At 36.1% G+C, this 72089-nt stretch overlaps 4 protein-coding genes, 2 non-coding genes and 1 pseudogene across 9 annotated transcripts; 3 read left to right on the forward strand and 4 right to left on the reverse strand.

Annotated features, from left to right (window-relative positions):
* Nucleotides 1–9418: 9418 nt before the first annotated feature.
* LOC109176773 lies at nucleotides 9419–10561 on the reverse strand. The gene is made up of 2 exons (XM_019326164.1): nucleotides 10170–10561; nucleotides 9419–9786 (listed from the first exon to the last, which is right to left on the reverse strand). Exons 1-2 carry the CDS (start codon nucleotides 10523–10525, stop codon nucleotides 9582–9584), a joined length of 561 nt encoding a protein of 186 aa, XP_019181709.1. The 5' UTR covers nucleotides 10526–10561; the 3' UTR covers nucleotides 9419–9581.
* Nucleotides 10562–11464: 903 nt separating this feature from the next.
* TRNAE-CUC lies at nucleotides 11465–11537 on the forward strand. Its single transcript has one exon. It is a non-coding gene; the product is annotated as a tRNA-Glu (tRNA).
* A 76-nt stretch (nucleotides 11538–11613) lies between these two features.
* TRNAM-CAU lies at nucleotides 11614–11698 on the reverse strand. The gene is given in 2 exon segments: nucleotides 11614–11649; nucleotides 11661–11698. It is a non-coding gene; the product is annotated as a tRNA-Met (tRNA).
* A 55-nt stretch (nucleotides 11699–11753) lies between these two features.
* On the forward strand, nucleotides 11754–16655 carry LOC109176772 (probable ran guanine nucleotide release factor). 4 transcript variants are annotated; one of them, XM_019326161.1, is made up of 6 exons: nucleotides 11754–11905; nucleotides 15104–15221; nucleotides 15327–15362; nucleotides 15469–15693; nucleotides 15779–15903; nucleotides 16291–16655. In XM_019326161.1, exons 2-6 carry the CDS (start codon nucleotides 15147–15149, stop codon nucleotides 16439–16441), a joined length of 612 nt encoding a protein of 203 aa, XP_019181706.1. In that variant the 5' UTR covers nucleotides 11754–11905; nucleotides 15104–15146; the 3' UTR covers nucleotides 16442–16655. The 4 variants fall into 4 exon arrangements, with proteins under 4 accessions (XP_019181706.1, XP_019181704.1, XP_019181705.1 ...); XM_019326159.1 differs by having other exon boundaries at nucleotides 11756–11905; nucleotides 15143–15221; XM_019326160.1 differs by lacking the exon at nucleotides 11754–11905 and adding an exon at nucleotides 13297–13587.
* A 2274-nt stretch (nucleotides 16656–18929) lies between these two features.
* Nucleotides 18930–20378, reverse strand: LOC109176740 (lysosomal Pro-X carboxypeptidase-like). The gene is made up of 3 exons (XM_019326134.1): nucleotides 20137–20378; nucleotides 19550–19702; nucleotides 18930–19109 (listed from the first exon to the last, which is right to left on the reverse strand). Exons 1-3 carry the CDS (start codon nucleotides 20287–20289, stop codon nucleotides 18930–18932), a joined length of 486 nt encoding a protein of 161 aa, XP_019181679.1. The 5' UTR covers nucleotides 20290–20378.
* A 6357-nt stretch (nucleotides 20379–26735) lies between these two features.
* Nucleotides 26736–27863, reverse strand: LOC109176741 (annotated as a pseudogene).
* Nucleotides 27864–52447: 24584 nt separating this feature from the next.
* LOC109176742 lies at nucleotides 52448–54007 on the forward strand. Its single transcript, XM_019326135.1, has 3 exons — nucleotides 52448–53201; nucleotides 53344–53556; nucleotides 53658–54007. The coding sequence occupies exons 1-3, from the start codon at nucleotides 52448–52450 to the stop codon at nucleotides 54005–54007; spliced, it is 1317 nt and encodes a 438-aa protein (XP_019181680.1).
* The last annotated feature ends 18082 nt before the right edge of the window (nucleotides 54008–72089 follow it).

Below are 72089 nucleotides of genomic sequence, written 5' to 3' on the forward strand. Positions count from 1 at the left end.
CTATTTGTCATAACTACTTTCTCAACCTACTGAAGCACAGTCAATATCGCCTCCATTTAGATTTGAATCTACAACTTCCCATTGGGAGACTAACTTGATGCTATTAGATCCGTTAGATGAAAAGAGGGAGAGAAAATATGTGAAATGTGGATAATAATAATTCGAAAATTGAATCTATAATATGGGTATAATTAAAACACTATCTAATTATTATTTTTAAATTATTTTTAGTAAATAATGGATAAAAATAAGTATATTATTTAATTTATGGATGGATTTGAGAGGTGTAAATGATATCATTTAAACTTAAAAAATAATAATAATCTCGCAATGACGTATTTGGATAGTTTGAGCGCAGACAGGCAAAACAGCCGACTTTAGCTGACTTTTGAGACAGTTAGTGCGGTGAAATTGACAAAAAGTTGAATTAGTTTGGCTTGAATTAGTTGAATTAAGTGTTAATCCAACGTGTGCTTTGCATTGTAGCAAAGCCAAAGAACTATTTGTTATATATACTATGTGGACATTTTTCATGATGAAAAATAACCCATTATTGTTTGCAATATCAAGAAGTAAAAGTGAATGAGTAGAATTTGAGAATACAGTGCATGTAGTAGAACTCTTTATTATAGGTTTGGTCGGGTTCTAACCCATGCGTCAAGCAAAGAATATCTCTCCTATGCTCGCACGAGCTAAGCTCACTGGTTCAGTAGATAGTATTAGGGAGAAGAGACCAAGATTCGAACCTTAGCAGCAGCAGTGTGGAGATTATGCCCAAAGTTGACAAATCCTTTAAAAATTGACTAATGACTCGCTATCACAGGTCACTAGGGTTCCGGTCAATATTACGGCCAACTCTGATAATATTTCCGATAATAAAGTGACCGAAAATTGTAGAACAGCCGCCAGTAAATCAACGGAGGGTTGCCTTCTCCCTGAGGAAGGCGACCATCTGGGTTGTCTTCTCATCGGAGAAGACGACCCAATGATCACCTTCTCAGTGAGAAGGCAGCCCACGGGTTACCTTCTCCTTCGTTCATTCGCCGGTAACTAATGTTCCAAGTGTAGTAGTCATAGAGGTGATGAGTGTAAAAGAATTCAATTGAAAATGGGCTCAATTGTAGTAGTCACGGTTACCTTCTCCTTCGTTGAACTGTTTTTTCGAACAGAAATTAACCAATCAAAATTTGTATATTTAATAATTGATAGTATATTACAAGAATTGTATTCCAAATTAAATAAAAATAAAATATCACCCTATATATGTACAATGAATAATTTATTAGGTGCATTATATTATGCAAATTATTGTAGATGTGCTTCAATATAATTCATCAAGTTGATAAACAAAGGAAATTTGATAAATATCTTTGGAGACAAATGCATGATGCGACGTGGGCGAATACAAACAACACTGATTTTCGGGAAATTTAACGTTGCTTATCCCATGATATATCTAAGATTAGATTTGTCAAATAATTGAGAAATGATTGTTCATTCTCAACTATTTTATGTCAATATTAATTAAACCACATTAATTACCAAACAGTTGGCAACCACTTTCAGACTACAAGTCAAAGCCCCTTTGAAAAGTAGCATTCATCTTCAATTTTCTATACGTACACATATACATATACATATACACATTCACAACCCGTTTAGTTCGCGAAAAATATTTGCAGATAAAATTAAAATTTTATATAAAAAAACTATCAGAAAGATTAATTATATTGTTTAGTTCGTGAAAAAGAAATTATTGAAAATATTGATTCTATTGTTTAGTTGAGTTTGGAATTGTAAGCATTGATAAATATAAAGACCAATATACAACAACAACAACAACAACAACAACAATAATAATAATAATAATAATAATAATAATAATAATAATAATAATAATAAAGTTCTAGAGGGCAAAATTGTCCTACCATATTAAATTTTCATGAAAAACAAAATACTAAGCGAGACTGCGAGAGGAGTGATTTTTTTCCTCATTCTCGAGGAAAACATTTACCCGTGGAAAGAGTTCTCCATGAACCCAATGGAGGAAAATCTAATAGTTTTAGAATTAGATAATTTGAGACACTTTTTTTTTTGGACGAGAATATGGAAGGTTTTTTTTTTTTTTTTTTTTTTTTTTTGACGAGGGAAACTCGTAGTCAGTACTTGAGGGTGTGTACTAGGTAAACCCTGCATTGTGAAGTAAACTAGCCTATGTTATCCATATCTGACTGGCTCAAATTAAGAAGGCTGAGATTTAAACTCGTGACCAGTTTATGGTTACGAGTTTGAGTTTGTATGCTTATCCATCTTGACTAGGGTATCCATAAAGAAGTTTGGTGTCTTAATTGAATTGATTGTGAGGTTTAATTGTACGTTGAACATGATTAGAATGGTATTCACATAAGTTGAAAGCCACAACATGATGCGTCATATATAATTATATTTCTCATTGTCTCTTTCATACTTAACACGTACTACTTCTTCCCCCATTTCATACTTAAAAACTGATTTGACTATAAATCAATTATTTTTAAACTCTAGTCATTTCATCTTCTTTCTCATTTTATAGGTCATCATAAATCACAATCAATATACATACATTGCATTTATCATATCCTAGCTGTATTCCCAAACTAGAAATTCTATCATATCCGGCCACCAAAAAAGAAGTTTATCTGTCATGAATTCAATTCTTGCTGACAGTATCTCGGTTGAGATCATCGCACAGGTTTTTTCTAGTGCAGTTTATGATTTACTTCTCTTGTGTGATTTGTAAGCTATTATACAAGAGCGGAGTTTATTTAGTGCACAGTACACCTACGAATAGTGACTGCGAGTTTCTCTTATCACCCAATCTGCTGTTTCTGTATGTATGTTTGAAAGCGAGATGTGGAAGACTGATCCAAGACACTTTAATTTAGAGGCATGGAGTTCTTACGGGGATTCACATTTTATTTTTTGGGTGACGAGAAAAACGCGTAATCATTGTCCAAGAATATGCACTAGGTAAATTCGTAAAATACACAGAAAATATAAATCACACTAGGAAAAATCAGTCACTAACGAGTTCGACCAAGAGGGTGTTGGCAAGAATCAAACTCATAATCTCCTGATACCAGAATCATGCTTCATTCACTCAGCCACTCTCTTTGACGCAAAAATTTACAGTATTTTGAAAGGACTACAACTTGTTTGGGCGAAAGGGTACAGGTCTTGAAACGGACTATGAACCCGTGGTTAAATATTAAATATTTAATGACTAAAGATGAGACAATGGATCCAACAAGGAATCTCCTTGATGTTTGCAAACAATTATTGGCTCAAGATTGGGAAGTGAAGATCACTCATATCTTCAAGGAGCAAAACAGCATTGCAGATATGACGGTTGTATATATCTATTTGCCTAAGTTCAGTAAGCAGAGTTCAGTCTCTTTGAAGTAAATTTTCAAACTTTAGACCTTATAAGTGTAATATTATACAAAAAGTTTTAATATAGTTTAACTTCAAAATATTTGAAATAATGTATATATCTATTTGACTAAAATGTAGATACCAATTCAAGGATCCACGAGTCACTGATTAAAATGTCATCATTTTATCATCAATTATTACATCGTACATTTATACTGTATATATGGAGTACGAAGCATCAAGTTCTGATTGGTTGATTGTACAAACGTTAGTTAGCAATGGGACTTGGGGAGCGTTTGTTAATTGGATTTTATTTCTTTAATTTTTTCCAGAAAATTGGAAAAGAAAAAAATATCTTTTATAATTTTAAATAGTTTTGTAGCTTGGTGGGTATTGTTTATAGATAGATAAAAATTTGTGTGAATTCCTTATGATCCTAAAGAAATAAAGAAAGATTCCAACTGTCTAATACCAACGTGAAACTGTCAGCTCACCAACCAACTTTGCCAGAGGAGATGGAGAAAGACTTCAATTCCCACTGTTCTCTACTGTTCACCTCATATCATCTATATACGTGTACTCAAATCATTGATGCGAGCTAGCTAGCTTAGGTTAAGAGCTCGGGTTGTGATCGAGTAGAAGGGACGATTCATTCATCTTTAATTTTTTTTTTTTTTTTTTTGAAAATCATTCATCTTTAATTAAATGTTAAGGATTTGATCTTTGACTTTGGGTATAGAGCAGCATTAAATCTCCTGGTAAACTGTTACACTTTTAGAGGTGTCTACAAATTTAGCAAGGGAATTAATCATTGTCTTCGACCCTTGACTTTGGGTATGGAGCAACACTAAATCTCCTGGTAAACTGTCACACTTTAAGAGGTGTCTACAAATTTAGCGAGAGAATTAATCACTGTCTTCGACCCTTGACTTTAGGTATGGAGCAGCACTAAATCTCCTGGTAAACTGTCCCACTTTTAGAGGTGTCTACAAATTTAGCGAGGAAATTAATTCCTGTCTTCGATCCTTGACTTTGGGTATGGAGTAGCATTAAATATCCTGGCCTGCTATCCCACCTTTAGAGGTGTCTATAATTTAGCGAGAGAATTAGTCACTGTGTTCGGCTATTGACTTTGGTTATGGAGCAACATTAAATTTCCTGGCCAGCTCTTCCACCTTTAGAGGTGTCTACAATTTAGCGGAGACCAGGATTAATCATTATATTCGACAGTGAAAAAGTTAGGTTACCAAAAAAATAAAAACTAGCTTATTAAACAAATGTCTACATCCATCCAACAATTCCTAACCACAGCAATACATTTCACATTATATTATACACTCAAAGCCATATATATCCTAGGTTCTATCAGTTATAAAAGTAGCAAGCCAATTGAATTGGCCCTTTAAACAACAATAGAGTAAATATTTTGACTGTGTATTAATAAATTAAAGAAGTGAACTGAGCTGACTTAAAAATTGGTGACAAACTAATTAATTAACATGTCAATTCTGGCCTAGATTTTATAGTTAATGTCTGTCTATATACATATGGAAAAGTTTTCTATATATCCTCTTATTTTGTTGCCTCCTACCAAAATAGAAAGCGCAGTAATATTTTGATCATATATCTTAAAAAAATATGAAGAAAAAGAAGCATTTTTTTCTTCTTAAAATAATTCATATGCATTTCTTATTTTGACAAGTGACACTGAAATCATTTTCATATATACATACATATATGTATATGCAGAAACTAAATTATAATTAATACAAAATTCAATTGTAAATAGATTCAGTCAACTTTTCTAATCAAAATAAACATTGCATTTAGTGGAAGTGAAATTAAAGAATGCCATAAAGAAACAAAAATAACGCTATTTTCCTCCTTGATTTTACTTCATAATATTCATCGTGATAATTAGTTTCTTTTATACTTTATTATTATATTCTTACCAGACTCTGATCTGTAAGAGTCAATACTGCAAGATCAAACTCCATAACCTCTTATTTGGAAAGTCATTTCGTACCACTAAACCACAAGGTTATCGACAATTATACTATATATATATATATATATATATATAATGAAAAGGGGGGGGGGGGGGGGGGGGGGGGGGGATGGGTTGTGTATAGTACAAGGGTAGCTAGCAAGGCTTTAAACCACCTATATTCCGACAAAATAAGTGTTGATGATTGAATATAGCTGGTACAACATCTCCATCAACTTCCATGGAGAAATTAAAGTTTGGAGGCACATGCACATCACGTGATCCTCAACAAAGAATCCTTCCATGGATCTGATCCAGTTTGTGACTTTACCTAATTCCTCCTTTCCCTTCCCTAGCAATGCATAATGCATAATGCATGGCCCCATCCCCCTGATGCCCATCACTTCATCCCTCCCCCCCCCCCCCCCCCCTACCTTCATGCATCATTCCAAATTTCTTACTGTTGCCCTCATTTTATTACTATGCATACAACTTCAATTCATCTTGCATATATGCAATCATAAATATATATATAACACTGCTCCGCGGTCGAAAGGTTGAGTCATGAGTGTCTGTAATGACCTAATAAATACTCGGGTTTGAATCCTCCGTGGGGGAGGATTTCAGCCTTGAGGCGAAAAGCAAGCAGGGGGTGAGGGGCCCTTAGGTGTAGGGTTTAAACTTATAAATATGACACTGCACATTCTTTTATGTTATACTGAGTTGCTGCAATGGGGACTCGATCAATCGAATCGGAGCCAATCTGATCGAGACAGGGAAATATGATGGGTTGAGTTGAGGGTCGATAGATTTTCAAGTGCAACTTGCTTGTGTAATATTCAATTTTAAAAACCAATTTGCAATTCTTTCATAGCCAGCGAAAATCTAGGCTTTCTATTGATTTCAAGGAATTTTTATTAGGTATATGCATGTGGAGTACGTTCTGCCACTATTGTTAGCTAGCTCCCATGACAAATCTTATGTCGGTACATGTTTTCTATCTCCCTTCTCCAAACAAATTTTTTTAAAAGATATTTCAATTCATGATGCATGCTAGCTAGATCTTAGGGGGTCTACACCCAAACAAGTACTAATCGCACTAAAAGAATATATATTAATTGACAAAACTCAAGCCCAGTTGTTACTTTATAATTGAGGGAGCTTTCAATCTCGCTCTCGATCACTACCAAGATTAGAGTTTAGTGGACTTTCTTAATCTAACCTAAGAATAAAATGGGAGTAATTGACAAGTTATACCTCCAAATTAAAAGCAAATTAAAGGCTAAAATAGTACTTGAATTAGGGTTTTTCCAATTGATCAACATTTAGGACCAAAAAAAGATTGACAAGTTGTTGTACTTTCCTTAGCAATAGGCTTGATGCCAACTCTATGAAAGTGACATCAATCATGACTAAGTATATATCAATGTTACCAATTTTCTTTCATAGTACAAATCAAAAGTTGCCGGTCAAGACAATTTGTTTAGTGTGGAGTAATCATTAAGCTTTAATTTGCGGACCATAATCTGTGCCCCATTACTTATCTTAACAATAATTGATTAGATTATTGCTTTGTCATTAACCAATATAAATGCATGTTGTGGGAAATTAATTAAGTATAAGCCAAAATTATTATTAAGAGGCCAGCTTATTATTACCAATATAGCCACAGCTGAATGCGGTCGATCAGTTATTGTCTTCATTTCAAACAAGTAGTTGTCTTTTTATTAATAGGTCAGTGAACCAAACGTCTCATCTGTATTTTACAATTTTCATATCTTTATTTATAATAATCAGCATTTTTATTATTTTGTATTTTACAAATTTCATTATGTTAATCGAAAAAATAGGACCACCGTATCAATTAAATACATTCTTGACCTATGAAAGTCTTGCAGAAGTTCTAGAGTTATTTTGACAAACATTAGGTCTAAATTTTCAATCATTTTTTTAGTGATTTCGTTATAAATAAAAGAAATTAAATTATGCTTCAGTATACAGAAATCAATGAAAATTTAGCCAGGAAAGATCTTCATGTGTTTAGCATGGCGCATCACTTGACTTGCCATAATGTGATCTTTTATTACACTGATTTTGGGTTTCGTATTTCTTAAATTGTGAACCATCAATTTTGAATTAATTAGAATATAATGTACTCAGCCACTCAGGAGACCTACATTCCGGTGTAAAATATAAGAATCTGTGAAAAATTAAATCTAGTTCAGAACCTTCATTACTCTTGAAATCTCATAAAGAATTTTGTCTTGGAAACATTTTTGTGCAAATAGTTTAAGGGTTTATGTAGAGACACATATGATATACAACAAGATCAATAGTTTAAAGGTTTATGTAGAGACACATAATTGATAATTTTGATCAAATATAATATCCGATATGGTGGACATTAAATTCGATATGCTATTTAATATCATTGATAGTAACTAATAAATTTAGGTATGTAATTGATGAATGTTATAACCGTTACTACTGGAAATTATTGAATTTCCGACCACCTGAAAGTGATCTTAGATCAAGTTGAAAGCAAAAAGTGGTCGGAAATAACAACAAGAGTTTTTCCGGATACCAAAAGTGATCGGAACAAGACTTTTGACTTGATTTAAGATCACTTTCAGGTGGTCGGAAATTTCAGAATTTCCAATAATGCGCATAGTTATATATAGTCATTGGACGGCATGGACGCTAATATATTTCATTGCCATTTGAGCACTAGTGACAATATAATCTAACAAATTTATTTACCAAATCCCTTTCTACACTTTGAAAGATATGTTTATTATATTAATTAGAATGTGTAAATTTAGAAGATTTTTAATAAACATGTTAAAATAATAGTCATATTCTAGCAAGTAAGTTAGGAAATTTGGATCAAATGATTTTTCAATTCTAGCTCATTTTCTATGCCTAAGCTCGAGATCACACCAAGAACCGACAAACAATATTGTTATGTGCATAGCCAATAAAAGTATAGTTCACCGTCTCATGACATTTTTATTTTTTCAGGTGTTGACACTAACACTTTGGTATGTAAGACACCCATACACTCTCAAGTATTGGTAGGAAGGGCTCCTACTATACCTTTCCACAACTTGTAATGAGTGTTATCAAACTTCTTGCATGGTATCTTACTTAAAAGGTAATTGCTTGTCAAATAGCCTCACCGTACCCCATATATTTTGGGCTAAGCCCGAACTTATCAACACCATATTTATCATATCTTTCAATGTCAATTTTTACATTTCGCAACACTATTAGATTGAGGTGCATAAGGTGTCGTATACTCGTATACAATACCAACGCTTACATAGAAATCATCAATAATTATTTCGCATTCACTATCATGTTCACTTCTAACCCTTTTAATCTTACAATTAAGTTGATTTTTTATTTCATTCTTATAAACAATGATTTTTTCGACGGTTTCATTTATGTTCTTAAGTAAATACACTTAATAATAACATGTGATATCATCGATAAAAGTAATAAAAGGGGGTGGGGGAGGATTAGTTATGGTTCTTTTAAATTTTTTGTTGTCTATTACTTTTTTAATATAATTTAATATAATGAAGATTTGGGTTTGTGTCGGTAGAAGTACATATGTGCTATGGGTAAAGTTTTATGGTGCAAATATAGAGGCAACCTATCTTTGTCATGACAGGATTTGTTTGATGTAATTGTTCCACCTAATCTCTTGTTTTGTATGGATATTTTAGCAAACAAGAATATTTTTTCTCGAGTGAGACAAAGTGTAATCTCCAAGAACAGGAAAAAGATAAGAATAATTTAAGCATAGGTGTTAGTTGTACTTGACTTTGCAAATTTTCATCACATCATTAGTATGGCCAGAAAATGTGATATTACCCCGGCTTAACATAGTAGTTCGTCACCTGGTTTGATATTATGAGAAAAGATAACAGTGTGACGTCGTCTGATTTGATATTATGAGAAAAGACAACAGTGTGACAGCACGAGCTTAGTTCATTGATTTAGTAGGCAGTATTTGAGAGAACAGTGTAACAGCACAGACTTAGCTCATTGATTCAGTAGGCAGTATTTGAGAGAAGAGACCAAAGTTCAAAACTTGACAGCAGTAACAATCTTGTTTATTACACAAAACAATAACAATCCTGTTTGTAGAGAGGGAGGGATAATACCTAAAGGTTCATTCGAACTTATAATGCTTGTCAACCTCTTCAGATACATCCCAAGTGCAGCTCATGCCCTTTGGGAACTCGACCAAGTCGCCCGCCCCAATTTCAACACCTTCATTTGATCCGTCCGGGTACACTTTCACCTTCCCCTTCAGCAGATAGCACGTCTCCTTGGAAGAGTATGTCCATGGGAATTTGCTCGGAGGGCATCCCCACCTATATATATATTGGAACTTAGTGCTCCAGCTACACAAAGGCCTAAACTGATAGTTGAATTGCACATTAATAGTTATATGCTCGACAAGGCTTACAAAACTTTCCTTCTTGGTTGATTCATATCAACCCAGCTAACCTTGAGTAACAATAAAATGACTTCTGAGAAATGTTTTTCGAGCTTTTAGTGTTTGGATGCAACATGAAAGTCGGATAACATTTTCCTTGAAAAATGAAGCCAATTTGGGAGAGTTATTTTTCGCCAAAATGTTTAAACACCATTTTCCGTTGATTGCAAGAACTTTATATACTTATTCACTGTGAATTAAGCTAACCACACAAGATTAAAGAAAGAATTGAAAAGGGGGAGTGTGAGATGGAGTTACTTGGGCCAAGATCTGACTCCCAACTCAGAGAGTTTGGACTCGGGAGGGTCGGTGATGATCTTGATTCCGCCTTTCTCAATGGCCATCACGCCGCCGTGAGGTTCCGTCGAAGCTCTTATCACGATTCGGAGTGCTCTTTCGGTTTGGGTTTGGGACTTCAGTGAAGTAAAAGAGATAGAGTTGCGGCCCACCACTTTATACCTATTCTTCACTTTGGGTCTGTTATTAGGGTTAGCAGTGAAGCACCCACTTAATGCAACAGTGGCCATGGCTTTTTGATTCACACAATTCTCCAATTCTGCATACAAAATACTATAATGCAACCATTCACCCTTGGCCCTTTGCCATCCACTCATCCCTTATCATTTTCTTCTCCAATTTTCCTTTTCCTCTATGCCTCTATCTCATTTAACACTCTTTTTTCTTTATAAAATTTTAAAATAATGGTCAAATAGGTCATCGAACTGCACACATTAGTGTAATTAGGTCATTGAACTTTAAAAAGCAACAATTAGATCTCTAAACTAATCATTTTCTTGCAATTAGTCTAATTTATAAATTTTCTAAGTTGCTAACAAGTCACCTTTAATTTATTTTTTTTTAATTTAAAATATTTTTTAAAAATATTTATTATTTAAAATTTTAAAAAAATAAAATCTTTCCTGCTGGAGACGAAGAAGTTATCTTCGTCTCCGATTAGAGACGAAGAGACTCTACGTCTCCGGCCATGGAGACGAAGATAACTTTTTTCTCTCCGGCTACGGAGACGAATAGTCTCGTCGTCTCCATGGCCGAAGATGAAGAGACTCTTTATACATAATGCCACATTTGAAAATAAAGTCAAAAAAAATAATTTGTAGTAAGATTTAAAAAAAAAAATACAACATCCATTATCTTCTCACTTCAACATGATGCAATATGAATTTTGTCAAATTTAACTCTAGAAGAAATTAGCTCATAACTCTTTAACATGATACATTATTTACCATATTTATCATTCGTGCAAAACTATCAATCCTTATACCATGGACCAGGGTTTACATAGCACTGTGGACCCTAGTGCATGTGTATGTGTCTTATGTTTTAAGTTTTTTTTTTGTGTTTTGTGTTATGAAATTTTGTACATAAAATAACTTAGTAATTGTGTCTTATGTTGTAAATTCATGTGTCTTGTGTTGTGAAATTCTGTGTCTATGAACACAAATTATATACCTAAATCAGATTTAGAAAATAAGTAAATATAACGTGTATGTGACTTATGGAATATATTAAATATGACAAAAGAAAACAATCAATCCGTTGTAGTCTAGTTGGTTAGGATACTCGGCTCTCACCCAAGAGACCCGGGTTCGATTCCCGGCAACGGAAGCTTTTGTTGTTGCTTTTATTTTTCACGGCGAAGGAAAAAACAGAACATTGGGCTTGTAGAAGTAGCAAAAATTTATGGGGTGAGAGAGGCTCGAACTCTCGACCTCAGGATCACTCAGAAGCTATGAGACCTACGCGCTAGCCAACTGCGCCACCACCCCATGTTGGTGCATAACTTTTAAAGAAGACTATTATATTATGTTTTGTTATTTGTGTATTTTAGTATCTAAAGAAAAGCGTTGATACTAAGCACAGTTCCGGCGCTGAGTATTTGTGAAGAACACAGAATCTTCTGGGAGCTTCTCACTTTAGTGATTGCTGTTTTCTGGCATCCGCTTCAGTAGTATTCGACCCGCCTCCATCTTCAGGTTCGTAGTTGCTGACTCCGTCTATAAATCTTTAATTTGTTCAATTGTTTGCCTAAAATTTTGAGTTTTGAACTTTTTTTTTTTGTTTTGTTTTGTTTTTTTTTTTGTTTTGTTTTTTTTTTTTTTTTTTTTTTTTTTTTAAATGTTGAAAGGTTGAGTTTTGAACTTATTCAGCAATTTTTATTGTGTTTTTGCTCTAATTTTCCTAATTATTTTTGCCAATGTTGCCCTAATTACTTGGATCTGGTATCTGTCTGTAATTGTATATCCAGTGTTTAGCTCTCTAAAGGAATTGGTATATTGAAAAAATAATGTGCTCTATAATTCAGATAAGTATTAGCTTCCGGTCTAACAATTACCTCTGCAGAATGACCTACACCGATGAGTAGAAAAATCTTCTTTTCGAATGAGTTTCCATGTGTCTGGTTACAGAGTTAAATAAAAAACTTGGTATTTGAAAATTGAAATAAATAAATAAGACCTTTACATATTTTTTAAGAAAACTGGGAATGGGATGGTGCCACCGTTCTGAGGTATTCATGAGACAATCACATTAGTCTAGATTAACATTAGCCTATAGTGAAATTGTAGAGTAGAAAGCGAAATTGTGAAGTGCATCCGCTGGCTATTTTGAATTGTATAGCAGAACTGGAATCTATACTAAATGCCTGCAATTAAGTTCTCTACTTAAGATCATTGAAATCTTTTAATAATGTAAAACACATGCTTGTTTAGGAATGAGAATGGCAGTTGGTGTTCCTTTGCAAGGTTGATCAGTTCAAAAGAGTAAAAGGGAAAAGGAATGAGATAGCAGTCAACAAAGATGATGTTTTTCTCAAATCAAAACATTAGCAGCTACCTGCGATATTGGTGATTAGAAGATAAAGATAACATTTTAACAGCTATCTGCAAATCTGCAATAAGGCTTATTATATTCTAACCCACAGAAATAAAGATATATAAACACTACTACAGAATTCACATATAACGTCGGGCCTTTAACGTCGGCTATATACTTAGCCGACGTTAAAAGTCTATTTTAATTTTTATTTTTTTTATAAAACCTATAACGTCGGCTATTAACAAATAGCCGACGTTAAAGCCTATTTTAATTTTTATTTTTTTTTTATAAAACCTATAACGTCGGCTATTAACAAATAGCCGACGTTATAAATAAAAAATAAAAAATAAATAAAAAATAAATACAATACAACGTCGGCTATCTATAGAGCCGACGTCGTAGGTTATTTTATTGTGTATTTATTTATTTTTTATTATTTTTAACGTCGGCTATTTGTTAATAGCCGACGTTATAGGTTTTATAAAAAAAAAAATTTAAAATTAAAATAGGGTTTTAAAAATAGATCTGAGTGGTTTTGAAATCATTTTCACACCACCGCCCCTTTTCCCTTCTCCGCAGCCCGCAGCCCCTTTTCACTTCTCCCCAGCGCCCACCGGCCGGCCAGCAACCCGCCACCGCCAACATCACAGCCACCGGCCAGCGTCGGTTTCGCTCCTCCATCGCCCACCGTCATACCGCACAGCCACCGCCACACCGCACCTTCTATTCGACGCCTCCGCTGCCGAGCCACAGCCACAGCCGCCTAGCTTCCCGCTGCACGGCCGCCCACAGACGAAGCGCTGCACCGCCACACTGCCTTCCGCCGCACCCCGCTCCTTTGGTATTTTTTTAAATTATTATTTTAATTTCTAAATATTGAAATTACAATAATTATATTTTAAATTATTTATTAATGTATTTCGAATTTTAGGAATTGTTAGGTATATATTTTGAATTTTATAAGTTATTGGTTATATATTTGGAACTATTGATATACTTGTATTTTAAGATTTATTTGTAATATGTTTCGAATTACTATTAATTTAATTTGAATTTTACTAAATAATGTTGATATATTTGTATTTTAGGATTTATTGATAATATGGGTACAACATCTTGCCATCTTTCTAGATAATTAAGTGAATATTATCGAAGCTATCTTTCTATATAGTTTTGTTTGGGTTTCAATTGCTCTTGTTTCAGCTTTTGTTGGTTGGTTCTGTAATACTGGGAATTGTGGTTTGAGTCTCAAAGTACTAATCTTGATCTATTTTGTGTTTGTGCCCTGTTTATCTCTGCAGGTTGTGTTTTTTTCCCTCTACTTTTTAGAGTTTTAGGGTGATGTTGTGGATTTAGCAAGCTAATCAAGATTGTTTATCTGTAAAGAATCTGTTTTTATGCTTAATACATTAGTTCTTGTTACAAGTTGAAACATAGGAATTTAGTTGTCTAGATTGTATGATAAGGAGTTTGTGGATGTAAGCAAGATGTATGCTTACCTGTCCTCTTCATTTTGTTCTGCTCCACGTCCAAGTAAACCATTGGAAGTTGTTATTGCTGGTGCCGGTAAATTTTTAGTCGGTCTCAATTATATTTTCTTATTGGCGTTTTTGAAGAAATGCTATTCCTTTGCTACTTCTGTTGTACTAGAACGTTTAGGGGGATTATTCCACTTCAGTTTTACGTTGAAACAACCCCTCACTATGCTCTAAGAAATGTAGAAAGCTCCTTTCATTCTACTATCTTACAACTATCTTATAACCGAACTTTGAAAGGAGAAAAAGGAATTCAAAGAAATTTGTTTTCGTATTTCGGTGCTTGCAGGTTTGGCTGGGTTGTCTACTGCAAAATATTTAGCAGATGCGGGCCACAAATAACCGACGTTGAAGGGTTATTTTTTTTAATAAATAAAACTTTACAACGTCGGTTATTTTCTAATAACCGACGTTGTACAGTAGTTTAAAAAAAAAAAAAATTTCTAATAGTATACATAAAACGTCGGTTATTTATTAATAACCGACGTTGTATGTATACTATTAAAAAAAAATATTTTACAACGTCGGTTTTCATATAGCCGACGTTGTATGTTAAACATACAACGTCGCCTGCAACAACTTCGCTTTTTAGCCGACGTTAAAGGGTCTAAATAGCCGACGTTAAAGGTCATCTGTGTAGTAGTGAAACAATCACTTAGGTATCAAACATAGTGTTGTAGTGTTTTAAAGATTAGAGACTGTCTAGTGTTTTATTAAGGATACATCATAAATCTTGTATTGTTATTTATAATGTATTTTGTATTTGAACAATCTGATCTTATTCATATTTGATATTTTTGAATTCATCGCCCCCACTCAAAGGAAATTCTGGCTCCGTCCCTGATTGTTCTCTTCTTCCAGCTAAATGGCTGTAGATATGTACTCGGAGCGGCCACTCTTTGGTGGCGCCATCGCTTCTATGTTCCCTGTCCGCTTCCAGGTCTGCGCCTACTTGTCATTAATTTCATCTGCTTGCCTTTAATTATTTGTTCAAGTATTGATATTTAAATGCTGTAATTTGTTTATACTTCAATTCGAATTTTAGGACGTCAGTAATGTGCGCCAAGTTCCCGATCATCAGGTCTGTTGGTTTTAAATTTAAAGCACCGGTTAATTGTTAGTGTTTCTATACTGATTTTGGATTGTTACTGTAATATGATGTGAATTTTGGTTGTCCTGAATGATAGGAGGTGTTTGTGGACCCTGCGCGGGATGAGAGTTTGATTTTCGAGCTCCTCGATTTGAAACAGGATGTGGCGGATAACGGAAGTGCCACCTGGTTTCTTCAGGACCTTGCGAATGAGCAAGACGCCGAGGGCACCATGGTAATCGAGCAGTCAGGAGTGGTTGAGGCTCCTGGGCTGTCCTTCCGGACCTTGCCTGCCATCATTACTACTGCTGTTGGTCAAATGGTATGTATTTCTTATTTGCATGTAAGGAAAATGGGGAAAGGATGCAAAGATTTCAAATTGTGTATGCAACAATATTCATTCTCAGGCTATATCTAAGGGAAGACAAGGGAGGGAGGCACAAAACTTGGTCAAGGTCTATTTGGCAAATGTGCGTCTCAAGGAAGTGACTGCCGATATTCTGATCACTGCATATGAGCCTATTGTGATAAAGTAAGGAAGTTCCCTTTACTACCTGGTTACTTTCTTCATCTGCAACCCGGGTTTAATCTGTTGAAAACTAAAGAGTTAGGTTTATCTAGAAGGTTGTGTCTGTTTATGAATAGGTGTCAGTTATGGGTAGTTACTTACAGTTATGTATTTGTGTATATATATGTACTGTGTTTCTGTATTAGAAACAGAGAGAATACTAATATAATTTCAGTCTTATATTTATTTCCTAGTCCTTGATTCTTCATATTGCTTCCGCCTAACTGGCGGGTGGTATTATTCTCCACCCGCCAAGCCATTCCATCTTCCAAATTCAACATAATCTATCCCTTTGTAGATGTCCTGCTTGCAAATGTTTGTATTGACTTGCTCTAAACTTTTGGATTGTAGCTTGTTGAGCGAAAGTGCAAGCGCAGTCAGAGCTGGTGTAGCTGTTCCTGCTGCGCAAGCTGGATGTATGCCAATGGCTGAGGTTTTTAAACTTGCTGTTTCCACCTTCAAAGTGAACGATTGGAGACTTTTTGGTGCTGATCGAGGTTGAATGCTCCGAAGATTCATTTCCCGTGGTGAGGTCTTGCATCTTTCATAAAACCAATGTTGTAGAGTTTTTTTTTTTTTTTTTTTTTTTTTTTTTTTTTTTTTTTTGCAAGGGCTCAAATATTGGGTCTAGTTCTATCAAATATTAAGCTTTACATTTTCAACATTCTTTTTCTCCCTCAAGCTTTTTGATCAAATATATACTTCCATTACCTGCATAGACAAAAACTAATTGCGACAGATTGAATTCTATGCTTTACCCCCATATATATATATCCACTGGGACATCATTTTCATGAAAACTCCAAAGGGCAATATGAAAGCTGCCGAGAAAATTATTGATGTGAAATTTCACGAGAGACCCACTGGGTATGTGTGATCTGAAATAGGAAGATGAAAAGCACTTGTGATAGTGTAATCTGTCAAATAATTCAGATGACAGCGGTTTTGTCCCGGTCTTTTTTAGCCAGTTTTGCTTTACAATTTGAAGCACTGCAGCTGCAGGTGGGATGTGCATTTGTGATAAAAGTGGATTTTCCGGCCGCTGCTCGCCGTGCAACGCCATTTGTGAGTTATTGATTTGTTGAAATTAAGTTGGGGTTTGTGATGGGTGAAAGCTGAATATGAGTGCAAAAGATGAATAATTGTGAGTGAGCTAATGAACTGAGACTGTGAAGGTAGTGAAGTTTAAATTCATGGGGTGTTTGGTAGGATGGAATTGCAATTCCATTCTTACCGAACTCTATGAAATTGCAATTCCACGGAATTACAATTCATTCCAACCATGGAATTGCAATTCCACGGAGTTGGAACAGCGTCACTTTCAGATACTCATTAAAGAATTTTTGGTTGCTGAGGTGAGTGAATTCTGAATTGACTTGTCAATGAGGCTACAACCACCTCAATGGCAGCTTCACTCCTATAGTTGTAAATTTTGAGGAGTTTTTGCAGGTGTGACAAGAAAGGATGAGAACGAAAGAGAAAAAGAAAAAAAAAACGCAAAACAAATCTGAAATCTGAAATAATAATAATAATAAAAGCTTCATTAACGTGCCTGGTTGGGCGCTGTGGTGCACTTCACGCCAACCAAGCGAGAAGCTTGTTTTTCCTTGGCGGGATTCACAATTTTATTCTGTCTTTCTATTTGTCATAACTAATTTCTGAACCTATTGAAGCATAGTCAATAACTTCTCCATTTAGGTTCGAATTTACCACCTCCCATTGGGAGACCAACCTGGTGCCATTAGATCTGTTAGATGAAAGAGAGAGAAAATATGTGAAATGTAGATAGAGTAATAATTCGAAAATTGAATCTATAATATGGGTATAATTAAAACACTAAAATTTTCATTTTTCTAGTTTTTTTTTAATAGTAAATAATGGATAAAAATAAGTATATTATTTAATTTATGGATGGATTTGAGAGGTGAAAATGATATTATTTAAACTTAAAAAATAATAAAAATATATATATATGTGTGTGTGTGTGTGTGTGTGTGTGTGTGTGTGTGTGTGTGTGTATTCAAATGAGGACAAGTATATTATAGAGGACTGTGAGGACAAATGTAGTGTGTGCCATTAGCCGGTATGTCGTGTGCATGGCCGAATGTAGTCGTGTGCCACAATTAGGGGTGGGAATAGGCCAGACCCCTTGTAAGGGCCTATGTCCAGGCGTAATTAAAGCCTAGTTAGTCCTAGCTCGTTTAGTAAAAAGGCCAGACTTGAGCCAATTTCAAAGCCTATTAAACTAAACAGGCCGGGCCTATATAGACCAGGCTCGACCTTCAGGCCTACAGGCTTGGCATATATATATATATATATATATATATATATATATATATATATATATATATATATATATAGGGGAGGCTTCAAGTAAGAACCCTTTATTAGATAGGAACATAAGAACTAATTCAATCCATTCAGAATCTCTTAATCAATGGTCAAGATAATTAGGCATCTTAAAGAGCATCTTTACCATAATTAATTACAAAGGACATTAGTGTAATTATGTCCACCTATCAATTAAAATCAAATATTATATTTAGATTCTTTCCAAGATTTTAGGATGACAAAATAAGGGAGGACTCCTGTTGATTGGTGAATTTGCATTCTGCGACTGCATCACCTTCGAACGATCACCAAACAACAAATTTCGGAAAGAGAGACTACGACCACAGATCAACGAATATTACTACTCAAGGATGGCCAAGGGCAACAATGAAGGAAACATAAATATTTATTCCCAAAATCTGTATGTACTAGTGTGTGAGATTAAATTGAGTTGTGTCATTCATACTCCTCTGTGTAATCCAACAAATGAATGAAAAGTGTCGTTGTGTTGTGTGGCTACTCTAGATTGGTAGGGAATGTTGAACAATAGTGGTTTGAACATTTAGCAATCACCATGCTATGATTCTGTCAAATTTGCAAACTGGGCAGTCGATATGGCACACACAATTTAGCATAAGTGCATGACATTGTCTATAACATTAATCTAGTTTCCGTGAATTCAATGGTTCAGTATTTTTGCACAGTATGACACACATAATACAACTCATGTACACACGCAAGGAATTTAGTAATATGTACCCTCCAGCACTCCAAGGATCTCTCAAACCATTAGTGAATACGATGTTGCTTCCAAACCTTTTCAGCACTAATTTTATGTCCTGTAATGTTATTAGATACAATGAGTATTGTCACCATCATTAAACTTTGTTTATTTATTTTTAGAGTTAATATCATATGAGGTCCTCTGAGTATAGTAGTTTTGTCACATTTAGTCTTAAACTTTCAAATTGACCATCTGTGGTCCTTCGACTTTCAAATTTAACCATTTGTGGTCCAAGTTAACCACCCATAGTCCTTAAATTATTAAATTTTAACCAACCATGGTCCTTTCAAGAGGACCATAGCTGGTTAAATTTCGAAACTTGAAGGACCAGTGTGGTTAACTTGGACAACGAATGGTTAAATTTGAAAGTTGAAGGACCACAGATGGTCAATTTAAAAATTTAGGACTAAACTTGACAAAACCATTATACTCGGAGGACCTCAGATGGCATTAACTCTTTATTTTTACATTAAAGAAAAAAAGAAGAAGACATACATGGCCTCCAAAATAGGTAGTGACCCAATGTGGTCTGGGTGGAACACCGTATGCACTCTTACATTGCTCGATGTAGCTTTCAACATCAAATGAACTTTGAGGGAACATGGTGTCATTGCCAGTGCTAATGGTGAACACAAGATCACTGCAAATCTATTCCACAAATTAAATATTAATCTCTAGTTAATAAATATACATTTACATAATTATATTTAATCTTAGCCAATGTTGCAAAAAGCGCTCGGCGTTAGTCGGGCGCCTTAACGCCTAGAACAACTAGGCGTCCGAGTAATACGAATATATCATATGTACTTTTCCCACTTAGTGCTGGGAGTTGTTAGATAGTTTGTTATAATTTCACAAACTAGTCAAGTACAAAACAAACCACTCGACCGAGTTGTGTGCCAACTCGACCTATTAGTTAAATTAGGCGCCTAGGGCACTTAGTCGGTCGATTAATCGGTCAGCCAAGTAAAAGCCGCCTAGGACTGAAATCGCCTCTGCCTAGGGACGTCTAGCGCTTAGGAGGGAGGTTGTCTAGACCGTTATAAATAAATGTGAGCATGCACATACATACATACACGTACCTGCCAACTCCAACTTAAAAGTGAAATGTTATCGGTTACACTAGTTGCATTTATATAACAAGAGCTATTGCCTGCAATGGCAACTAGACCGGCAAATATTCGATCCAATATATCCGTTTTATTTGGAGCTTCATCGATGCCACGGCATATCATATCAACGGGATAGATTGGTGGAATGTCAAATTTTGCATTTTGAATGTATACGGCCTCTAGGTATGATACGAGATCCGATACATCACTTAGATTTCTGAAACAAAAATATAAAAATTAATACTCCATATATATATATATATATATATATATATATATATATATATATATATATATATATATTAGTAATCACATGAGAACCACCATCTCTATGAATACATAGAATCAATATGGTGCATTAAAAATGAGATCTATGAATATCATTAATTAGGAGATTCAAAATTCGTGTGTGCATATGGGGCACGTGCTATGTGCATATCCTATGTTTGCACGCAAACACAAACTTAATATGCAAATTCAAATTTTGAATCCCCAATTGCAGCTATATGCACACGCAAATTTTAAATCTCTCAATTAATTGTGCATATGGGGCACAACACATGCTTAATATGCACACAAAAAATTTGAATCCTATATTGCACACAACACATGCCTTATATGTGCACGCGAATTTTAAATTCATCAATTAATCTCATCCATACATCTGGTTTTTAATGCACCATACATATTGGTTCTCATTTACTCATGGGGAAGGTGGTCACGCAAACACATGTGTATGTGTGTGTGTGTGTTTATATTTATGTTGAAGTAACTAATTGTGCGAACCTGAGAACCTGCGCACACCCTTGATGTTGCATCAACCAACGGGCCATAACATAATGCACGAAAAAATTCAATCTAAGACATGGTGCACAATGTGTGCGCGTTGTGTTTGCATTGCACTATGTGTGCGCATTGTGTTATAAATAACATGCACCGTCCACTAATATAAATACAAGGGTCCACATTAATTATAAGTTTCACATTTTCATATAAAACATGCAATTTTTTTGTATATATATATATATATATATGTATATGGGGAAGGGGAGAACAGGTGCATTTGTGGCTTCCCGTGTGGTTGTGCGGTTGATTAATGTGCATGAGTTTTATACTTAATGTGCGTGAGTCATGTGCTTAATGTGCCTGAGATTTGTACTTAATGTGCGTGAGTGTGTAATGCTAATGTGTGTGAGTTTTGTAGTTAATGTGCCTGCATATTGTGCTTAATGTGTGAGAGGTTTGTGCTTAATGTGCTTGACTTTTAACACAATCGCACAGGAAGCTATAAACAAAATACATTCAGACCACAAACTCACACACATTAAACGCAAAAGTCAGACGAAGACGTATATGATGAAGAACAGAGAGAGGGGAAGAGATGATTAAGGAAATAGGAAGAGAAGACGAAGACGTATATGATGAAGAACAGAGAGAGGGGAAGAGAGGATTAAGGGAATATGAAGAGAAGACGAAGACGAAGACAAAGACGTAGAGGAAGACGTATATGAAGAAGAACAGAGAGAGGGGAAGAGATGATTAAGGGAAAAAAAGAAGAAGAGAAGACGAAGACGTATATGTACAGGAGCAACATGAGCACATTAACATTACACACTCACGCACATTAAGTACAAATCTCAGGCACATTAAACACAAGACTCAGGCACATTAAGTACAAAACTCACGCATATTAACATTACACACACACGCACATTAAGTACAAAGCTCATGCACATTAAGCACAAGACTCACGCACATTAAGTACAAAGCTCACGCACATTAATCAACTGCACAACCGCACAGGAGACACCTAATCGCACTGGAACCTTTCCATATATATAGGTTCTGGTGCGGTTAAAGTGCTCACGTGCGGTTGTGCGGTTTAATCTGGGTCATTCATCTCGCTTAAATCAACGTCCAGGATTACCAAAATTTAAAAAAAAAAAAATAAATAAAAGCAATGGTAATTTTGTAATTTTTAAATCTAGGTCAAAATTAATGTGAGCGGTTTTGTGATTAATAATGTGCGTGAGTTTTGTATATAAGATGCGTGAGTATTGTGCATACGTGAATTTTGTGCTTAATATGAGTGGGGTTGTGCTTAACGTGAGTAGTTGGTAAAACTTAAAGTGTGGGCTTTTGTGTTTAAGGTGCGTGAGATTTGTTCTTAATGTGTGTGGAGTTTGTGCTTAATTTATGTAGGGTTTGATCAACAACTCAAATCTAACCGCTCAACTGCACGGGAACCTATATCTGCACGGGAACCTATCTCAAAAGTCTAAAAATTTTGATCCGTGGTGACTCTAAAATTGTAATTCAATTACTACTGTAATTTACTAAGTTCTTAAAAATTTGTAATATTAAATATTATATACTAAATTTTTAATATAGTTTAAGATTTGTAGTAATCACTCACCTTAAATATTATTTTAATTGTAAATATATTTATGTTCATAATTTTATCATAGGAATTTGCACATAATAATTATTAAATAACAAAAAATTTATATAGGAATAAACCTCATATAGGGTATATTTTTATAACATATTTTCCGTGCATCGCACGGGACAAATACTAGTATGAAATAAAAGTGAAATAATTTTTAAAGCTAAATACTAAAAGTGATAATTAAGGAAAATTAAAAACTTGTGAATGATCTGTGAGACGGGTGAGTTGAAGACAATAAGTGTGTAACTATCATAATTTCAGTTATAAGTATTACAACATATATCATTAATATGTAACAATTAATTTTACGCTATCATAAGTAACGATTTATTTTTAATTCAAATTGGTATTAATTTTTAAACAATAATAAGTATTACAATTTCTTAATTTCATAAGTAACATTTCAAATATAAGTATTACAATGTTTACATTAAATTTACACTTTGTAATATCACAATTTCAGTTATAAATATTACAATATTTATTATTAATAACAATATAATCATTTTACCCTAAATAGTATCACAATTTCACACATAAATATTATAATATCTATTACTATGTACAAGTTACAATTCATTTATTTCAATTTGATATAAAATTTTATAATAATAAGTATTTTGAGTTCTATCATAAGTAACAAGCAACTATCCTAGCTAGATTCGACCAGTCTCACATATTAATATCCGTGAGATGACCTCGCACTAGTGTGACGTGGCAATTAAATGTGTAGAGTATGTAGAAGTGAAATTTATATTTCGAGTTCCACAATGTTCCAAGTTCCACTCTTATTGGGAGCGGTTGGTTGGCCTTCGTAGTTTGAGATGGTGAGTTATGAACAACTTAAACTGGTTTACACCATTGTGTTCATTTGACGACTAAAATCACAAAGTGAGATTCGTCCACACAGAGTACACCTCTGGATAGCGGTAAATTATTCTGTGGACACGGGTTTACCTTGCAAGGTAGACCCTGGTCCAAAATACACAATTTACATACTGAGTGCTCACAATTTTGTAAAAGGTACATTGTGAATATTGAGTATGTAAATTCTGAACATTCAGTATACAAATTGTATATTTTAAACCGGGATTCATTTTGCAAAGTGGACCCTGATCCATGGTATAACAATTACTAGTATAGATAGCAATTGTGGAGTTTTCCATAGAAGCAAAATTTATTCAACCCATCCACAAAATAATTGACTATAGTTATAGGCGCTTACCTCTAGATATACTACCAAAGCTTTGAAACGAGGAGCATTGTCATGGATAAAGCCAAAAAGGGTTATATCATCTTCAAGCACGTCTTCTCCACCAAGATATACAAAAATTGGAGCGTGGCCTCCTCCCCAGTATTTGGAGTTGATGAGATATCTTTGTGGGAAAGTGACAAAGCTTTGAGGTTGGTAGTTGAAGTGGTCCAATGTTTGGTTATAGTAAAAGGTTTCCAGAGAGCTCAAAATGGAACCCTTTTCTGCTAGGCTTCTTCTCAGATTATTTCCCAAACCAGGGACGTTGGGTGGTGTTGCTTTGGCAGTAACAAGTAAGAGGAGACCAAGAACACATAGTAAAAGTTTGTGCATATCCATAGAGATTAGAGAATTTCTGTTTTTTCAATTCAATGAAAAGTTTGATATGAAGAGTCAATTATAAGTTTATAACATCAATATATATAGGGAGGTTTTATGGTACTGTAATACATGGATGGTGTTTTATTTTTAAATAATTAATATTTTTTAAAGTATAGTCGTACCTTTCACTTTTAGAAATGAGAAGTTAAAGAGGGATAGCTACAAGTCAAAAATTTCCTATATGAAATAAAAAAAGAAAAAGAAATTGACCCAGTCTAATTAAAGATTTCCTTAGTATATGAAAATAATTCCTTTAATATGAATTCCAGAGATCACAATAGAATACTTGCTTTTCGTGCAAAGGCTTCTGTAGTGTAAAATCTAGATTTTTTTTCCGGCCTAACCCGTCCAAAACAAGCAATTTATATCGTGCACCAGCGCGCACATTGCATTATGCGCCTTGATACAAATGACGTCGTTTCACATAATTGTATAAACAAATACACATAATTGTATAAACAAATACACATAATTGTATAAACAAACAAATATAACTGTATAAAAAATACACATAATTATATAAACAAATACACATAATTGTATAAACAAATACACATAATTACGTTAACTCCCTACCGCGCCTCCCAAAACGACGTCGTTTGGGAGGCGCGGAGTGCACAATGCAATGTGTGCCGTGGTGCAGGTTATAACGATTGTCCAAAACACGGGTTAAAAAGACCCAACTCGTCAAGCTGGGCCCGTTTTAACGGCTCTACCTACAATTGTACTGTTATATGCCATAGAAGCGTGTCCACCTTGCAAAGTGAACATGCATGGTTCTATGTTCATAATTATAAAATTCTATGTTCATAATTATAAAATTCTATGTTTATAATTTTTGAACTTAAAATTCACAATTATTGAACTCTATATTCACAATTACAGAACTCTATGTTCATAATTATAGAACTCTATATTCATAACTCTATGTTCATAAGCATAGAACTCTATGTTCATAATTTTTGAACTCTATATATTCACAATTATAACAGTTTTGGAAACATGTCCACCTTGTAAGGTGCACACGGTTCCACAGCATAATTTGCCCTCTACCTAGGACTCTAGGAGGCTTAGGTAGTCAGTACATAGGCGGAGCTTAGGCGGCCTAGCCGGCCGCCTGGACAACTGATTACGCTAGGCTGTCAACGAACGCTTAGGCGAAATTTTTGCAACACTGATGTGTGTGTGTGTGTGTGAGAGAGAGAGAGAGAGAGAGAATAAACCTTAACATGTGAACTCCTGAAGGATTGCACCGTTACAGCTCCCAAGACATGCTTGGAGGACCTTGCGGTGCAATAGTATCCGGGCACGGTGTAAACATATAGTAAGTGTGGTACAATCCTTCAGAACCCAAAGCGATTGGTTGGATGCAATTGAGTTGTAATTGAATTGTAATTCAATGAAGGCCTCAATTACATTGTTTTGTTAGAGGGAATTGGAATTCAATGCCTGTGGGAAAGGGAAAAATAGAAGAAATGACAAAAGTACCCTTGGTGATTGTAATTATTATTATTATTAGTACACAAGGACATTTTAGTCTTTAGACCACTTTTTCCTTCTCATTCTCAATAAATCTATTCATCCATACCAAACAATGTAATTTGAATTCTTACATGATTCCTACTTTATTTTTTTCCTCCGAATTGCAATTCTTTTCCTTTCTAATTCATTCCTCCCAAGTCCCAACAAAAAGTGTGAAATACATTGCAATGAGGGTTTCGATTTTGGAGTTTTATGATTGAATTTTTTTGTTTTATTTGGTCCAGCGGTTCACTTTTTACTACTTAAGGTGTAACCATTTAAAATTTAACATTTTCGTTGATTTTATAGAATTTACCATATTTGCATATTTAGTTGTTAAAGGTTGCATATTTAAGTGTTAAAGTTTGCATAGTGGAGTTCATGATAATTACAAAACTGCTACCACGTCTTTTTTTTTTTTTTTTTTATAATCTAATCAGATCCGTCAAATTTTTACGGATGTAAAACTGAGATTGGTTCTTATTTCTCTCCTACGGAAGTGTTCTCACAGGATCCATAGCGCGCGCGCGCGCGCGCACACACACACACACACACACACACACACACACACACATATATATATATATATATATATATATATATATATATATATATATATATATATATAATTTAGTTTCTGTCTTTTACTCTTTTTTTAATCACTGTTAATCATGAAAGTTAATTAAGGCAAGATCAATGGCTCACATTTAACCGAACAACTGCACGGGGCACACTCAACCGCACAGAAACTAAATTATATATATATATATATATATAAAGACATTTTTAGTCCTAGACGTATAGTGGCACGGACAATTTTAGTCCTCCTTAAAAAAATTAGACAATTTGTGGACACTGTTATTGTGACGAGGACAATTTTGGTACTCCGTCAATATTCCCGTTAGATGCTCCGTTTGAGAGGGGGTAATTGTATCTTTCCAACATTACCCTCTTCAGTAAGTGCTCTCAAGTCTCAATCCACATAGAACTCATACCCCGCTGGGGAGGGCCTATCCCGGTGAGCCAAAAGGCCGGTGGGCCCGCGAGTCTGACTGCCAAAGCCTGCATAAGCGTCGGCCACTGCATCCCTTGCTTCAAGCTGAAGTTGATGACGTGGACTCGGCTGCAATCCGTGAAGGTCTCGAGAATGGCTTGGTTAGCCGTGAAGTGCGCGAATTTCATGTAGAGGCGTGTCTCGCAAAAGTGCATCTGGAGGTCGCCTGTGTAGGAGGATTCCAGGGGTTATTGAGGGTAGATTTTGTAAATCCGGAGAGCCAAGGCTTCGGCTAAATAGGTCGCCACTTTTCTCATCACGCCGGCTTAGGACATGACGAGGATTCCGATGTGTTTGACTAGGGTGTCAGCTAGCTTGAAGTTTTCCTGCTGCACGGCCTCGCGCAAGCCATCATCGCATGGACAAGCCTAACGCCGGCTTCTTGAGAATCGACCAGCATCATCGATCGAAGAGTCTCTGTAGCCACCGCTCCGCCGCCAATCTCCGCCAGCGATTCTCCACTGCTAAAATAAGATCCGGTTGAGGATTTCTGTCTTTGCTACTACCGAAAATAGCACCGTCTGAAATCGCCCTCAAATCATCATCGGAAATCCTCATATTACCATTTCCGTTGTGCTTATTACTGGAAAAGCAGATAATATTGGAAGATTCGCCGGTGAGCATCATCTCATTGCCGACGGCACTGCAGGAAGACTGCTGGGAAAGCACGTCGAAATTGGGGGACGAAGACGAGGCGTTGAACTCGGAGAACATGCTCTGGATCGAACCGGTGAGAACAGAAGGGTTGTAGTGAACCTTAGAAGACGAAAGATGGGAATCCCGTCTTCCCGGCCATCTCTAGATGCTCAAGCTTCTGAGCCACGTCTGCCATATCCGAAGTCTTCACCTTGTAGCCCAACACCGTCAGTAGCTCATCCATTCCGGCATCCGGCGGATGTTCTTCCCAAATCTTGCATTTACCCATTGACGACCTCTCCACCTTGGGTCGATCGCGTTCCTCTTCATTCTACTCTGTGATTTCAAAATGTTGAGAAATTTACTGTGGATTTCTGCTCAACAAAGCCAGATAATTTCATGTGAGTTCCCAAGCTTTTCAATTTTTAGGTTTCTGCTCTACAAAGCCAGATTATTTTCTCTAGTTTCTATGGATTCGAGAAAAAAAAAGAAGAGTGTTTATGACGAAGGCGCAAGCTTCAAGATAGCAAAGAGAGAGAGGGTAATGTTGAAAATACGCAATTACCCCTCCCAAACGGGGCATCTAACGGGAATATTGACGGAGGACCAAAATTGTCCTCGTCACAATAAGAGTCTCCACAAATTGTCTGATTTTTTTTTAAAAGAGGGCTAAAATTGTCCGTGCCACTATAAGTGTAGGACCAAAAATGTCTTTTACTCTTAAAAAAATGTGTGGTGACAAGTTGGTCTTTTTGCATCTAGGTCAAATTTAAGGTGCATGGTTTTCCTTCTTAAGGTAGTGAGTGGTTTTTGTGCTTAAGGTGAGTGGTGTTTTTACTGTGTGGCTTAAGGTGCGTCAAGTGTTCAAAACTTAAGTGCGTCAATCTAAAGTTTTAGGTGCGTGGTTTTCCTTCTTAAAGTGCGTGGTTTCACTGGTTTGTGTACTTAAGGTGCGTAAGTTGTTCAAACTTAAGGTGCGTCGACTTAAAACTTTAGGTGCGTGATTTTCTTTCTTAAGGTGCGTTGTTTTTCCTTCGTAAGGTACATTATTTTTCTTTCTTAAAGTGCGTAATTTGTATCCTTAAGGTGCGTCAGTTGTTGAAACATAAGTAGCGCCATTTTAAAACTTTAGGTGCGTGGTTTGTGTTTTTAAGGTGCGTCTTTTTGAATTAACCGCACGGGAAACCTATACTCGCACATGAACCCTTCCATATATATATATATATATATATATATATATATATATATATATATATATATATATATATATATATATATAAGCACCGACTGTAATACTTTTGCGTAAAAACTAAAAAATATTGTGTGGACTAGGTCAAACATTTATCCAGAAGAAACTACAAAGTCCACTATACAGAATTAAATAGATCAGAGTATGAAAGTGATTTTGTTGCTGAAGAAAATATTGCTATATTAAAACGTTCATGACTAATTAAATTTAAAAAATTAAATATGAAACGTTCAATTATTGCAGAGCAATTCTGCCCAATCCCGTATGATTTTACAATTTCAGTTTAAAATTTGACTTAGTAAAACTATTCTATTACACCCCTTCTCTAGTTCTCTATCACTTTTACTGACTCCGTCAACTTAAGTTGTTTTTTTTTTTTTTTTTTTTGTTTTTTTGTTTTTTTTGTTTTTTATGCTATTGGCTCTATTACAATGTAGTATCTGTTCATATACTTTCTCAACCTATTGAAACACGAAGAACCAATAACGCCTCCACTGAAGCTCGAACTCATGGAAGTCCAACCCGGGTACCATTAGACCACAGTCTTCAAATAAAAAATAAATAAATAACTTAATTTTGGCATTGCTAATTTTACTTTTGGAAAATGACATTAGAAAATAGAAATAATGAAATTATATAGAGCGACATTTTCTTATTGATTTTATCCCCTAATATTCACCCCTGAGGCCCTTACGCAATAATATTTGATTGTTTGATTAGTTGTTTTTGTATTTAATTGAAATAGATTTTTTTAATGCATATGGGATTGACCAATTCACATTTTGCCAATGAATATAAAGAGATTATAGTGAACATTAGGAGGTAAAATTAATAGAAAAAAAAATAATATTTTTCTATGAAATAATTGAAAAATATATTATAATTAAATATAAATGGTTTAAAATATTGACCAAATTTAATTTAAGTTGATTTACAATTCTAGATCAAAATAGAGTTGTTGACCTTCGTGCTATAAGAGCACTGAAGTTTCAGCGACCCATAATAAAATACTAAATGATTGTTTTGGTGTTCTTTATATAAGAGTTATTAGGTGTTCCTTTCTTTTGATTAAAAAATATTTATTATTTTAAAGTAATTAAATATTAAACATTATATTAAGTATTACTTTTAATAAAATATAAATGAAGTTTAAATGGAATATTACAATTTTATGAATTAGAAATCCATTGCTAATGTTAGTTAGAATATTAGATTAGAAATGTAAGTTGGAGTTATACTCCGATCCATATATATATAGTTAGTTTAACATTATAATTTCATGGTGAATACAACACCTTCTCAGTTTCTGCCTCCTCACATAAAGCCTACTTCTAAATATCAAAAGGATGATGCATGCTATCACGTTTTCCGTATATTTATTTATTTAATATTTTGTGCCTTTTATGAAAATAATTTGTTGGGCGGAAGTTTTGAGAGTAGAGTCAATATCCACTGCACCATCAAATTTATTTCTTATAAAATATTAATAATTTTAATGATGAGAATGATTATTATTTATATTAAAAATAAAATTATAACTTAACATTTATAATAGTTACAATGATTAATTATAATTATAATAAAAATATGTAAATAAATAATTTTAACTTCTAACTTATTATAATAAAAATAAATATATAAATTGAAAAACACAATAATTCTGAACTAAAGAAGTTGAAGAAAAGAAAATTATTTTTTGGGTATGTGGCCCGGACGGGACTATGAGTTTTATAGTTTGATTGTCAAGTTAAATACTTTTTACAATTCATAACTCATTATAAAAGTTAACAAAATAATACTACTTATAAATACAAGTATTAAATTACTCAATTATAAATAGATTTCAAAATTATAAATAAATTTACAAATTAATTTTTTTTATTTAATAGAGTGTTGGGCATTATAAAAGTTCCCAAAATAACACTTGTTATATATACACGTATTAAATTACTCAATTATAAATAAATTTCAAAATTATAAATAAATCTCACAAATCGAATTTTTATTTCACAGTGTTGAGGGAAAATATATCCAAATTGCAACTAATGGTTCTCGACCCCATATATAATAACCTTTGTTATAAGACACATGTTTCCTACCAGCTAAGGGCTCGTTTGGTTTGCGAAAAATGTTTTAAGAGAAGTGGAATTGAAATTCCATGGAAAAACAATTACTAGGAAGATGAATTTCATTGTTTGGTTGGTGGAAAAAGAATTACTGGGAATACTAATTCTATTGTTTGGTTAGATTTGGAATTGTAAGGAATAAAGAGTATAAAGACCTATATGTCCCTACAAATTAATAAAAGTAATATAATTAAAAAAAAAAGTAAACAAGGGTAAAATAGGCATTTCATTTCACTTTTTCTTCCCATCTTCCATGGAAAACAAAATCCTTGGTCCAACCAAGGATTTTGTTTTCCTCAAAATTGAGGAATTCATTTTCGAATGGAAAATGAATTCCATGAACCAAACACAAGAAAACAACATTTTCCATGAACCAAACATCCCCTACGGGTGTGTTTGGTTTGCATATAGGAATCGTAATCGGAATGGGTATCAAATATTTGGTAATGGTAATAGGTTTTGGCGAAAGTATTTAACATGTTTTGTAGTAGGGTGGAATGTGAATGGTTACTAATAGTAGTGCTTGAGAATGAATAAGGGAATGAAACCTTTATTCTATTTGGGTATGGATTTTTCAATTGATGGGGTATTCGAAATCCATAGTAGTGTTCTAAAACTTATCAACCAAACAACAACAATCACTTTCATACCCATTCCTATAGACAAAATCCACCAACCAAACACACCCTAAGTCATTTTATCCTCGATTAAAATATATGCATTTTATTTATTTATATGGAGGCTTTAATAAACTATTTTTTTCATATAAATTCCAATACAAGTGTCTATATAAAGATTTTATGTGTAAAAATATAGAGTGAGAATACACATAGTATTTTATGCCATAGAATATGTATGTATATATAAACCATTAATTAGCTCACTTGCTCCATATGATGCTCCAACAACGATGATATGAGAATATGCTGCTAATAATTCCTTCTTGAGGTAGAGCAGCAATTCTGCGTAATGTGCTAGAGCTTGAGCCGAGTCAAAATAACCCCGGAGAGTTCCATTCTTGAGTGCTTCTCTTTGTGATATGAAAGGAACTGATTTCCGTAGAATCTACACCGAACCATACAAAGATTCATGTTAAAATATGTATCAATAAGTAAAATCTCCTATGAAACCGTTTCATGAATCCCCATCTATTAGACGGACTAAATATTTTTATGAATATTACACTTTTGATTATAAGTATCATATTTTTTTCTCATAAATAACTCTTCAACTTTTAATATGGAGTACTATATTTTGATTTAAAATTATTAAATTTTGCATCATATTTTCAATCAATCAATTTATGTCTAATTAGTATTATACTTTTTCAAATAAGTAACTCTCTTCAACTCCTAAATATTACATTATTTTTTTCTGAAAAGTATTACACTTTTCCTCTAACAAACAATTTATCCTTGATTAATAATATATTTTTCAATATAAGTATTATATTTCTATTTTAATTAACTCGACCCATCTCATGAATGCTCGGTAGTAGGGTGGAATTAGGATGATTACCAATATTGATGTTTGGTTATGTATGATACCAATAAGATGGAATGATACTCATTTTTAATTAGGAAATTGAGTTTTAATTAAAGGGGTAATCAAATCCCATATTGTGTTTAAAAAGTTATTAAGCAAACACTAACTATGATTTTGATTCTCATTCTTGATGTGTACACCCATGAAGCAAAACACACCCGTAGTGTTCTAGCCATGAGTATATGTATGGGTACAAGACTTACTGTGTTACAATATTGTGTAGTATGAGACAACCCTATCAAGTTGGTTAGACAGTTAGTTAGTATAGTAATCAAACAATTTTAAGTTTTAATTGGCTCCCGTGATAGTCTGTTTATTGAGTTTCTTGGTTTGCACCAGTCAATCAACTATATACAATCTAGGTATTTCAAAAAATAAAAATAAATAAATGAATAAATAAATAAATAAATAAATAAATAAATAAATAAATATATATATATATATATATATATATATATATATATATATATATATATATATATATATATATATATATATAGATTTTGAATACGGCGCACACCCCCCAATCAGCAGAGCTTGTGGGCACACTCCCTGCTCATTGATTTCTTTTGATCAAGGGCTCGAATGGTGTTGGTTTATTCCACATGTGCGCTGATTATTTAGGTAAGAAGGGGTAATTTTGTATTTTGGCTTATGCTTTTATTATCCCTAGGTGTTATATCCGGCGGTTTATATCCATCGTTGATTTTTATTGTTCTTTACGCTTTTCTCTCTCAGTTATCTGTATTACCGCTCATCTCTCTCTTGTCGATTCTTCTCCCTCCGGTCGTAGGCGTGCGTCGATTGTCCGGCGCCAGTATCTCCATGGATGGGTCCAGCAGAAGGCAGTCTAAGCGACTTAGAGGTATCTCGTCTTCGTCTAGTGCGGGTACTATCTTTCGGCATTCTCTTTGTTTTTTTTTTTTTAAATTAAATTTATTTTGTTGTTTATTTTTTGGTGTTCTTTCACCCTTCTTTTGTGGGTTTCTTGCCGTAGTTAAGGGGATTGGATTGGGGTTTGGGTTTTTCGATTTCTTGGGCGGTCGTAGTTCTTGCTTGTGTGATTTTTACAAGGAGTTATCACCAGGGGGTTGTTTATTTTTCTTTGTCTATGAAATCTGGGTTTTGGGGTGGTGCAAGGGTGATAGCGGGGGATTGTTTGATTTCTGGGTTAGGGTTCTTGCGTTTGGCATTTGGGTTATTTTTCTCGAATGGGTCGGGGGGTTGGTGAATGGAGTTGTGCATGTGTGTTTTTTTTTGGGGGTTTGGCCTCCGGTAGGTGGGTGTTGTTGAGTTGCGTCTCGAAAATAGCTTCCGGGGCAGGGTTGAATATTCATTGTTCTTGGCTTGCAAGTAGTTTCTGCCAAATGCCAATTGAACAAGTCTTGCAGATTGGATGGGAAGGAATTTGACATATTTCAAGAAGAGTAAAAGACATTTTTGGTCCTAGACTTATGGTGGCTTGGACAATTTTAGTCCTTTATAAAAAAATTTGCCATTTTATGGACAGAGTTATTGTGGCGAGGACATTTTTGGTCCTCCGTCTATATTTCGAGGACATTTTTGGTCCTCCGTCTATATTTCTGTTAGATAATCGTATGAGAGAGGGGCAATTACGTCAATTTAGGCTATCTCCTTCTATCTATTATATCAATGTGTGTTTGGCGGCTTCGATTCTCCTTCTATCTATTTGATTAGTTACCTGTTTGGCGGCTTCAATTCTCCAGCAATTTCTTCGTACAACTGCAACTTGGACTCTCCGACTCCTTCGAATTTTGACCGAGAAGAAAACAAAACACACATAGATATAATAGATAGAAGGAGATAGCCTAAATTGACATAATTACCCCTCTCTCATACGGTTATCTAACAGAAATATAGACGGAGGACCAAAAATGTCCTCGCCACAATAACTCTGTCCATAAAATGGCAATTTTTTTTATAAAGGACTAAAATTGTCCAAGCCACTATAAATTTAGGACTAAAAATGTCTTTTACTCTTTCAAGAATTATGGCAAATTTAACAAATTGGGGGGATTCTTACTAAATTCTCTCACAACACAGCAATCAGTTAGTGTATGAGAGCAGGAGAATGTCAGTGTGCAAAAGGATGAACAATATATGAGACACAAGTTAAACTTTAAAGGCATAAATTCAAATTAGGCTACTTAAGTGTGCAGAACCACAACAATTAAAAAGAAAAGGACAAGGTAATTTTCCCATATATAATCTTAATTCTTTATGGAAAATGTGTATCAATCACTCTACTGCAAAAAAAAAAAACTTATGAAAAATAAAAAGAAAATTTCAAAATCCAGTTGAGATTATGACATTGAACAAGTATCAGTGCTCATACAGCTTTTCTGTTTCTCTTCTTGACACCAGATTTTATTGTGCGCAGATGCATATTATGTGTTCGATGAATTGCTTAAATACGAATTTGGTTAAGCGATGGGGTGGTTGATGTCGGTTTCAGGAGCTTCCAATACAGTACTTGAAGCCGTGGTTTTTTTTTTTTTTTTTTTTTTTTTTTTTTTGCTTATGTGCATTAATTTTGCCATTCCCAGGTGATGTTGCTGTTGAATCGGTAGTTGCCGTAGATGTGGTGGCACCTTTGCCACAGACCGATGCAATTGAATTATCCCATCAGCCCGCAAAACCAGCCTCGGATTCGGATGGCTCAGATGATGAGCCCAATGCAGTTGATGATGCACTATTCCCCCCTGAAGATTCAAATTATGCCCCCGATGCAGTTGTATGTGCATAGAGGGTAATCGGTTGGTGCGTAGTATTGTTTCTGTTTGAATGTATGTTTTGGTATGTCCATAAAGGGACATTAGTAAGTGAATCATGCTTACTTGGTGGGTAGGGCACGATGATGGGGTTATAACGTTATTGGCTTTGTTTTTTATTCGGAACGTGATTTTCTTTCAGTGAGTATCCCTTTTGGACGGTTTTTAAATTAATTTGCATTTTTAATTATGCGGTGTGCGTAGTTGTAGGTAGGTGAATGCAGTATACTGTAAACAAGTTTTAGATGCCTCAGTATATGTATGTAGTGCTGAATAAGTGGTGATTGTATTCGGCGCGTACTATTGTGGTGGCGTGTGCATCTTTATCTAAAAACAAGGGTGATGTTGCAACAGTGGTTATATGTATTATTTGTTGCCCGGGGGTCGTGATCTAAGTTTGTACAAGTCCGTGCGTTTACGAATTATGGCATGTGCGTAGTTACATTGTTATATAATATGTTGCGTGTGCACATTCGTGTTCTGGTATGTGCATGGGTAATGCATCTGCCACATACATATGATTTAACATTATTTAAAGTTGTTAACAAAATTCATGTGATTGCACATGTTTAAAAGCAACCACGCTCAGACCTCTATTCTATTAACAGAAGCACACAAACAACCAACAACTACCATTTTTTTCCCAGTCTGTGTCGTTTCACACTGTCAAACATCTGTACCACACTCAAAAAAAAAAAACCTCAACATATGCATACGCTATGCACATACTCATGTTCGTATACGCACCCGCCAACAAGACGCACAAGACTCAACTACCATTTTTTCCCAGTCTATGTCGTTTCACACTTTTAAACATCTGTACCACACACACACACACATCCCATTACATTTAGGTTGTCCAATCAAACAAACCAAAAAACAAAAAAAAAAAAAAAAAAAAAAAACAATATCCTCAACATATGCACACACTATGCACATACTCATGTTCATATACGCACCCGCCAGCAAGAAACTCTAGATTCAACTACCAATTTTTTCCCAGTGTTTGTCGTTTCACACTTTCAAATATCTGTAACACACACACACACACATCCCATTACATTTAGGTCATCCAACCAAACAAACCCAAAGAAAAAATAAAACACATGAATATTCTCAACATATGGACACACTATGCACATACTCATGTTCGTATATGCACCAGCCAGCATAACTAGCTTTTCACCCCAGTGCCTTCTTCACGCAATTTTTATAAGCAACATAGGTTATTGAATAATTCTAAATATCAATAATTTCTATTCATAATCTCCCTAATATAATGTCGAAGATTCCAATTTAATTATATCCATAATTAAACAAATAACTACAATTACTATTCAATCTTTTTGATTTCAATCTATCCTTAATTACTTTAAGAATCTCTTATAATCTCAACCATTCATGGAAAATGAATCAATGGATATCATGAGATCTCATGATCTCATGTATCATAGGGGTTGCACCGGATCCGAAGCATATATATATATATATATATATATATATATATATATATATATAGAGTTAATTCCAGCAATGGTCCTCCGACTATTGTGATTTTTCAAAATTGGTCCTCGTCTTTTAATTTGGACAAAATAGACCCTTGACTATTAGATTTGTTCCAGGTCCTTCCGTTAAGTATCCGTTTGTGAGGTGTTAAGTAGAGGGGTACAAAGGTTTGATTGTATTCCCATTAAGGAAGCATTTGTTAAGATCGGCCGCCCTGCACCGGCCCCGTTGCAGCCATTGATTCTTTGGGAGTTTTGACAGAGAAGTTTGGAAGAAGAGCTGGAAAGATGAAGGTACATTAATGGATGGCCGCAATAATAATTTGTTTCTTCTTCTTCTTCATTTCAATGGTAATGATACAAATTTTCATCTTTTCTCTTCAGATGGCAACTTTAGCGGAATACATTGGACTTGAGCAGTAGAAACACAGGTATATATATGTATATATATATATATATATATATATATATATATATATATATATATATATATATATATATATATATATATATATATATATATATATATATATATATATATATATATATATATAGTTCTTGAGAAGAATTTAAAACAAAAAAAAAATTGAAATATTTTGTTATGATGCTGCAAAATTTGGGATTCTAATTCAACCTATTAGGATTTAAAATTCCAACTGTTGTTGTGTCCTGACATGCATGAATGCATAAGCTTCATTCATAATTAGTCATTATTAGATTAGTGATGATTCTTTCATTTTCTTGTAACTGTAATTGCATGTCTCAGCAGTTACCATTCATTGTATGTTAATTGAATGAAAAAAGGTTAACAAATCAATACAATCCCCTTTCAAAAGTCCAGGTGACAGAGGAGCCATGCATCTGTAAGCTCTCTTTATCTCCTCAACCACAGCATTCTTGGGACGCAACGAAAGAACCTCGTAAAAGTTGTCTTTCATGGCATTAATCTTAGTATGACGACGAAGAAACCAATGGAGTTTTAGGGTAATGATGGTCACATATGCTCACCATAATAGTAATAGTAATAGTAATAGTAATAGTAATAATAATAATAATAATAATAATAATAATAATAATTATAATAATAATGACTTTTGTACCCCTCCACTTAACACCTAACAAACGGATACTTAACGGAAGGACCAGAACAAATCTGATAGTCAATGGTCTATTTTGTCCAAATTAAAAGACGAGGACCAATTTTGAAAAATCGCAATAGTCAGAGGACCATTGCTGGAATTAACTCTATATATATATATATATATATATATATATATATATATATATATGAAAAAGTTTTAGTGTGAATTTTGAGTGTAGTGTGAACATGCAATCACAACCATTAGATTCGCGAATATGAACGTGCACAATCAGTGCATAACATTAATTCCTTGCCGCCTAGGATTATAAAGTAGGTTTTACTCATAACAAACCTTTTAATTATTTTTAAAAGGTATGTTATAAGTATAGAATACGGACTCTCTAATAATTTAAAAAAATAAAATGTTGTGTACTGTCGACTGGAATACGTTATTTATCCTATAATGTTGTTGTAGTAAAGTCCACTGGTTTTACATTAAATAATTTTTATTAAAAGAATTTTTGTGCTATTATACTTCAACGGTCATAACTGAATATTTATGAATGACTTATCTCTCTGACTTTGAAGCTTAGCCATTAAGTCTGTTGATTAATTTCAAGGAATGCTATTAATTAAAGTAATATGTATACATTATATAAAATTTGAAAATGTCGTCCATAGACAATAGCAAACAATGTGTCGACGTTAACGGTTTATTATTCTTAGTTATGTCATGAAAATTCAAAAGTAAACTCTTCCGCTGCATCTGGAAACGATCTAACTTCTTTGGTAACTACAAGTTTTTAAGTTCAATTTTCAACGAGACTGATTTATTGATTTTCTTGGTTTGAGTCGATCAACTATGACCAACATAGATTGATTTACCCTCATGTGATTTTATGTCAGCTAGGGTCACAACTCATAGGGCGAGATTTACATAGTACACACCCTTAGATAATAATTTCAAATTTTTTTCGCTCGTCACCAAACAAAAAAAACAAAAACAAAAAAAAAAAAAAACAAAAAAAAAACGTAATTTCAATAGAAACTACAAAAGAAATTTAGGAATGTTGATGGTGAAATTGATTTTCTCCTTACAACTTGGTTAGTGTATTCAGTCTTTATTGACATTGTAATCTTTTTCACATTTGGCATAATCTTCTTGAAACTTTCATAGAAATAGTTTTTGTAGCCTAGCAAATGAAACTTTTCGTATGAAGGCTTACTTTATTTTCTTCAAGCTGTATTCACTACTAGAAATTATGGAATTTCCGACCACCTGAAAGTTATCTTAAATCAAGTAAAAAGTTTTGTTCCAACCACTTTTGGTATCCGGAAAAACCTTTGTTGTTATTTCTAACCACTTTTTGGTTTCAACTTGATTTAAGATCACTTCCATATGGTCGGAAATTTCATAATTTCCAGTAGTGATTTGATCTTCTTGAGTTCTTGATTTTGCTATGTTGATCTTCAAAAATCAATATCTTCAATAGCTGTTGTTGAGCCCTTGTGTAGATTGATCGCAATTATACTCTAAGTTGAGTTTAATCTTCCATTTGTAACAATTTGGCCTCAATTATTTTGTTTACGAGAGAGTGGGTGGCATACTTTACTTCAATTTTTGCTATAAAACTGACTACATACCATTCCTTTGTTCGCCAATCCTTGCTACAAATATTGCTCTAACATGTGCTACTCCTTTAAATTTGTTATGACCTTTTTTTTTTTGAAAACCAACAAACCAAATATATTGACTTTCCTGAAAAATCCAAACCTGCACAACGAGAAACAAAGCTAGGGGATACAATCAAAATATTCAACTATGCCTGGCTCCGACTCAGCTAAGGATTTCTGAGCGATGATGCGGGATAACATTTTCACATCCCTTTTAGCGAAATTTAAACTAACAAAAGCCAGCCGATCTAAATGTAAACGAATATCACGAATAATTAAACCAAACGGAGAGTTATTTGGACCCCCTTGTACTGCCATTGTCACATCTTTGCGTCAGTCTTAACCACCAAATTAAGGTCCTTTAATCCATTCATCAATTGTTCAGACATAATCCAGTAGCCAATTCCCTTTCATCAGTTCACTCCAACACGCATGCACAAACGAATAATTAGAAAAAGGTGCACAACCGATTCCGGCTCTTCCCCACACATAGGACATATAGGATCACAACCAACTTGCTTTATGGCCAAAACATCTTTAGTATGTAAACAGTTGGTACATAAAACCCAATAAAAACATTTTATCTTAGGCGGTAGATCCATAGACCACATGCCCCCCCCCCCCCCCCCCCCCCCCCCCCCAATCTCACGTCATCCTCATTACCGCAATCCTTCATTACTAACCTATATCACTACTACAGAATTTTCATATAATGTTGGCTATTTAACGTCGGTTATTTATATAAGCGACCTTAAAAGTTAATTAAATATATAAAATTAATTAAAAAACATTTAATGTCAATGATTATTTGTTAATAATTGACGTTATAAAGAAAAAAAAAAGTTAATAATTGACGTTATAAAGAAAAAATAAAAAAGTAAAAGTAGTTAAACAAACAACGTCGGCTATTTACATAATCGACGTTCTAGGTATTTTAGTTTTTTTTTTTTTTTTTTTTTTTTTGTAATTCATATACGGGCTGTGTTAACAGCCGAAGTTTTATAATTTTTAAAATTTTTTAAAAATGGACGCTGAACCCTACAATGTCGGCTATATGAATAGCTGACGTTGTTTTAATTTACCACAAGGGTCCCAAATCGAAGTCTCAGCAACCAAAAAACACCACTACGTCTCCTCCCAAATAGATGTCGCACCACCATGTCTCAGCCATCCGCACAGCGCACCGTCACGCTGCATCGCAGCCATCATTGTCTTCCTCTTCTTTTCCGTCTTCAGCTTTGTCTTCCGCACAGTACACCACAGCCACCGCGGCACCTGCCCACAGCCGCACCGCCGCGCCGCTGCACCGCCGCACTGCCGACAACTACATTGTAAGTTTTTGATTTTTTTTTTTTAGATTATTATTTCAACTAGTATTTGTCCCATGTCACCAAATTTGAGCTATGGACATTCCAACTGTGGTAGAAGAAATCCACATGTTTTGAATTTCGATTGGCACCAAATTTGAGCTATGGGTATTTCGACCCTGGTAGAAGACTTCCACAACTTTCGAGCCAATTCTGAAAAGGTCATCCAATATTTTTACAAAACACGTCTTTAAATTTTCAAGGTCTTTTGGTGTAAAGTGTGGTATCAAAAGAACTCCAAATATCACCAAATTTAAGCTATGGACATTCCAACCCTGGTAGAAGACATCCACATGTTTTCAGCCATTTCTAAAAAGGTCACCAAATATTTTTAAAAAACAAGACTTTAAGTTTTGTATTGTTTTCGTTTAGTGCCTACATTATTTCAAATTTATGTTGGTTTTGCAATTGGATTATGAAAATAGGAGTACTTTTAGGATAGAAACCAATGATTAAAAACATGTTTTATAGGTATTTTCATCAATTGAGCTCTTATATTAAGCTGTGTGGTTATTGCACTTTTTATCCATATGTGTGCAAAAGAGTTATTGGGTGTGTGCGTGAATGATTGTGAACATTGTTACGAGTATAAAAATCAAGCATGCGGTTTAAGACACGATTTTGTGATAAATTGTTCGACAACGACGCTTTATAGCCAGGGCCGGTTTTTAGATTTTTGTGGCCCTGTTCGGGTAAATAAATAATGCCCTACCAAAATTAAAATCTATAAAAATAATATCGTAATTTTATTATCTAAATATATAACAAAAAAAAAAAAATTATCTATGCATTGCACGCACATCGCACGGATAATTGGACAATTATTTGCTCGAATTCAAGCAAGGATAACATAAAAAAAAACATAATCGATACAACTCATTTCATCAATTGCAAGCCGGTGATGAAGCCCTTGTAAGGGGGGGGGGGGGGGGGAGAGAGTGTAACACCCCGTGTTACGACCCCTAAACCCTAACTAATTATTTAATCACTTACCCTAAGAATATAATTAAAACCCATTAATCAACTAAGGAAGGGTCCACCATAACCCATGGACCCTCATCCCTATAACCAACTCCTTAAGTCCTATAAGGAATAGAATTTGCAAGCCCATAGTATTTGGACCCTAATTGGGACTCTTAGGTATATAAATAGGGGGCATAGGAGGCACCCGCATGGAAAATATGTTATAAAAATATACCTTATATTGGGTTTATTCATATATAAAAATTTTGTTATTTAATAATTATCATCCGCGCGATGCACGGAAAAAAAATATGTTATTATAAATATAAATAAAAAATAGAAAAAATAAAAATATTTTAAATTGTTTAATATAATAATATTTTTGAGCTTCCATTTGTCAAGTATTTATTATTTTTAACTTTTTATAGAGTACAAAATTACAATTAAAATTAAAATTAAAATTTTGTATGGTTAATATAATCTCTAATTATGTACATATTCAAATAAACTTATAGAGAGAATTTACATAATTACATTGATTTATTCTTAATTGATTTCATCTATATTATAATTTTCACAATACGAATAATAACTAAGATAATTACATTTAGAAAGCAAATTTTTCAAATTTTGTATGAGTAAATTTAAACTCTAATTGAACACATTTTTTTTTATGATTATATAATATATTCTTTATGCACATTTTATTCCATAAACCCAAATGTCATTCTATAAGGTCAAGACCACTTTTTGTGGAGCTAATTCAAATGTATTTTTTTTTAAAGTCCTAAATTTAGAAATCCAGAAAAATATTAAAGACCCGATATATACATTTATATATATTTAAATTTTTTATTTATGGCTCAAATGATTTATATATACATTTATATATATTTAAATTTTTATTTATGGCTCAAATGATTTTTTTTTTATTCGGAAGTCCAATAATTGACCTACGGCCCGCAGCATTTGCTATCTTCACCACTTCTCACTTCTGCCATTTCTTTGAAGCATTTGAGAGGGAGAAAATTTATATATAGAGACTTGCATTAATTGCACTGTTTTAGATATCGAATAGGCTTTCATCGAAAATTTAATTAATATTGTAATCCCAAGAAGCACCATAAATAACAAAAGCTTATCAAATAAACTTTCATTGTAAAGCCAGAGATTTAATTGATATTGCATCGTTTCATATTTTCTATTAATCGGGGATTGGAATCCTTAATCCTAATATCATAACATTTAATAACTCCATTAATTCAATAAATGTAATCTTTTGTTATGAGCAAGAAAAAAATAGCTATTTTATTTTTCAAATGTTGCGCATTTTTTTTTTTAATAGTAAAGGATGTTGTTATTTTATATTTATAGCTATATAGTAATAATAATAATGTTGGTAATTAATTGTAACATTAATCTTAACTATATGGTTTGGGAAGTAACATTAATTACTTCCCAAACCATATAGCTTTATTATAGTTTAGATTTTGAATTATTGGGGTTGACAATAATTATATTTGAAATTATTATTTTGAATTATTATTATGGCATATTGAACCATACATAATCTCTCCGTAAACGTGCAAGTTTGGTTTTCATTCTTCTTATTTTGAGTGTGATTTTTCCATTTTACCTTGTATTGTACCATGATTGAAGATGCGTGCTAGGGGAATAGAGCCAACATCTCGTGTATATACCAAGTTAGTTCCACGGATATACTGTGGCTACAGTTAATATACTATCCTACATTCCTACTTCCAAAAGTGTTATAACTCCGTACTAAGCTGGTACTCGAATGAGTTCATCGACTAATGTTGAATACATGCTAACATAAGCATTCTTCTGTCATTTTTTTTAAGTGGAGCAATATCCAGAGCATGTTTCTAATTTACATAATTTTATGTAAAATTGTCTTGTTCATTTTAATTTCTGTTTTTATTTCCCCTCTCTCTAACATCCTACAACATTTAGCTTAGTCCATCAGATAGATAGAATGATATCTGTAATGACAAAACTACTTTATTATAAAATTTAATCAATGAATAGTTAGCTAAATATGTTCATGAGGCTACCACTTACCAGTGTGGGAGCCATTGGGCATCCCTTAGTTACTGCAGACTGATTTTGCAACAACAAAATAGATATGAACCATTTAATCTATTCCTAATTCTTTGAGCTCTGTTTTTCTACATTTTGCTATACTAAGATTTATGTCATGTTCTTTGTCACTTTTTGCAATCTGCCTTTGGAGTCGGTGATATATTGATATTTTGTTCTTTTCTTCCTACTTTAATAATATCTCTCTCATAACTACTGGTTATATAGAGAGACAAAGCCACTTGAAATCAGTTTGTTTGTTGACGCATGAAGGCACTATTTGAGTCTTCAGTTCCCTTGACGCATGAAGGCACTATTTGAGCAATCGTTATATCATACACCACGTTGCACGTAGGTCTATGCGCCTATGTGCTAAATGGTGGCGTTTTAAGATTAGTCTGTTAGTGGACATTTGATGGGACAGACGCCTCTCCATCCGTCCAATCGCATTTAAAAAAAAAAAAAAAAAAAAAAAAAAAAAAAAAAATATATATATATATATATATATATATATATATATATATATATATATATATATATATATATATATATATATATATATATATATATATATATATATATATATATATATATATATATATATATATATAGAAGAGCGCTCATATGCGGCGGGGTCTTACCGTGCGGCGGTGCGGTCAAATTCCAGAATACACCAACAGTGTTAACAATATGCACCAACAGTGTAATAAAAACACACCCCAATGAAATGTAATAAAACATCACAAAGTACACCACAGACTCACAAAATACACCACAGACTCAAAAAAATACACCATATAACTCACCACCCCCAATGGTGTATTTCCGAACAGTGTATGGTGTTTTTACTCACACCTAATGGTGTGTGTTTGGTGATGCAGGGCTCTGTTTACTCTGTTTTGTGTGGTGTATTTCCTAATGTTGATGGTGCATATTTGGTGAAAACTATTGGTGTTGCCGCACCGTAAGAAATAACCGCACCGTAAGACACTGCCGCACCTGAACCCGCCTCTCTCTCTCTCTCTATATATATATATATATATATATATATATATATATATATATATATATATATATATCAAACCTTTCTTCTTCACGAAGTCTTTCCATTACCACTCCCTGGAATTCAAAAACGATCACTGATTTTCCGCAAAATACGCCAAAAACCGCAAATACTTCACCACATTCTTCTGCAAAAGGAGCATACACCATCGCAAAGATACAAGTAAGCATAACTACTATTACTTCTCAGTCCAAACATTCATGCTATTACTTCATTGTGTTAATACAGCAACGGTACCTAGGGTTACATATTACTTGGACTTGTGTATATTCTGGTATAAGATTATGTACATTACTGTTTTCAGGTCCTATTCCTTATCATTGATAACCGCTATTTTTATACTCAACATTATGTGTATTCCTGATATATGTTATGTGTATTCCTAGTATATGTTATGTGTATTCATTCATGATATTATGTACATTGGTGTTCTCAGTTGCTATACCTCATCATAGATAGTCATTATTCTTGTATTCCAAAATTATGTGTATCCTGGTTATATATTATGTGTATTTCTTCATAGCATTATGTACATTACACATTTGCATCCCTGTAAACTTCTCAATCCCAATATATTGTCTGTCTGGTGTTAATATTAGTGTTACCTAATACTTAGAACTGTGATTATGTGTATTATGTTATTATGTCAACTAGGGTTACATATTACTTATACTTGTGTTTATTCTGATATAATATTAAGTACATTAATGTTCTCAGTTCTGGTATATGTTATGTGTATTCATTCATGATATTATGTACATTGGTGTTCTCAGTTGCTATACCTCATCATAGATAGTCATTATTCTTGTATTCCAAAATTATGTGTGTCCTAGTTATATATTATGTGTATTCATTCATAAGATTATGTACATTGTACATTTGCACCCCTGTAAACTTCTCAATCCCAATCTACTGCCTGTTTGGTGTTAATATTAGTTTTACGTATTCCTTATATTTGTATTTATGTGTATTGTGTTGTTACAGATATGTCAACCACTACAACCACTAATCCCCGGAGATCTTCCAGAAAAAATAATGTTGCACCTACATCAACACCTCCAACCACGTCTGATCCTACGCTACAAGAAATTGCCAGAGAGGGTAAACGAAAGAAAAATACCGCTGCTGCGTCAAAAGGTGCTGAATCATGTTCTGAACCACCAAATGTTGAAACCAGAACAGATGCCGGTGATGCCCCCAAACAGCCTGCTGCCAAAAAACAAAAGAAAACCCATGCCAGTGCAGTTGCTGAACCTGATAAAGCCCCAAAGAGGATAAGAAATACTGAAAAACAGAAGAGGAGAAAACCAAGAAACATTGATTATTTATCTGTACGGACCTCCCCAAAGCAGCTCTGTGCACTTGTCAGTAGTCTGAGCCCGGAAAAACACCAAGCTGTTCGAAATATGGGATTTGGATCCCTTTTAAATGCAACACTGTCCTTGTGTGATTGTGAACTTCTGAGATACCTTCTAGAGCGCTTTGATGTTGGTAGATGCTCAATACATATGGAAGAGGAAGAGCTCCTTCTAGGAGATGATGATGTACAGAAAACACTTGGCATCCCCAGAGGCCAACAGACTGTTGTGGAGGCTGAAGCAACGAGCAAGGACCCACAGTTCACTCGCTTGGTTGCACTTTGGAGACAGCGGTGGGGAGTGAAGACAGGCACACCAACTACAAGCCAGATGCTGAATGGCATCATTGAGAGGCGTGATCATGGCGACATGTTCAAACGTGACTTCATAATCTATGTTGTTTCCACATTGATAAGAGGCTTCAAGAACATGTTCTGCAACTACAGGCTCCTGTATTCACTGCAAGATGTCAGCAAGATCCAAGACTTCAACTGGTGTGCTTACACGATACGATCTGTTGTTGACACCACCACAACATGAAGGGACAAGCGTGATGCAGCCTTCACTGGTCTTGCAACTTTCCTGATGATATGCACTCTGTATATTGACCTACAACCTTATGTGTATTCATGATGTACATTATGTACATTGTAGACTATAATTATGTACATCTTTTAATAACTTTATGTGTATTCTACTGTGTCATCCTAAACATTAACTGATACTGATTTTGAATGGTTTATCTTTTTTTTTTTTTTTTTTCTTTTTGTTTTGTTTCTCTATTTGAAGCTGGCATACCTAGACAAAGTGCAGGTTAGAGGAGAGATAGTCAGAAAGAGAATTCCCACCATCACTTCATGGACTTCAAGTGATTTGAGAGCAAGGGTCAAGGTTAAAAGAGACATAGGCGGCTTTGGAAAGGGCAAAGTCGTTGAATATATCCAGATGCACATCAGCCACCACCTCCTCAACTGCCACCGTCCCGTGAACTGCCACAAGGTCAAGAAGTTGAAAAGGTCACCACTGCATTGAAAAAGATGACCACGAGCATTATGGAGTTCGGTGAGGTCATGACAGGTGTTGGGGCGAACACCTCTGTTGTTGAGATTATAAAAAATGTGTTCAGCAACTTATCCGCCACTACCAACCTCACCCCAAATCCGAATCCAACCCCACCGGAGAGCTTGCTGCGAGATGATGATATCTACAACCAACCCAGTTTCTTGGATGTGGTTGCTGAACTTGAAGCGGCATTCTTGGCAACATTGAAGAACATGACAACTGCTGACATACCTGCACCAACTTTTAATCTCCTGACGCCAACTAGCCGTGATGCTACTCCCGAAGAAGCCCCAAGAAATGCAACTCCACCTGAAACAACACCACCTCCGCCCGAACCCACATCTGAACCCCGAGCAGCAACTCTATCAGCATCACCCACCACACCACCACCACAAACAACGGAAGGAAATACAGCAACAACAGCAGTTACCCCAATTGCAACACTATTGGAGCAGCTCGTTGATGACATAGCTGATGGTTCACCCCAATCACTACTAGCAATTGAACAGAAAACTCCAGAACAAATTGAGTTTGATAGGTAAAATTCACTTATCACTTAACAGTATCCTTATGTGTGTTTATCCTTGTTAATTATTTAATCATGCTGTTATGCCTACTGCTTAACACGTTAAAACATGTTTCTAATTACTTTTCTATCTCTACAAAGCATCATGGCTGAATCTGAAGATGATGTTGAAGATGTCAATGTCCGGAAAAGGCCACAGCGAAAGTTCAAGAACCTCCCTCTAGCTTGTCGATCCCCATACTGGACAAGCAACATTTCAAAACTCAAGAATGTTTCTGCCAGGGAAAAACTGATCTCGGACTATGCGTTCCTGCCACCAGATGAAACTGACTACCCTTCTTAGTATGTATTTCATTTATAACTTGTTATAACAGATGCTTTCAGTTGATATACCACATTATGTGTATTCCTGATATGTGTTATGTGTATTCTGTTAGATATACAATAGTCTAACTATTATAAACCATAGTATACGAGAAACCTGACCTCGTATGATAGCAGAAGCGTAGCCCTGTAGATCTCCAGCCATAGTTGATGTTCCTGTTGTGTTGCCTCTTAACGGTAGATCGTTAGCCATGTTTTGCCTCAGACCTGACTCAGAACCCTAGATGGTGTATTGGTGTCTACTGAGCAGTCTGAGTACCGTAACTGAATGTGCTATCTAATCCATAAACCTGTATCCCATCAATCCAGGTTTATATTAGGCACATAGTTTAGTTGACTAACAACTACTAGTTATTAAGTCCAACCACATCACTTAATTAGCCTAGTCAACTTGCACCACTTAATTAAGGCCCTAATATATAATATACAATATATATTATTAGGGAAAATCTTACATTCTCCCACTTGGTGCAAGTACTAGCACAACCATCATCAAAGAACAAAACACACGAATCATAGTGATATGTCCTCTATTTAATCAGAGTAGTATCCATTATGGTCACATGCATTTTAATTCTCCAACTTAGGTCCTTAATGAACAAACCCTATGTTTATTCTCGGTACCTTAAGAGATGTTTCTCAAAATACATTATGTGCACAACTGAAGGAGAAAACGCATCCAAATTGTACAAAAGAGTACACTGTATGATCTCTAAAACTTTATAAGCATGCCTTAAGTAGAGATCTCTTAATGTTAGCATAATGCGAACTATATTCCATGACTTCTTTATAAGTTAACTTTAAGTACTATCTCTAACAGCTAAGAGCTTGGAGTTGACACGTCTGTCACTCCCACTCATCAAAAATAGCCAAAAGATAGTCAAGTCACAGAAGCATTCCAATAACTTAGACAATAAACCAAAGGTCTAAGTCCATAAATTTGGAATCTTAATCATACACAATAACTTCCAAATAACTTCAATGTTCATTTTAAATAAACTGAACATAATGAGTCTTACTTATATGTCTCACAAAATTGCTTTGAGCCTTACAAACCAAAATGGCTCAGGATCAATTTTGAAGAAACTAGAGACTCTATTAATCACTGAAGAATTTATTAAATGACAGTGCACCACAAGTTAAATATTTTTGTTCTAATAAATTCCTTAATATTGTTACAACATTTTCATAAATATGTTGCACAACCAAATGTTCAATAATTTGAACTTATGAATTTATATGAACAAATACAAGATTAATACTTGTGGAATCTTTTGGACTTATTGTCTAACATACAACCCAATTTGGAATGTATGAATAAAATAATTAAATCCAAAAACTTTAGTGGAGTATCTTAATGATCTTTTGCTAAATGATTGCTCCCACTGATTAAAATATTCTTCAACGAAATTAATAAAATGAACTTAATAACATACATACTCATAATTGATTTATTGACCAACTAACAAATGAAGACATAATTCCCCACCATTAGTTGGACATACTAAATAATCAATTTTGGTTCCAATTAAAGTCCAACTAAATAATGAAGATATATTTCCCCACCATAGTTGGACATACTAAAAAAAAAACAAAATACATCTTTCAAAACCAAGTTAGAATTTGGCTCAAAAGATACATTTTATTATTAATGGAATCCAAAAGATGTATGTCAAATCACGTAACTTACTACAGTTAGTCCGAAGAACCGAGTAAGATTCGTGGATTAATTAATAAAAGTTGCTAAATTTTGGGAAGTGACTGAATACATGTTTTGTCAATGCAAACCATGAAACTTAGAATTATAATTGAACTGAATTTATAACTCTAAGAAATTGTGATAAAATTATGCTTTCAGTTGATATACCACATTATGTGTATTCCTGATATGTGTTATGTGTATTCATGATATATGTTATGTGTATTCATTCATAATATTATGTACATTGGTGTTCTCAGTTGATATACCACATTATGTGTATTCCTGATATATGTTATGTGTATTCATGATATATGTTATGTGTATTCATTCATAATATTATGTACATTGGTGTTCATGATAATCATTATTCTTGTATTCCAAAATTATGTGTATCCTGATTATATGTTATGTGTATTACTTCATGACATTATGTACATTATACATTTACAATATATGAAACAGTAGATTACTTTAAATTGTGAAGTGTTTATTTTGTAATATCAACTTGTTTTGTTTATTTCCAGTGAAATGTTGTTTTCTGCCCATGATCTGTTTGCAACGAGGGAGGACATTGCAACATTGGCAAGTGCGCAACTAGCTACAAATATCCTGCAAATCTGGGCACACAGATTGACAGTGCTTCATATGAAAAGAGAAATTGATCAACCAAAAAGGATCTTCTTCTCGGAAGCTGCTTACGTAAGTACACATCTAGAACTAAGCATTTTTTAAAACAATGTACTATATGACACACAACTTCTTCTTTACAGATGACGCTTGAAAATGTTGAAATAAAAGCTATGAATATGGATATTGGTGACTTCTGTACAAATATTGACTACCAGTTGAGGGGGACTGCAATTGATATAACAGATGCAAGTCTTGTAAGTAAAACAAATATATATATATATATATATATATATATATATATATATATATATATATATATATATATATATATATATATGAATTCTAAAATTATTGAATTTATGTTTGTATTTGACACAGTTTGTTAAATACCTTTTAATTATTCATTTCAGGTTTTCTTTACAATTTTGAGGCACAATCACTACTACTTAATGTGCTTTAACACCCCCAAGTTAAAACTTCAGATCATTGATAACAAGCTAATGCCCAAAGGAATACCAAATACGAACAGATATGAGAACTGCCCGGCTAAGTTGGTAAGATAAACTAATACTCCTATTTAATATCTATACCCTATAGTTTAATATTTACATTACTTAAATTAATTAAACACTACAATTACTATAATGTGCAGAAAACAGCTTTCTATAAATATTTCCAATCGAAGAAAAACTCCCTTGGAAGGAAAGTGAAGAATATCGAAGCTGAGTGCATTCACATGCCATGGCAGGATGAAGAGAACACAACAGATTGTGGTGTGTATTGCATGCGCCACATGGAAACTTACAAAGGGACTGCGGTAGACAAGTGGGAAACTGGTTTCATAGGGGGTGATAGTGATGTAAGTAATAATCAACTTTGTTTTACATTACACATGTTATCTCTTGTTTATTCTAATTTTAACATCTATCTTTTGTTTACTGTAGGCTGCTTTCATTATATCGCTTAGAGCAAAATATGCAGCAAACATCATCATGTGGAAGAAAAACGAATACATGGAAACAGTCATGCAATCAGCAAGGGAGAACTACAAGAAATAGAAGTGAAACTACTAACAAGAATCTGTAAAAAGCAATGTTGCAAAAATCGCGCCTAAGCGCTAGGCGTCATTGCGCCGCCGCGAAGAAGGCCGTAATCGGCCATCTCCGTGGCCGGCCGGCTAGGCGGTCAAGGCGGCGCCTAGACCGCCTAGCCGGCCGAACCCCGGTTTATTTTATTATTATTATTTTTTTTTGGGTTAATCGCCAAAACGACGTCGTTTTGGCGATTAACCCAAAAAAAATGCGATTCGAATCGCGATTCTACTTCACTGAAGACTAGAAACGGAGAAACCCTTGCAGCCTTGCTATTCAGACCTCCGGCCTCCGCAGTCCGCACACCCACGCACACGATCGCCGCACACCGCTCCCGCCTCCGCCTACCGCCGTACGCCGCCACACAGCGCCACACAGCCTCCCACAGTCCCACTCCAGGTAAGCCTAAAGCCCTATTTAAGTATTTTACATTTTTACTGTTTTAATATTTAATTCTTTATAATTTATAATTTTATATAGTTATATACTTATATGGTTATATAGTTATATAGTTATATATTTATATAATTAATAATTTTCAATTGCTATATTGCTATTCAATTGCTATATTGCTAATTTGCTATTCAATTGCTATATGCCTATATTGTTATTCAATTGCTAATTTACTAATTTTCTAATCAATTGCTATATGCCTATATTGCTATTCAATTGCTAATTTGCTATTCAATTGCTATATGTCTATATTGTTATTGAATTGCTAATTTGCTAAGTATTAAGTATTATACTATTAATCTATTATTAATTAGGAAATGGAATTGGAAAGTGATGATATTTCTCAACCACCAAATCAAACTCAAAGTGTTGGATCTTCTCAACCATCTACAACGTCAACTACAATAAAAAGAAAGTCCAATGATGTAGGTTGGGACTATGGGGTACTTAATGATCCTACTAAGTCATCAGACAAGATTAAATGTCTATTGTGCAAGAAAGTAATGTCTGGTGGGGTTTATCGGATCAAAGAGCATATTGCCGGTATTTCAGGGAATGTTAGCAAATGCCCCATAGCTTCAAAAGAAGATCAAATAAAATCTAGAGATGCTCTCATTATGGCGAAGAACAAAGAAAAGAACAAGAGAGCTGAAGAACTTAATATAAGAGCGGAGGTAAACATTGGTTCGCATGAGAGTTTGAGTAATACGCCTACAAATAGTATTGATGTTGATGAGTTGCAAGAGTCTGAACAAATGAGGCCACCTCGTCCAATTGGCCCTATGGATAAGTTTGCTAACCAAATCAATCCTGAAATTTCTTTGAGTTCAAGAAGGGGCCCGGCGCAACAACGTATAATTGAGGCATTTGACAAGGAGAGGGTGAATCGAGTGAAAGAGTACATATGTAGATGGGCGTATGAAGCAGCTGTTCCATTTCATGTTCTTGAGAAAGATAGCTTCAAGTTGATGATTGAAGCTGCTGGTCAATTCGGTCCGGGAGTGCAGACACCAAATAGATATGAACTGAGTGAAACATATTTGAATAAAGAGGTTGATCGCGTCAAGGACAGTTTGAAGGAACATGAGGCGTTGTGGAAACAAAATGGCTGCTCAATTATGACTGACGCATGGACAGATAGGAAGAGAAGAAGCGTCATGAACTTGTGTGTAAATTCAAGATTAGGCACTGTTTTTTTTTTTATCTTCTAAAGAATGTTCAAGTGAGGCACACACAAGTCAGTTTATATTTGAATATGTGGAGCATGGGATTGAACAAGTTGGAGAGAACAATGTTGTACAAATTGTCACAGATAATGCCATAAACAACATGGGAGCGGCTAAATTGTTGAAGGAGAAGAGGCCACGACTATTTTGGACATGTTGTGCAACTCATTCCATCAATCTAATGCTTGAAAGCATTGCAGGTACCTTTCAATCTTTAAATCTTTATTCTTATTTCTTTAATCTTTATTCTTTAACTTTAAATCTTCTAATTGTTCATACTTCATACTTGAATCCTTTGCAGGTTTACCCCGGTTCAAAAAAGTTCTTGATCAAGCAAAGAGCTTAACTATCTTTATCTATGCACACCACAAAACATTGACAATGATGAGAACCTATACAAAGAAACGTGACATAATTAGGCCAGGTGTGACTAGGTTTGCTTCTGCATTTTTAATTTTGCAGAGTTTACTTGCTAAGAAAATTGAATTAAGGGCTATGTTAACAAGCAATGAATGGGAGGAATGTAAGTTTGCCAACACAGTTAAAGGGAAAGCTTCCTATGTTACTGTCTTGAATACTTCATTTTGGCAAGGGGTTACATTATGCTTGAATGTTTTTTGCACCGTTGGTGAAGGTGCTTCGTATTGTTGATCAAGATAAGAAACCTTCAATGGGATTTGTTTATGGTGAGTTTATGCAAGCCAAAGAGGACATTAAGAAGGCATTCAATGAAGTGGTAAGAAACTATGAGCCTATTATTAAGATAGTCGAAGAAAAGATGAGTAATAGGCTAGATTCTCCTCTTCATTTGATGGCTTTCATGTTGAATCCTTATTATCATTTTAAGGATCCTCGACTTCATTTGGATGTTAATGTTTCTCTTGGATGTATTGAGTTTCTTGAAACATATTACCATGACGGTATAGAAATGCAAAACAAGGTATTGAATGATGAATTTCCCATTTACAAGAGGAAATATGGTGTATTTGGGAAGACACTTGCGGTCAAAGGATGTGAGACAAATAATGAGCGATATGATCCGGGTAAATGAGTTACATACTAGTTTTGAATTTTAAGTTAAAATTTTATATATTTTGATTTTTTATACTTAATATTGTTTATACAATTTTGATGTAGCAATGTGGTGGTCAACTTATGGTGGGACAACTCCAAACTTGCAAATAATTGCGATAAAAATTCTATCTCTTACTTCAATTTCATCGGGTTGTGAAAGGAATTGGAGTACATTTGAAGGGGTTAGTTAAATACTTAAATATTTACTTAGTTATTTACTTCTTTTCTATTTTAGTATTGTATTTTTGATGGATTGATGGAATGATATATTTGACATTTGTTTTGTATATTTGTAGATACATACAAAAAAAAGAAATAGGTTGGAATCTAATCGCCTAAACAATCTAGTCTTTGTGCAATTCAATGCAAACTTGATGAACAAAATGAAAAAAGAGCAAAATGTTGAAATATTACTTGCTAGTGATGCAACCTTCGCACAAGATTGGATTGTTGAGGATGAAGTTGAGGTTGTTGGTGAAGATGAAGTGGCTACTAATGAGGAAGGTGATGACGCATTAAGACCACGACGGAGTTCTAGATTGAAGGAGCTTGAAGAAGAGAACTTTGAATCCGAAAGTGAAGAAGAAGAAGAAGTGGTGGTTGAGTTTGAAGATGATGAAAATCAAGTGATAGATGGGAAAGTGGAAGAACAACACCCTGAAAGTTGAATACTTGCATTTGAATATTTGATATGTTGTTAGTGTTTAATTGTCATGTACTTTGTGTCTTTGTTTGAAATTTGATGACTTGAACTCTTGAAGTATGAATGTATGAACTATGGTCTATGAACTATTTTAAATTTGATGACTTGAAGTATGAATGTATGAACTATGAAGTGTGTAGTATGAAACTATGAATGTATGATTGTATGATTTGTATCAAATTATTCAAATATCAATGATTCAATATTTCAATATATGAATGTATGAACGATGAAGTTTGGACTATGGAGTTGTGGACTAATAGAGTAATAGGAGTATAGGAATATGGAATATGGATTAAATGAATAAATGAATAAAAATAATTAACTTATTTAACTATAGTACATTAGTTCTATACTATATTACTATACATTATATAATTTACACTTTTAAATAGTTTTAACTTTTAAGTTTTAACCATTTTAGATATATAGGTATTAAAATTTTACAATTTTTTAATTTTTTTTTTTAAAAAAAATTCAAAAAATCGGCGGCGCCTAGGGGGTGCCTAGCGTGTTTTGCAAACTTGGTAAAAAGCAGTTCTGCTAATCCAAACTCAGGGTTACTTGTATTTTTGGTTCAATTTTTGGAAGTTTCAGTTGATAAACAATTATCAGAAATTTGTATATGCTCCTTTTGGTAATCCAATCTAATGTTTACTTGTATTCTATATTTTTCATATTCCCCAATATAGTTTTGTGCATAATCAATGCATATACTACACAAACTATGAACTATTAAAAAATGTACATTATCATATGAAGTAATACACATAACCTATATAATTAATACACATAAACTTTCAAACAGTGCACATACTACTAAAAAAAGTCTAACAAATATTTTGTTTCTGCTAATATATACAATCAAACATCCTACTGAATGTAATCCATGTACATAATACACATAGGACCAAACATATCATTTCCCTATACTGATAACTGCAAATCTAAAAAAGAAATGTACATAAATATATAAAAGTAATTAACACAAATAAAAATATACATAATCATATGAAGTAATGCACATAAAGTATATAATGAATACACATAAAGTATATAATGAATACACATAAACTTTTAAAACAGCACATATCATAATAAATGTATATTTTATTACAGCTGAGTTATGTGATTTAACATCATTCTGTACGTGATACATATAACTACGATGATTAACACTTACATATGCTTTAATTATCCTCCATCCTTGACATTGTGCTAACGTGACAAAAACTAGAACCTCCGGAACTTGGGTGGACAAGATATCCATCGCCTGCAATATTTAAAATATCATCCTCAACTTGAGACTGAACAGCAGATTTTATTTTGGAAGCAACCATATTTGCAAGATGCTTCCGTCCCCTTGCTTTGTTATATTTCTTTGAAATAACGCTGCTCACCCTCCTATTCCGCAACCCTTTCGTCCGCCTAGTAGATGGATCCTTTATAACACCACTTGTCGATCCTATGTCACAATCTTCAAATAAACTGCCACCACATTCAGCTTCAAGTCTTCTCTTTGCATCTGCAATTGCTTCTTCACAGATCTTCCGTCCTTCGATATTTTCCTGACTGTAAACAGCAAGCCTCTGAAATTTCCTAATGATTTCTAATAACCAAACAGAAGATGCACCATTACCACTATCAACTCTAGACATTATATCAACATTATCAATTTCAACAACTTTTTTAGTCCACCTCTTCAAAATATACTTCTCGGGGACTTCAGAAACACAATGCACATTTAGAATGCGTAAACAATGACAACACAAAATCCCCAATTCAGTAAACAACTTGCAACTACATCCAATGTCCATTTGTCTACTGTTAAAGATCACTTCATGCCTAATAATATCAACATCAGGCCTCCAAACATGATACTTATACACACCATCTTCCAACATCACACACTCTTGATAGCATGATCCACCTTTCAAAAATTGTTCTTCAAACAGATATATATCTCAATTGTATAAATTTCCCTAGCATGCAACAGAATCTTAACATTATCCATCACCATTGTGGGTACCCCTTGTGAACACCGAACATCTTCCCCATTCTCTCTACTTCTCCACTCTGATATGACCCCAACAAATGAGTTATAAAAATCACACAAACCAGATGTCTTGGACAACCATCTAGAAATAGAGTGATTTGTGGTCTCACTTCTTTGAGAAGATAAAATCCCACCCGAAAAATAATCTTTATTAAATGCAGGACACCATTTTTCTCTACACCCATACAACTTTTCAATCTAATGATTATTGTGACATTTATATGTTGTAACCATCCTGAAATAACATGTCATAGATATATTAAAGTAAACCTACAAGCATGTCAGGATATCACATACAGAACATACTAATGTACATAATCTTATACATGAATACACATAAACTATCAAATAGATACACATAAACTTGATCCAAAAAAATTAATTCTGTATTATATATAATATAATCTACAAATATTCATTCAATGATAATCCAATATAAACTAATAATAAAAACAAAAAAAAAAAAATTTAACGAAGCATACATTAGACACGTACCTTGTCCAGTAAAATTCAAACTCTGCCTCTTTATCCGTATACTTCAACAAGCAATTGAATATATCTAGGAAATCTTTTTGATTTCTTAACCCTTTAATGTGCTTCTTTGAGTTCTTGCCAATATGCCATATACATAGCCGATGTCGTGAACTTGGAAAAACTTGAACAATTGCAGCAGCCATATCAGCACATTGATCAGTCATTATGCTTTGTGGACTTTTGTAATCCATAGATCTCAAAAATGTCTTAAACAACCATACAAATGACTCAATCTTCTCATTCATCAAAAAACCGCATCCAAACATAACATTCATGCAATGGTGATTCATGCCAACAAAAGGTCCACAAATCATGTCATATTTGTTAGTACGATATGCTGTATCGTGAACTAACAAGTCCCCAAACAAATCATAATCTCTCCGCATTCGTCCATCCCTCCAAAAAAAACTACACAACCTTGACTCCAAATCCACCTCAAAATCAAAGTAAAAATCCCTTTCACTTGACTGCCTCCGTTTGAATATTTCAATCAATGTGTTTGAATCGGTACCATCCAATCTGTTCAATGCATCGGTACATAGAGAGTTATATGCATCCCTACTTGTAAACCCAACAAGTGGTGATCCCCCTGATTGTGTTTTAAGGAATCTTACACCATCTGCAACAGACACACCACTGCTCTTCAAATCAGTAAGATAGGATATATGATTCCTAGACACCATCCTATGTGACCTTAGAAGGTAACTCTTGCTTGGTGGAACCAATTCATGATTATGCAACTTCTCATGCTTCGAAACAATCCACATCCCATTCTCATGTAAATTGAATTGGACATATGCACCACAACTTGTACGACCAGCAATTTTAGAATAACACCCTTTTCCTGTACTCTTTTTAAATCCATCCTTCGAACAATGGAACATCTTCGTCTTCATTATTTTTGTAGCAGAAGTATATCTTTGCTTACCCCTCCTCACACTAAAACCTACTCTAAAAGCATAATCATTATACATGTCATATGCTTCATCAACCTAACACAATGACATCCCTACCAAATCCTGATCAGCTGCAAATCACATACAGTTTAACTACCCATACTGTTAATGTACATAATCCATAACTACAATACACATAAACATAGGGCACAATACACATAATCATAAAAATACATAAAACCTATATCCCATACTGTTAATGTACATAATCCATAACTACAATACACATACACATATGGCACAATACACATAATCATAAAAACGAACAAATCAAACCATATAATACACGTAAAACCTCCCTGAATCAACATCTTCAAATCAAACCATACTAAAATCCAAAATAACCACAATCAAACAGGAATTCTATATCAATTTTTATATAATTCAACGGCAAGTTCAATATATTCATCATACATCAAATAAAAATACAAAATAAAATCTTAAAAATCAAATATTAATACCTGGATTAGCATCCTCTGTATCTACCACTCCAACAGGATCAGTTGTATGCTCTGTCTCCGCCACATCCTGCTGAGTAATCGAATCATACATGGATTACATCCAACAATTGCAGAATACGGCGCAAATCGAACAATCAGACGACAGCATCTCTTTAGAGCCCCTCTCTCACTTCCCTCTTCTTACCATTTGACGGCGTTAACAAAATAATAAAAAAAAGTCCGTTACGTAATAATTCCATACGGCTTCGTTTTGATGCTGGGCGCACATAGCGTTATACGCCGGAGTGTATGGTATAAAATGCCCTATTTGAGTCTTCAGTTCCTTGGTTATAGGCAGCTAGAGCCGTCAAAATGGGCTTAGCCCGCCGGGCTTTTCAGCCCCGCCCGCCAAAAGGGCGGGGTGGGCTCATGTTTTTGAAGCCCGTTTTAAAAACGGGCTTTTCTGCCCGCCCCGCCTAGCCCGCGAGCTTGGCGGGGCGGGCTGGCGGGCTAGCCCGCCTTTTTTATTTATTTATTTATTTATAGTTTATATATATATCCTCACAATCCTCTATAATATACTTGTCCTCATTTGAATACACATCTATCTATATATATATATATATATATATATATATATATATATATATATATATATATATATATATATATATATATATATATATATATATATAATAATAATAATAATAATAATAATAATAATAATATAAATAATAGTGTCCGTTATTCGGTGATCGCGGTTATTACACCTTCATAACTGATAAATAGCCGAGTAATTATAATTTTTTTGTCTTATAACCGTTAACCAAAATTATCGGTTTTTCAGTAATTATACTTACCCCTATTGGTGTCATTGTTGTCATGTTGTGATGAACGAATTTATGTTATTTTCTTATGAATAAGTGTTTTAAGTATATAGCAATTAAGTTATTAACATAGTCACATTTGAGTTTAGATTTTAGAGACACATCATACATGATAAAAAAAAAAAAAAAAAAAGAGGCGGGCTTTGGCTGGGGCCCGCGGGCCTAAGGCGGGGCGGGGCGGGCTGCCCTTACCTAGGCCCGTATTCTTGGTGGGCTTTTTAGCCCGCCCCGCCAAAAGGCGGGCTTTGGCGGGCTTCGCCCCGCCAGCCCGCTTTGACAGCTCTATAGGCAGCATTTTTTTTAATTTTTTTTTAATAACATAACACGTCGGTTTTTAACAAACAACCGACGTGATATGTTAATTTTTTTAAAAAAAAAACTAAATAGATATAACATTGGTTATTTCGTAATAACCGACGCTGTATATTTTTTTCTTTTAAAAAAATAATTATACAACGTCGGTTATTTGGTAATAACAAACGTTGTAAGGTTTATTAATTAAATAAAAAAAATATACAATGTCGGTTATTTATTTAGCCGACATCGTATGTTTTCTATACAACGTCGTCTACATCAACGTCGCTTTTTAACCGACGTTAAAGGCCCTAAATAGCCAACGTTAATGGCCTTTTGTACACTAGTGAATGCACTCTTAACAAAATATTCTCCATGCGATTCGCCTCTACAAAACCAAGAATTATCAACATGTGTGGTATAAGGTCAGTATCTCTAGGATTAAAAATATCCCCTATGAGATCATTATCCTAGCATATCGAATCAATGCCAAAAAGAGAATCCACGGTTGGACTACCCAAGTAACTCGCCTCTGGTGTAGAAATTCAAGGATTATGTACATTCAGAAGCCAAGGATCCCCCCAAACCCGTATCGATTTGCCATCCCCGACCCTCATTCGAGCACCCTCCCTTACCAAAACCCCTGCAACTCCCTAATGCTAGCCCATACAAAAGAAGGACTAGATCCCAACCCCGCCTCCGAGAAAGAACAATTAGGAAAATATTTAGCCTTAAAAACCTTTGTAACCAACGCATTTGGATTAGATAGAACTTCCACTCCTGCTTCCCCAACATAGCTAAATTCATTTCTCGCACCAATCGAAACCCCATACCCCCATAACACTTTGGCTTACACAAGTCTCCCCACATACTCCACCGAATGCCCTTTCTTCCTCATTGCTCACATCCCCACCAAAAAGAATTCATTAGGCACTCAATCTCTACACTAAGGGTTTTCGGAATAAGAAACACATTCATTGCGTAGTTTGGAATGCTTTACAAAACCATTTTCAAAAACACCTCTCGCCCTGCCCTAGATAAGAAACGGTTACCCCAATGCCTAATCCTAGCACGTACCTTGTCTCGAACAAAGCCCAAAACCTCCCTTTTCTTTTGACCCACTAAACTAGGCAGCCTAAGGTATTTCCCGTGACCCTACTGTTCATGAACGCTAAGCACTTCACAAACAGCCGCCTTGTCCTCCCTGCTCATAGATTTCCCAAACACGATTAAGGTTTTTCCAAAGTTAACTAGCTGGCCATTCACCCCCCGATAAACCCCTAAAATCTCTCCTAAAATACTAGCCTCCAAATTATTTGCCCGAAAATAGAACAAATAATCATGTGCAAAAAAGATGTGAGAGATAGGAGGGGCATTTCTACACACACAGACCCCATGTAAACCACAAGTCACCTCACGAGCCCGAATCAAAGCACTTAAACTCTCAAACACTATGATAAAAAGACACGGAGACAAAGGATAACCCTGACGCAAGCCCCTTGTAGGAACCATGACACCACCCGCTTTTTCACTTCTTAATAAGTGCGGTTGCAGATCAAGCGTGGTCAAAAGATTGAAGTTGTGTGTGATTGGGATTGTTATGGATAGATGGTAAAACGGGGAGTTAGAACCATCCCGAGTATCGTTCCCTCGACGAATGACAACCGTGAAGTTGGGCTTGAGAAAAGGTAAGGTAGATTGGATACTTGAAGGCTCACTTCGAGAAAGTAAGTTGACGTTGTTGGTTTGAAAGGCAATTAGAAATGTTATTGAAACGGAGAAAGGTAGATCGAGGAATAGGAATTTACTCAGAGAGAGAAATATGGGTAGGATTGGGTTTCGATTGTGTTGTGTGATTGGTCAATCCCGCAAGGGGAGTCTTGTGGTGATTTGATTGTGTGCTACTAGTCAAGAGAAGTGGATGGCTAGTGCGATAGCCGATTCGGTCTAACGCCACCCGTAGGAACTCTTGCCTCTGTAAACACAAAAAATATCGAAATTGTATATATTCACAAAATCTGTTTACAGTGTGTGTTATTCAAAATGCAGGTACAAAATCTCCGTGCAGTCCTCTGATTCTTCACTAACGTTATCTAGTGAAGTGCCTCTGGGATTCAAATAGCGTAGCCTCCGGGATTCAAGTGGTGCGTGCCTCCGGGATTCAAAATGGCGTATCTTTCGGGATTCAAGTGGCACGTGCCTCCGGGATTCAAATGGCATATCTTCCGGGATTTAAGTGGCGTGATCTTCAATAGCAAGCAAACGTCAAGTTTCAAGCCAATCAACTCTGCAAAGCTTCAAAGTACCTGCAATGGCTTCAAAATCAAAGCGGCTTCAAATCTTCAAATGCCTTCAAAAGACTTCAAGATCTTCGAGACAAACAACTTGTTCTCAATGTATTTAAGGTGTAACACCCCCTAATTTCCATACTGAATTAAGCCTTAAACATGCAGATAACTAACCAAAACATCAAACACAGCGAAAGACTGACAAGGCTTATATACATTGGAAATGAAAAGGGTGCTATGGCACGCTTACCCAGAGGTGAACGCACAGGCTAAACATCTGCATAATCCACAATCTAAAATCCATACATAACCAAAGTACTAAAGTCTATCATTGACACACAGGCCATAACTACTCAAACATGGGAACTACACTAGCAGGTTCTAGACCGCCCTCACGTCTACACATCACCTGAAAGAAACACATAAAAGATGGGACGACGCCCGGTTAGCGAATAATGCTGGTAGTCCACCAATAAATGTGAAATATCATGCATAGATAGGTTATACGTTCGTAAAATCATTTGCAAAATGGAATATATATATATATATATATATATATATATATATATATATATATATATATATATATATATATATATATATATATATATATATAAGTTCAAAACCAAGAGCAGAAGTCAACACAAGACTCAATGCACTCACAACAAGAATACGGGAACACATACCAAGACCACAAGAAGTAAGAACAACTCACAAGAACGGCTCAAGGCATAATCTACCATCACACAGTAGATTAACGCCCGACATGCATAACACAAGAGAAAGGACACAACCATTGGCAACACATTACCTATGTGACAACACATGTCACAAATAGAAGAATACACAACCACGGCTACACAAGCCTTCGTGACATCACTCATCACGAATTGATATGCCTTCCTTATGCCCGGTTCCAACCATATGTCTACCCCCAACCTTATATCTAGTTCCAACCTTTACCTCCAGGACCCCTGTACACCAAGTCCAACCTTATTCCCCCGGGAACCGTCGTTCCCCCTCCAACAGTCCCTCCAACAAAACTACTGATTTCATAGTGCACGAGGGTACCGATCACACACGGCAACACATGCCCTGGATAACAAATGTTATCCCAGAAATAAACATGTGAACCTTACACAAAGGTCACAAACTCTATAATCACGTCATGGCTACCACGAGGACCACTGCCGTACCTTGGTGATTAAGGCCCCATAAACCGAAATCGTGCAATCCAGGTACAGCCACACACACCACGCCTCAACAGGAATCAATCAACGGATCACAACGAAGATATGAAACCATACTCAATCAAGGATTGGATCACAGTCCAACAACAACGATGAATAACACAAGTCATCATCAACAATAGGAAGGTACAAACAACACACACGCTAGCATTTAAACACCGAACTATCATGCTCATCAAACGGGTAAACCAAACGTAGTTCCGAAGAACACACAAGACTCATCACGGTTCAACGAATCAGAATGTTGAACACTTAGCACGATTCACGACACCAAAACCTACATAGATTCCTACCATATAGTTCTAGACATACGAAACATTAAGAAGACGCTCAAATAGTTCCACAAAAGAACATCGGGAAGTCAAAAACACCAAATACCGAGTCAAAAGAATCACGGGTAACAAATCCCCCAATATCCACATCATGTTCCCCGCGGGTGGGCCCAAGGGTAGACCCCCACCCGTGGTGTAACACCCCGAAATTTTTGAACTTTTAAAACTTATTTAATAAAGGTAAATCCTCATTAAATCCCGAAATCAAACATAAGAGTATGGGGTGCTATGCCACACCTGAGCTAGAGAACTCAGGTGCACAGGCTAACTAACTAAAATCGTCAAAGTAATGTCAATACATAAGCATGGCGCTCAGGCCGAAAGGGAAGCTAACTACTCTACGCTTCGGATCTCTAGCGCGCTTCGGGATCTACTCATCTGTGCCTGAAAGCCAAATATATCTGTTCAGCGAGAGATGCTGGTAACCCACTCTAACGCGTTGAAATATAATATAGGTATATATATAGATATAGATATAGGAAAATCATTTTGAAACAGGAAGATATATACTTAGGGGACTCTAGCTTTGAAACCAGGAATAAACTCAGTAAATAGGGACAAACACATTAATCAATGATAAACAGTTAAGTAGAGTTAACATCATAAGGAATACGCATCTAAGGTCACAGATCACTTTTCAATTCATACACATCATCATCCAAACATCATTCATATCACATGATCATTAATGGCGCCACGGGACCAATCGCATGCCCCGAACATGAGGGTTAATGCATATAGCATTAACACGTTCCCGCAGCACCCTACCTCATACCGCGGCAGATCGCAGACGAACTCAACGTCAGACCACAATCCTACACACCACTGACGCGCACAGTCGGTGGACTGTGATCCCCTTTACAAGGGGGGACATATGACCTTACAGACCGTTGACGCGCACAGTCGGTGGACCGTAGCGGATCAAACCCTACACACCGCTGAGGGACTCAGTCGATGGGCGAAGATCCTCGGAGACTACGACCCTACACACCGCTGTCCCATCACTCGATGGATCGCAGCCAGCCGTAGCCCTACACACCGCCTGATTACTCAGGTCGGTGGACTACAGCCTTCCTCGGCTTATTGGCCCTACACACCACCTGGTGCGTCCAGGTCGGTGGGTCATAGCACCAAGGCCCATGTGGACTGCAGCCCAAAAAGTGAATCAATTCGGAACAATCCTTTAGCCAACTTCTGAACCTCAGCTCAGGAACAATCCATTCGGCCTTCAGCCAATTTCCGAACCGTAGCTCGGGAACACCCAATTTGGTCTTAACCAAAATGAGGGATCATGCATCACATAACACATAGCAGCACGTAGTAGCAAATTGGGAGGGGAAGACATTTAAATAAACTTACGTGTGATCATTCACATACTAGGAATAGTCCTAAGGGGTTCATACAACTTCCACCTAGGTCAACGGGTTAACGATTCAACTAGCATGCAATTCCTAAGACTCTTCTACCATACAAATGCTACCCGAAACATCAAACTAGACTCAAACACGACAAACGGGATCCGTTGGGACACTATGGGGGAGCGGGGAACATCAAACGGGGGAGCCGAAGACCCCAGGGGGGGGGGTACGAACCAGTGGGTAGCCGGTGGGTGGGGGTCACCCGCTGGCTGCCCGCCGGAGATCATCGCCCAGGCAGCGGGTTGCCGGCGGGCAGGCAGCTGCCCGGTGGCTGCCCGCTGCCTGGCGGTGATCTTCGGGCAGCGGGTAGGTGGCGGGTTCCCCTACCCCCACCTACCCCCCACTGACTCTTTTATCAAAAATTCGTCCCGGGATCCGTTGTGGAACCCGAAACCATGCATAGACACTTTTAAATGCAATTAACGACACCACGTAGGCAATTAATAGATCAAAAGCAAGAATCACGTAGAACTCATCCTATTACGACTTCTAAACATAAACAACACCCGAACATGCGAATTCCCACCCAATTATATATCAAGAACATCACAACACAAATTCCCAATCCAACCTAGGGCTCTAATCCCACCCAAACCATAAAAACCATATTTTATCAAGAAATATCAAGATTCGTCAAGAATCATCACAACAATATCAAGAACCTCTTTTCAACATCAAGATCATCAAGATTATCAAGAATACACATAAATCATCTTATCAATCATCAAGAATATATCACAAATAGCATAGAGGAATTCATCAAGACACAAGCATATAGAAGGAGGCCAAGGAAGGAGATTATAGCGAAGAAAATAGGTTTTGTTGAGACATGGGTTACCTCTTAGCCTTAATTAATTTCCTTGGCTATGAAGGGTCTTTCTTTAAGATTTCTTCTTTCTTGATTTCTCCTAAGGGAATTCTTGGAACTTCTTGTGTGGTGAGAGATTATTGTGGTGTGAGTTCTAGGTGCCTCCTATGTCCCTATTTATATAATTAAGAGTCCTAATTAGGGTCTAAGTGGCATGGGTTTGCTAATTCTATTTCTTATAGGACTAAGCGATTGACTTTAGGGATAAAGACCCATGGACTATTGTGGACCCCTTTTTAGCTAATTAATGGATTTTAATTCCCTTTTTAGGGTGGGTGATAAATTAATTAATTTGGTTTAGGGGTCGTAACACGGGGTGTTACACTCTCTCCCCCTTACAAGAAGCTTCGTCAACGAAGCCGGTGCATGGATCCATTCTTTCACCCCTAGACGTCACGTATTTTGGCATCCCGATTAGGAAATGTGGCTGTAACACCCCAGATTTTCAAGACATTTAAAACTTATATCATAAAGGTAATATCTCATTACATCCCAAGTATATCATAAGTGTACGGGGTGTTATGCCACACCTGGGCGAGAGAACCCAGGTGCACAGGCTGTCTAACTAATATCCACCGAAATACAATGCATAATATGGCACGCAGGCCGAAAGGGAAACTAAACTACTTCTACGCTCCAGTTCTAGCGCGCTCCAGTGCTCTACTCCTCTGTGCCTGAAAGCCAAATATATCTGTTCAGCGAGAGATGCTGGTAACCCACTCCAACGCGTTGAAATACAATACATATAGAGATATATATAGATATACGAAAACCATTTTGAGCATGAAGATATATCCTACGAACTCTAGCTTTAAAACCGGGAATGACTCGACGGGTAGAGCTAGACACAAGCAACAGTTATAACGAGCGTATGCAGTTCACACAGATAAGGCAGATACGGCAAAACATAAACAATAATCATAACCCAGCATAAGCAGTCCCCAACATAAATTCCATAGTCACATCCCCCAAGATACCCATAACCACAACTCATCCGTATCTCAACACATAGCACACTTTGTTGGCGCCACAGGACCAATCGCATGCCCATACATGAGGGTCAGCGCATATAGCTCTGACACGGCCCCGCAGCACCCTGCCACGTATCGCAACACGGAGGGGTCGATCACAACTGACCGATGAACCGCAGCTCATCATAGTGTTTGATTGCAACCAAACAGTGGACCGCAGCCCAAGAGAATGTCATCTGATCGCAGCCAGGAAAGAGGACGAACCGCAGCTTGTATAGAAACGTTTGATCGCAACCAAACGGTGGACCACAGCCCAAGAGTATCAATCTGACCGCAGCCGGCTTCTGAACCGCAGCTCAGGATAACCAATCCGATCGCAACCGAATTGGGGTAACACACACACATAACACATAGCAAGCACATGCAACCCACATTACACATTGGGAAGGGGGATAAAACGTATAACAAAACCTATGCGTGATCCGTCACATACTAAGAATAGTCCTAAGGGGTTCATACTCCTTCCACCTAGGTCAACGGAATACCAATTCGACTAGCATGCAATATAACAGACTCATAAACCTACGAACGGTACCCGAAACATCAAACTAGACATAGACACGATAAACGGAGTCCGTTGGGACACCACGGGGAACGGTGAAACATCAAACGGGGAAGCCGGGGTCCCAAGGTGGGAGAATTTCCAGCGGGTAGCCGGTGGGTGAGGGCCACCCGCCGGCTGCCCACCGGTTTCTACTGTTCCGGGCAGCGGGTCGCCGGCGGGCAACTGCCCGCCCGCCGGCTACCCGCTGCCGGGCGTTGTTTCACGGCCGTGGGTAGGTGGCGGGTCCCCTACCCCCCACTGACTCTTTTCATCACTTTAACGCCCTGGGAACCGTTGTGGAACCCGAAACCATGCTTAGACACTTTACAACGTAATTAACGACAACACATGGACAATTAACGGATCAAATACGATAAACGAACGGCACATAACCAAACATGCGATTTCCCCACCCGATAACCCAAGAATAATACCATACGATACAACCTAGGGTTCTAATCACTTTTATATTAACAAGAATACGATTCGTCTTCTAATTGCAAGATTCGGTAAGAATAACACATAAGCATCAAGAACATCACACAATTATCAAGAACAACACATAATCATCAAGAATTCCATATGATCATCAAGAACATCATAATTATCAAGAAACTCCCAATATCAAGATTATCAAGATTCCTCATGGAATCATTATATCAATCCCCAATAATAATCATCAGATTTCGCCATTCACAATAATATGGGGGAAACCCTAAGGGGGAATCATAACTATGAAAATAGGTTTTGTTGAGACATGGGTTACCTCTTAGCCTTAATTAATTCCTTGGCTATGAAGGATCTTTCTTTAAGCTTTCTTGATTTCTTGATTTCTCCTAGGGGAATTCTTGGAGCTCTTTGGGTGGTGAGAGATTATTGTGGTGGGGATTCTAGGTGCTTCCTGAGTTCCCTATTTATAGCTCTAGGGATCTTATTTAGAGTCTAATCCTATTGGGATTAGGGGTTGGGTTTAGATATGAGGGCCCACGGACTATGGTGGGCCTTTTTCCTTAATTAATCATTTATAGTTTATTCTTTCTTTTGGGCTATTGGTTAATTAATTAATTAGCTTTAGGGGTCGTAACACAGGGTGTTACACTCTCCCCCCTTACAAGGGGCTTCGTCCCCGAAGCCCGGTGTTATAGTCCATCCTTTCACCCCTAGACGTCTCGTATTTCGGCCTCCTGGTTAGGAATGCGGCCCTGCTTTTGTCTTGGCTCAGGGCAGGCTGAACTTTTGGTGGTGTTGTGATAGAGGAGTTTTGGGTGTACCTCGGTTTCCTGCGCTGGAACTGGATGCCCCTCGAGTGCCCAAAGTGGCCTCGATTGCTGCTACCCTCTGATCGAGCGCGCGCGTGGTGCGAATCAAGGATGAGAACCCTTCTTCCATGATTTGATTCTGTCGGTTGAGTTGCGCGAGTATGCGCTCATTGACCGAGCCCTCGTTTTGTTCCCCTGGGTTCCCTCCTGATCGTGGGTGTGTCGGTGGGTTAGGCTCGTTGTCCTCCTCCTGTTCCTCGTTTTCCTCCAACCCTCCACAGTCCTGCATGGCTCGTTTGAGCTTCTTTTTGGAGATGTCCAACCAGTCAACCAATTCCCTCCGTTCTTCCTCAGGCTTTTGGCAAATTTCTTCGAGGGTGAGATAGTGTCCCCCTTCAGTGTAGTAGATGTCGTTGCGGCGGAGGTGTTGGGCATTAAAAACCATGCCGTTTGCGGTTTTGACCTCAGTGTGGTTTAGGTCTACCCCCTTTTTCTCCATGATCCAACTTAGGATCATCCCGTAGGGTAGGCTAAGCCGGTTGTTTGTCTTGCAGAACTCTATGTGCTTTAGCATGAGTGCCGGCAGGTTGAACTTGATTTTATGTTTTAGGAGATACGCAAAGGTGCACTCCAAGCTCCCCACGTCCTTGCTCTTGTTATTGGTGGGCAAGAGGCTATCGGTTATAATCATAACCAATATCTTTTGTTCCGCCGATAGCCACTTTCGGTTTGGTCGAGTGGCCGAGGTGAACCCGTCCTCTTTTCCGAGTAGGTACCTGAGATAGTCCTTGTATCCCGTGGTTGGGGTATCAATCCACCCCTTTCGGTCATAGTTAGACACACCCGTGGTGGTCAATTTCAAGAGCTCGGCCAACCGGCCTTCAGAAAGCACAATTTCCTTGCCACGGACCTTGGTGGCGATTTCTATCTTGTCACCCCGTTTGGTGGCCACAAGGTGTTGATAGAATAACTTCACCAACTCGGGGTATGTATCCCCTTTGATGGTGAGGTATGCATCTAGGAGCCCTTGGTGTTTAAGCATATCAACCAATTCCGGAGAGAATTGGTCGGGTTCGAGTGCTTTACCTCCGATTATGGTGTAATCGGCGTTGTTCCATTCTGGGGTGCGGATCCCGAGGGGCTTTTTCGGCATCGTGAATCTTTCTTTGGTGGTGTGGACCTCCGGCGATTTTCCGACGGTTTTCCGGTGGGCCTCCGGCGGGATGGGCGGCACTCCGGCGCGTTTTTCCGGCAGGTTTTCTTGGCGGGGCGGCGTTTTCCGTTTGTGAGGGAGGCGGCGGCGAGGCGGGGTCACGGCGTGGGGGAGATGGCGTGGTGTTGGCGGCTGGGTAGTGGTGGCAGCGGGTCTCAGCTGGGTGGTCTCCGGGCGGTGTCGCGGTCGATCTCCGGTGATGCGACTGGCCAGCGGCGCGGTGGTGCGAGGTTGGCGGAGGTCGGTCGGGTGGCGGCGGCGTCCGGTTGGTGGCGTTTCGTGGTTTGGTGGGTGTGGTTATGGTGGGGACGGTGAGGCGTGTGAAAGAGAGAAGGAGAGGGAGTGGGGAGGAAGAAGAAGAAGAAGGGTTTTTGATTTGGGGGTTTTGTGGGTTTTAGGGATTTGGAGGGGTTTAACAAGGGAGTGTTTCCTTGAGGTTTCAAGAAATGCTCATGGCCTAGTGGTTAGGGGCTTGGACTTGTAAATAGGAAGTCTAGGGTTCAATTTTTAATGGTGACATTAGGCATTTCTTGATGGTATGGTTTTGTCCTAAGGGTTGGGTTGATGGTATAACTTCTTCTTTACCCCCGTAGTGGAATTGAAATTCGATCAAAATCTTTATTCATAATACTTTCGAAATAGTTAAGCTAAATAAGTGGTCTTTACGACACGGGGGTGGTTACAAGGGGTGTGACGGTTTATCCTAGACAGAACTCGTTTTCTGGATTTTCTTCTATGGGCTCCGTATGGTCCTCGTCTTTCGGGATTGGGCTTCCCCCTTCTAGGTCCTCTGTGTTTCCGAGGTTGGCTTGAGTGTCGCTCATAACGAACACCTTCCCGGGAGCGCCGTAACTCCCTTGATGACCGGTGCCCCCGTGTTGACCCATGGTGGCGGGGCGCGGTCTTTGGGGTCGAGTGCACTGGAAGGCCTTGTGTCCCTCCTCTCCGCAGTTGAAGCACCGCCAGGGGTTGCCCATGCAATCCTTGCCTCTGTGGCTTTTGTTGCACTTCGGGCAAGGGAAGCTTCTTGGATTAGCTTCGTTGTTTCCCGGGGGCGGTCTTTGATTGGTCGGGTTGTTCGACCTTGTGCCGGTGTCGTTCCTCGTTCTTTTTACCGGTGGTGCCCCACTTCCGGTGTTTCTCCTTCGTATTTGTTCCTGAACTCCGCGTTGAAGTAGTTGGATTCGATAGAGATTTGCGGCACTGGAGTATGCCTCGTTGAGGGTCCGAGGTTTGCTTACCACTAGCGCCTTCCGGGCTTAGAAGTTGAGACCCGATACGAATCTCTCTATCTTGGTTACCTCGGTGGGGACTAGCTCTGGCGCGAAGCGCGCCAGCTCGAGGAATCGTTTATGGTATTCCATGACGGTGGTCGTTCCTTGTTTTAGATGGAGAAACTCTTCGTACATGGATGCTTTTACGTGGGTTGGATAGAACCGTTCTCGTAGTCGTGTCTTGAGGCTCTCCCAGTTGAACCCCGGTTCTTGTCGGTAAGTGGGTCCCTCGTGGATCCACCAGAGATCGGCCTCGTGTCCGAAGTAGAACGAGGCTATCTCTACGCGACGTTCCTCCGGGCATTCTACCAC

Source organism: Ipomoea nil, unplaced genomic scaffold (genome assembly GCF_001879475.1).
Source record: "Ipomoea nil cultivar Tokyo-kokei standard unplaced genomic scaffold, Asagao_1.1 scaffold0755, whole genome shotgun sequence".
Taxonomy (NCBI): domain Eukaryota; kingdom Viridiplantae; phylum Streptophyta; class Magnoliopsida; order Solanales; family Convolvulaceae; genus Ipomoea; species Ipomoea nil.

Excerpts from the sequence above, each read along its gene's own strand:
- LOC109176772 (XM_019326161.1), top strand. The coding sequence starts at position 15,147 with ATGGCTGTAGATATGTACTCGGAGCGGCCACTCTTTGGTGGCGCCATC. Across the intron at positions 15,222-15,326 it reads TGTTCCCTGTCCGCTTCCAG|GACGTCAGTAATGTGCGCCA; the intron begins GTCTGCGCCTAC and ends TTCGAATTTTAG. Across the intron at positions 15,904-16,290 it reads TATGAGCCTATTGTGATAAA|CTTGTTGAGCGAAAGTGCAA; the intron begins GTAAGGAAGTTC and ends TTTGGATTGTAG.
- LOC109176742 (XM_019326135.1), top strand. The coding sequence starts at position 52,448 with ATGGAATTGGAAAGTGATGATATTTCTCAACCACCAAATCAAACTCAA. Across the intron at positions 53,202-53,343 it reads GGTTGATCGCGTCAAGGACA|AATGTTCAAGTGAGGCACAC; the intron begins GTTTGAAGGAAC and ends TATCTTCTAAAG. Across the intron at positions 53,557-53,657 it reads AATGCTTGAAAGCATTGCAG|GTTTACCCCGGTTCAAAAAA; the intron begins GTACCTTTCAAT and ends AATCCTTTGCAG.
- LOC109176740 (XM_019326134.1), bottom strand. The coding sequence starts at position 20,289 with ATGATATGCCGTGGCATCGATGAAGCTCCAAATAAAACGGATATATTG. Across the intron at positions 19,703-20,136 it reads TTTTAAGTTGGAGTTGGCAG|ATTTGCAGTGATCTTGTGTT; the intron begins GTACGTGTATGT and ends TTTGTGGAATAG. Across the intron at positions 19,110-19,549 it reads CTACCTATTTTGGAGGCCAT|GACATAAAATTAGTGCTGAA; the intron begins GTATGTCTTCTT and ends ATAACATTACAG.
- LOC109176773 (XM_019326164.1), bottom strand. The coding sequence starts at position 10,525 with ATGAGTGGATGGCAAAGGGCCAAGGGTGAATGGTTGCATTATAGTATT. Across the intron at positions 9,787-10,169 it reads GGAGTCAGATCTTGGCCCAA|GTGGGGATGCCCTCCGAGCA; the intron begins GTAACTCCATCT and ends ATATATATATAG.